This window comes from Bidens hawaiensis, unplaced genomic scaffold (assembly GCF_021521415.1).
Source record: "Bidens hawaiensis isolate Kalapana, Puna unplaced genomic scaffold, B.hawaiensis_p1.1 tig00012479_1, whole genome shotgun sequence".
In the NCBI taxonomy this organism is placed as follows: Eukaryota; Viridiplantae; Streptophyta; class Magnoliopsida; order Asterales; family Asteraceae; genus Bidens; species Bidens hawaiensis.
In genome coordinates this window covers 466,625-537,551 of record NW_027492022.1, presented here as the reverse complement: position 1 = coordinate 537,551, position 70,927 = coordinate 466,625, and the positions used below count along the sequence as shown (strand labels likewise).

The following is a 70,927-nucleotide window of genomic DNA, read 5'->3' as shown; positions in this document are numbered from 1 at the left end:
TTAGGCTTGGGTTCGTCATTTTAGGCTATTTTTTCAGCCCAACTGGTAAAACCAAAAAACTGAAACCGAAACCAAAACCGAACCAGCTGTAACACCAAAAAAAAAAAAAAAACCCACTGTGACAACCGAAAATCGTTGAAACTGAAACCAACGGTTTTCAAAAACCGAATTTTCAATTTTTGGTTCAGTTTAACCCCAAAAACGACCATGTACACCCCTAAACCGCACACACACCTCTATCATACTAACCACACACTAGTAACATGTCATACAAAATCATAAGCATCATTCACAGACAAATTCTTACAAAACAAAAAATATTAATGTTATGCCACACAAAAGCATATAACAGAAATTAATCAGTGTTAATCTATAAAATCAGCTATGAAGCAGCTAATAAATAATAATATAATCAAGCAATAAACCCTATTAATAAACGCACCGACAACAGTAACGGGTGAATCGTCCTATTTTAGGCTATTTTTCAGCCCAAATGGTAATACCAAAAAACCGATCGAACCCATTACGAAACTGAAAACCTAAAAAATTGTAACTAAACGTCTAAACCCATAATGAAAACCGAAAACCATGGAAAATGAAACCAAAGGCGTTTAAACCAAAAACCAAAATCAAACGGATCCCAATGTAAAACTGAAAAACCGAAACCAAACCCATTGTGAAAACCGAAAACGGTTTTTAAAAAACCCCAAAACTGAATTTGTCCCCAAAAAGCAACCCATGTACACCCCTTGAGCATACACAATTTACTAACACACACCAATGACATATCATACGGGCATGAGCGAAGCCCCACTGTTTTTTTGCTCGGTAGTGTAAAATGTAAATTTACCCGTTTCCGTCCAAATATTTTGATACGTAGCCTAAATTTACCCATTTTCGTCCGAAAATTTTGAGCCCGGCCCCGTTTGAAAAGCAGGATTCATTATAAACAAAATTTATGTAACACAAAAGCATATAAAATAAATTAATCAGTGTTAATCAATAAAATAAGCTAATAATATAATTATAAAATGAAACAATAAACCCTAATTAATAATAAACGCACCAGCGACAGTAACGGGTGAATCGTCGTCTTTTGAGATGACATGATCTGGGTTGGGACCCACCGAATCCTTTTGCAGCTTCTGACATAGAGAGCAAGCCATTTGAACAACTCGTACACCGACTTGTAATTCTTTAGCGTACTTGCGATTAGCATCCATGAGTGTTTGATTTTGAAATGCTTATTGGGTTGAGTTAAGCCCGAATGCTGATCGGCATTTGCTCAGGTACCCACCGACCATGGTGATGGTTCAGCATTTGCAGATCGTTAGGCGGCGGGACTGATTTGGTGGTAGGCAGGATGATGATGGATCATAGATGTTATTATTATTATTATTATTATTATTATTTGGGGGAAAATCACAAAATCAGGTAAATAGCCATTTAGTTTTATTTTTATTTTATAATTATTTAAAACTAGCTCATTTGATACAGGCTCTTGCCCTTTTAGGTAAGAGATCTCGAGTTCAAATTCGGACGTAAAATACATTCAAAATAGGTAATAGTGTGGGAGTAGGGTGGTGTGATTTTGACCTTTAACAAAAAAGGTAGTTCAATTTGTGTCTACTTTATTTTATTTTGAACATAAGCGAACGACATATCAACCTTTTAGTATTTTGAATTAATTTATAACGAATACTATTTCACTCCTATTAAATACTTGTACATGTTCCTTTTAGTATTTGAACATTTGACCTCTTTGGTAAAGGGGATGCATCTTGAATTATATGCATTTGTTATTTATAGTCATGTATTTGCTAAATAATTGATACTACAAAACTCACTGGCCAATGGCATTCACGTAGAATCTTTATATTTGTAATTTAACTAAATATTATATTTCTTGAAATTTTGTTTAACCTATCACATCGTATTATGCATCTCTATCTTTATTTCAGCCATATACGCTAATTTTGTTTCTCTCTTTTTTAGATACTCAAACAAATTATAGAGATAGCGAATAGTGAATCTTTATAGTTAAAAAGTCACTATTTATAAAGATAGAGATTCTTATGGAGAAGATTTCGTCAAAGTAACTACAAAACAAATTCTAACGGCTAGTTTTTCAAAAACCATTATAAATAATATTGTTATTTATCAATTTTTTGACACCACCAGTACTGGTTTCTAAAATTCTATATTCTTATAATTTCATTTCTCACCTAAAATGATCTCCAGTGACAATGAAATACCGCCTACTTCAATTTGGTTTAACCAAGAAGCAGACTAAAGAACTGAAATATGATGTTGTTAAAGAAATTGTCATGCAATTGTTGGATCTTGATACTGAAAACGAGTTAAGCTCTTTAAGAGCAAAGAACAAACACTGTTAACATACATAGAGAGGGTTTGTAAAGATGGTGATAATCGTTTGCGAAATGACCGCTTTCACCAAGCCAACATGCCTAGAGATTTACTTTAGACAACGTTTTCAAATGATCATACAACAATTTTAATCGAATTACCGAAGGTATATTCCACCATTTTGAACGGTTCACAAAGGGACGTGATGTGTGGGGCATAAATAAATTATTGCATGAGAAAAAATGTGTGTGTCATGCATTAGTTGCCATATGGTACATCGATCAGCTACCAAATAAATGTATCATATGCCTTAATTAAAGTATTGTTGGTCTATATGTCCACAAAAGTTGTGCTTGCTCTTTATTTTAGTCAATACGACACATTAACTTTTTCCCCATTTTGCTATTGCTCTATTTGGATTTTTTTTATCCTAATCGTGTTCCAGTAGAAATTAGTGTGTTTTCATTAACGATGCAGCATAAAAGAAGTGAATAATAGACAATCCTTCGATATTCTGCTACAAAAAGTAGTGTTTTGTACATTCTTTGTAAACGAAAGAACTAGTGAATTGATTATCTATATCCATATACAATAGATACTCAATAATACACTTGCGACCACCAAAATATATTGATTAAAAAAGATTAATTAATCGATAAATTAATAATTATTAATTTATATATTAATTAATATTTTATTAATTTATAGTAGAATACTTAGTTTATGGAAAGCGTTATTGGAATTAAGATATCGATGAAGAAGATGATGAAAGTTCTACAATAGAGCCCCCTTCGCGAAACGAAGCTAATAAAGCGGCAATCACATTGAACAATTTCTTGTTGAGCTATGAGAAAACAACACCAGAAGTTTTTACCATGCTAAGGAAAATTAGAGACGAGATTCAAGGGGAAATTGATTTCAACAAAAACAAAAGACAATTGAGTCATTTTTCAAGAAACATTCATAAATCATTCATGTAATATGCTATATATAAGGAATTATTAATTTATATTTTATACGGGGTCTATAGAAATTATCAAAAATGTATTATCTTATAATTTTAGCGAATTATTAATTTAGCACCTTATCCCCGAGTCGGGACCGGCAAAAAATATTATCTTAGAAAGTTTATTAAATAATTGAGTATTAATTTATCGAGTTTCTAATGTAGTTAGGAATGACCACCCATTTCCTCTATATAATTTAGGTATGAATCGGTGGCCATTTCCCGCTAATTCGATGTGGCAGCCCCCTTATTCAAATGAGGCCAGCGAACACTGCCCCCCCCCCCCCCATCTCATGTCACTACTAACATGAGGCCACTAAAGGTGGTCACGCGCATAAGCGACCAATCCGATCTTTTTTTATTTTTTAATTCTTTATAATATTAAATAATGAAATGACGGGGAATGATTGAGAACGACGGGAATGATCCATACTCCTAGTTGAAGGGTGAAGAAGAATGAGGGAGACAAAGCTAACGTGGCGCATATGTGGTGAATGAGGGGGAATGATTCAAGAACCATGCCCTTTAAACTTGGTCAAATCAATGTCAAAATTATTCGAACATAACTAAAATCACTTTTGTACGACATATGATCCGACCCACATCAATAATTCGGCCTAGGTAGCACATTCAAATATGGGATATTAGTGAAATCGATGAAAAAAATGTTGGCTCCGCCACTAAAACAATGTTCTATATTATAACTTTACAATGAATTGACAACCATACTCGATGGGGGTATTATCTTGAAAATGAAATATATCCTAAATTGTACATATGCTAGTCAAAGGGCTTTCGTATCCAAAAAACGATTAGAAGAAACTAGTTAAGACTTGTCAAGTAGCCGTAAGAAAATATGTCGAGAGAGCATTTGGTGTCCTCTAACTCTCTAAGCTTGATGGGAATTATACATGAACAAGATCTTATAAGCTTGAACGTGTTAAACGATGTAATTCGTAGTTTCGTACTTTTATTATACAAAATATTATTGCAGAGAATAGAGATGTCATATATAATTGGTCGGCCGATGATGACGACCAAGAGTCCATGATGAATGGGTTTATGGTACTTGTTGGGTCAGTTGAAATAACGGGCTTTAGCCCAGTCAGTATTTGTTTTTGAGTCCAGTTAGTATTTCAATTTGAAGTTGTGTCCATTAAGTGGGGTAGTTAATCAAGTCTAGTAGTGGTCCTAGTTTTATGTAGTGGTTACCTGGTTTGTAGTTAATCGTGGGTCTTTCAGTTTTGGAGTCTGTATGCTATTTATTAGCAAGTTTATTATGGAGTAAAGTACCAGAAAATATTGAGTGATTCAATCTCTAATCTATACCACTCTAACAGTGGTATCAGAGCAATATGGGTGAGAAATCTGAGTGAATTATAATGGCGGGAGAGAGTGCAAACTTTCAAGTTCCAAGTGTCCGAAAGTTTGATGGTGATTACGACCATTGGAGTCTGCTAATGAAGACACTACTGAAATCAAAGGAATACTGGGTAATGATAGAACCCGGTTACACGGAAGAACGGGAAGGAACCGAACTTACGGCTGCTCAACGGTCGAACCTTGAAGCCATGCGTCTCAAGGATCTGAAGGCACAGAATTATCTGTTTCAATCAATTGATAAACAGATTCTGAAAACCATGACACGAAAGGAGACGGCTAAGCAAATTTGGGAAGCCATGAAAAACAAATACCAAGGTAACGTAAGAGTAAAGAAGGCCCAACTACAAAGGTTACGAAGAGAGTTTGAGACCTTAGAGATGAAGGAGGGCGAAAGTATTACCGAGTATTTTGGACGTGTGATGACGGTAGCCAACGACATGAGAAACTTTGGTGAAGATATGACCGAAGTGAAAGTGGTTGAGAAGATTCTTCGTTCGTTAACCGAAAGCTTCAACTACGTGGTGTGCTCTATAGAGGAATCAAAAGATACAGATGCTATGACGGTCGACGAGTTACAAAGCTCACTATTGGTGCATGAGCAAAAGCTTGTTAAGAAGTCAAATGGAGATGATCAAGTTCTGAAAGCTGAGTTCGAATCAACCGGTGGTCGAAGCCGAGGTAGAGGAAGGGGTCCAAACCCGAGGGGACGTGGTCGGGGCCGAAGCAGATCAAAACCAGACTTCGACAAATCAACAATTGAGTGTTACAGGTGCCACCAACTGGGTCATTTCGCGTACGAGTGTAGTCGAGAAGAAAAAGCGGTGAACTACACCGAATTCGATGAAGGTGAAGCCTTGCTTCTTATGACGCATGTTGAAATTAAGAGAGAACCGAAGGAGGGGATATGGTTCCTTGACTCTGCTTGTTCGAATCACATGACCGGAGTTAAAGAATGGTTCATAAATTTAGATGAAGGGTTTACACACTCGGTGAAACTTGGGAATGACACCCGGCTTACTGTTAAAGGAATTGGAGAGGTGCGGTTTGAAGTAGAAGGCATTACACAAGTCATCAGCCGGGTATATTACGTTCCTCAACTTACCTCAAATCTTTTAAGTTTGGGTCAATAACAAGAAAAAGACGTAACAGTTGTGATACGTGGAGGAATGTGTAAGATTTATCATCCTCACCGGGGAGTGATAACCACCTCTAGAATGACGAGAAACCGTATGTTCCTAGTGAATGCAAAAATGAAACCCATGGAGAGTAGATGCTTGAAGATAGAAGATGGAGGTAATGAACAGATTTGGCACCGAAGACTCGGGCATGTGAACAACAAATCGTTAAGAACCATGCAATACAGAAACATGGTGAAAGGTCTCTCAAAGATGGCCGAAGCTAGCAAGGTGTGTGAAGTTTGTAACTTGGGTAAACAACAAAGTGCTAGCATACCAAAGAAAAGCACATGGAGAGCTACAAATAAATTGGAACTTATGCACACTGATTTGTGCGGGCCCATAGAACCAACTTCTCAAAGCGGAAAGAGGTATGTCATGGTATTGATTGATGATTTTTCTAGAAAGGGTTGGGTCTATTTTCTTTCAAAGAAAAGTGAAAGCTTTGAAGTTTTTAAAAGGTTTAAGTCGATGGTTGAAAATGAAACTGGACTAACCATTAAAGGGTTAAGAAGTGATCGTGGAGGGAAATTCACTTCAAAGGAATTTAATGATTTTTGTGGGGAGTTTGGGATTAAAAGGCAGTTAACGGCCGCGTATACTCCACAACAAAATGGAGTTGCGGAACGTAGAAACAAAACCCTGATGAACATGGTACGTTGCTTGCTGATTGAAAAAAAATTGCCCAAATGGATTTGGTCCGAGGCAACAAACTGGGCTTGTCACATATTGAACAGGTGTGCCACAACATCTGTTGAATATAAAGTGCCTGAAGAAGAATGGTCTGGACACAAGCCAAATGTCGATTACTTTAAGATATTTGGGTGTGTCACACCCCCATTCTAGGCCTAGGAGTGTGAACCATACTTGGTACCATGTTTGTAAATAAATCAGAGTTGCGGGTTTAAGCGGAAGACTTTATAAAAACAAAGGAACGTTATTAAAATATTTACAATACAAAAGACGAGACGAAAGTCTCGTTTTAAGTTTACTTGTTTATATGTTTTTACAAAACCACCATGTGTTATGTTTACACAAAATTATCCGAGCCATCGGATTCTTGAGCTTCTTCGTCTTTCAAGCTCTATTCCTGATTACCTGCAAAATGTTAATAAAATACGTCAGCAACGAATGCCGGTGAATATGCTGACGCTAAAAATATTTTCTTTACTTAATCATCCCTCGAGACCACATAAGTCTCGGCCCATTTTGGCTTAGGAATAATCAAGTTAAAACAGTCATTATAAACTCGAGTCTCTGCTTGAGATCACCTCAGCGAAACACCGCAGCGTTTATGACATAACTTAGGTACCATAAATATACACATGGCCATTCCCCACTCGGACGTAACTTAGGCCCGGCCCATCGTGGCTAGAGGTCGTGACCAAGCGTGGTGCGATGTGCCCACCGCGTTCCACATATGTAAGGATCCAGACAAACGTATACCATAGCCTGAGGGATGGCTTATACTCTTATTTATAATGTTTTTAGAGACACATAGTCTCATGTAAACCCTTTTTCATATAACACGTTTGACTCTTTTGAAAACATGTTTGTAAAGTGGGGCGTATTCACCTTTTCAATGGGATTGGCTTCCAACATCGTCCGTTAGTCTTTCTTAGCTATCTCGCACCTATAGTACGAGTATAACATTCATTAGTCGGATACACTATCCGGCTTAAGACCTTTAGTCTTATCATCTCGATAAACCTTTAGTTCATTATTTCTTTTTACTTTAAAACCTTTAGTTAAAAAGTAATCTTTATAAACCTTTAGTTTTTATTTCAAAATCCGACGTTTCTTCTTCTTTAAGAAACATATTTCTTTTATTTAAGTATATTCATAATACTTAAATAATATATTCTATAACAAAGAATAATTATATATTTATATATATACTCATATATATATATATATATATATATATATATATATTTTTCTTTTCTTTCTTTTCTTTGTTATTTTCGTTACTCTTTTATATTCATCGAGTATAATTCCGACTTAGGCATTAAGCCTTTATAATATTTTAATATTATTTTGGTCGGGCATTATGCCTACCTTGTTTAGGCTTAGAAGTGCCTTAGATACTTGGGCAGCACTTCGACGCCGCTCACTTATCAACTTTTACTTGATCAATACTTCCTTCCACACTTGGCACGCCTTTCGAGACGTCATCACCCTTTGGCACGCACTTCGAGAAATTCACCGGGTCGTCGGGCAGTACTTCCTTCTTGTTCAGGATGTCGGGAGTGGCACGTAAATCGAGGTAACGGCACGGAAAACGACGTTTCGGGGCACGTTTATCGAGGTAGATTAGTGGCACGTAGTTCGAGGTAGTGAGTGAAAGCTAGAGAGAGTATGCATGTGTAATTGAGGTGTGAGGGGCTCAATCCTGTGGCTGCCTATCGCGATGGGTCACTTGGCAGACCTATCGCGTACCGCGATGTAGGTTTGCTGAGTCAGAGCCTAGACCTGCCACGTGTCGACACGTGGCAGGCGCTGCTACACGTGGCGACACGTGGCGGACGTGTGGCCACGTGGTGACACGTGGCGATAGGCGTTGCTACCGTGTGTCACGTGGCACACGTGTCACCTGTGTCAGACTACCCTATAGCGGTACGCGATGGGTGTCTCCTCTGACCCATCGCGTACCGCGAAAAGTCAGGAAAATCAGAATTTATGTTTTGGTCCCTGGAGTTTAGAAATTGGCAGAATCGGTCCATTGACTTTGAAAAGTTGACATTTTTGGCCCAAAATTTACGTGATGTTACAGGGTGTGTGGGATATGTTCTTGTACCTTATCAGCTAAGAACAAAGCTAGACAACAAAAGTGTTAAATGTATTTTCTTGGGAATTAGTAAGGAATCCAAGGCTTTTAGGATGTATGATCCGGTGAACAAAAGAATTGTCATTAGTAAGGATGTCCTTTTTGTTGAGAATGAAGAGTAGGTGTGGGATAAAGCAACATTTGGAGTTGGTGAATTAATTATTCTAGATGAGTACACAGAAGAAAGTCAAGAAGAAAGTTTTGAAATGTCATCATCAGATGTGATTTCTCCTAATGTGGAGCCCACCATCAATCAAAGTCCATTAAGGACAAATGGGGCCACTGTTGAAAATGAAGAGGTGGGTAGAACTAGTTCTCAGTTGCCTACAAATTTGGTGGAGTCTACGCACCAACAAGAAAGTTACAACATGGAGGGGCCCACAGAAGGTACATCAAAAAGAGCTACAACAACTCCTAGTTGGATGAAAGACTATGAAAGTGGGGAAGGACTATCTGAAGATGAGTTTTGATGACCCCACCAGTTTTGATGAAGCTGTCAAAGATCCAAAATGGAGAGCAGCTATGGAGTGTGCAATGGAGTCAATAAAGAAAAATAAAACTTGGGAATTGGTAGATGTGCCTGAGGGAATTAAACCCATTGGAGTAAAGTGGCTATTTAAAACAAAATTGAATGAGAAAGGAGAAGTTGACAAGTATAAAGCCAGGTTAGTTGTGAAGGGATACTCGCAGAAAAGGGGCATAGACTTTCATGAAGTTTATGCTCCTGTGGCACGGTGGGATACAGTTCGAAGTATTATTGCAGTGGCTGCTCAGAAAGGGTGGAAATTACGTCAACTTGATGTGAAGTGTGCTTTCTTAAATGGTGAATTAAAGGAGACGGTTTTTATAGAACAACCGAAGGGCTTCATTAAGAAAGGAGAAGAGAAGAAAGTATGCAGATTGAAGAGAGCGCTTTATGGTTTGAAACAAGCTCCTAGAGCTTGGTACGATCGCATTGAGAGCTATTTTGTGAAAGAAGGTTTTCTGAAGAGTCATCGTGACCACACTATTTTTATTAAAAGAACTGTAAAAGGTATGGTAGTTATGAGTTTGTATGTGGATGATCTTATCTACACCGGTGATGATGAAGCTATGTGTGAAAGGTTTAAAGAATCGATGATGCATGAGTTTGAGACGACAGACTTGGGTGCTATGAAATTCTTTCTGGGGGTTGAGGTAAACCAATGCGAAGAAGGGATCGGTGTGTGCCAAAAGAAGTATGCCAAGGAGGTCTTGGAACGATTCGGTATGTGGGAATGTAATGGTGTTAAAAACCCCATAGTGCCTGGAACCGTGGTCAAGAAAGTAGGAGAAGGAACGAAGGTTAACGATTCTGAGTATAAGAGCTTGGTCGGTAGTTTGATGTATCTTACGGTTACAAGGCCGGATATTATGTATGTTGTCTCCTTCATCTCTCGTTTCATGGAAGACCCTCATGAAGAACATATGGCTGTGGCAAAAAGGATTCTAAGGTATGTTAAAGAGACTTACGATTACGGATTATTCTATGATCGAAACTGTGCAGCCAAGCTTCAAGCCTACACGGATAGTGATTACGCTCGAGATATGGAGGATAGAAAGAGTACATCCGGATATGCATGTATGTTGAGTGGTGCAACGATATGTTGGAGCTCTAAAAACAAGACATCGTCACTTTGTCGTCCACTGAAGCGGAGTACGTGGCTGCCACGGCTTGTGCGTGCCATTGTGTTTGGCTTAAATGGCTATTGGAGGAAATAAGCAATGAAAGGTTTGGTACTGTAGAGATTAAATGTGATAACAGCTCTACCATTAAGTTGTCAAAGAACCCAGTTATGCACAGGAGGACTAAACATGTCGATGTGAGGTTTCATTATCTGAGGAACCTGGTTAAGGAAGAGAAGATTCGTTTATTGTTCTGTCCTTCAGCAAATCAAGTTGCGGATGTGATGACCAAGCCAGTAAAACTTGATGTATTCGAGAAGATGAGAAGTTTGCTCGGGGTTAGAAAGCTGGAAAATTAAACTGAAGGGTAAACCCAACTTCAGTTTAAGGGAAGGATTTGAATGGGTTTATGGTACTTGTTGGGTCTGTTGAAATAACGGGCTTTAGCCCAGTCAGTATTTGTTTTTGAGTCCAGTTAGTATTTCAATTTGAAGTCGTGTCCATTAAGTGGGGTAGTTAATCAAGTCTAGTAGTGGTCCTAGTTTTATGTAGTGGTTGCCTGGTTTGTAGTTAATCGTGGGTCTTTCAGTTTTGGAGTCTGTATGCTATTTATTAGCAAGTTTGTTATGAAGTAAAGCACCAGAAAATATTGAGGGATTCAATCTCTGATCTATGCCATTCTAACACAAGATACACCAAGTTACATACATGTGTCCCGCGGTCCCGCCATAATTTACTCACTAATGGGCACATTGACTAACTAAATGTTGATAGTTTGTATCGATCATTTTACATTTTTAACTTATATGATATGTTACTTCATGATAAGTTCATAGTTATAACAAACCAAATCATAAATAGCAAACAACCCTTTCACTCTAATTTGAAATTAGTGATGTAACATGTCCGGCCTAACTTCCGACCACAAGGTTCGGACCCCCATATGTTGCACATTGCCCCTGTCGTGTAAAATGTATAATAATTTAGTTTTAAACTTTAGTTTAAAAAAAAACAAAGGCTCCTATTTTCATGTTCGCCGTGATGACGATGATGATCGGACCGAATATCTCCAAATTCACGGATTACAAAACCCGAAGAAAATACTTCTACAACACAAAACTGAAAGAATCCATGAATTCGAATTCTTTTACGAGGAGATGTAGTAGTTGTTGTTACCATCAACGAGGTTTTAGACTGGGTTTTGAATCTAGTTGTAAATTGTTACGGGATAAAGATCGATTTAGTGAGAATATAAAGAAGAAGAGGGTGGTTCTTGTTAGGTTTAATAATGTTAAATTCAACGGCAAAGGCGCCACGGGTGGCCGAGGGAACGACGACGGTGGCACGGCAAGTGTTTTGAGAAATCTTACATTGGGTGTTGCCTTGATTTATCTCTCCCTGACTGGACAACTCGGTTGGATAATTGATGCAATTGTTTCATTTTGGGTATGTAAACTTATATTCAAATATAATTTAAAAAATTTGATTATGGGAAAATTTATATGCAAGTTAAACTACGTGAATATTGTTGGAACAATTCGTTAAAAAATATAAACTTTCACTAATTTTGAACACTAATAATTGTATTTAATTATTTATGCTATATGATTAATATTTTATCGATTTATGTTCTTTATAACTTTGTGCTTCGTGAAGAGCAAAAATGTAATCTAATTAAATACGTTAAAATGAATTAGATATTGATGTTTAAAGTCGTGAGTTTGATCATATTACACCATAATTAAGATGAGAATTTGAAGTAATAATGTGCAAGTTCATGTTGAGTGTATTAAAAGTTGTTTGCATTCTACTAACTTGTGGCTGATGGATTGTTTTTAATGGCAGCTTCTTGTTGTGCTTGTTCTAATTGTGGGTTTTGGTGCTATTATTTGGTGGGCAATAAGAGATATGGTTGGAATCAAAGTATGGTTGATTGAAACTGATCTTTGCACCTCTAAGTGTTCATTATGAATCCTCATTTTCATAAATTAATCGTGATAAGTAGAACGATAAGAAAAGTTGTTTGTTATGCTGGAAGTGTTGTCATACTTGAGGTAACCATGATATTGTTTTTGTGCAGTGTCGTAATTGTGGAAACGAATTTGAGGTTTTCGAGTAAGAAACGCGATCTCATGCTTTTCTTTTCCTAAAGCTTGTATGAAATCTTGTTTCTAACTTATGCTTATGTGTTTTTTGTTGTAGATCTATGTTAAACTATGAACCACAGTTGTGTCCCTGTTGTAATCAACCTTTTACAGGTAAAAAGGCAGCATTTGGTTAACACATACTTTAATATACGTTTTCAGTTAACGGTTAACCTTGAAACATTCTTAAAGAGGTAAAGTAGAGAAAATTATAGACTACCATCAATCCGAACCATTTGGTGACTAAATATGTGAGGGTATCTATAATAGAGGTCACTTGTTCATTGCAAGACGTGACACATTATGCTTTACCTGGTTCAATGGTTAGTAGGGTATTATGACATGTAATTAGTTTGTCCTAATGGGTTCTCATGGTATAAAAAGGGTATTCTCGTTTCTTATTAACCGAAGGCATATTGGATTTTAGTGTTTGCAAGGGATCACTTGAAACCTTTCAAGGAATATACATTTGATGAAGCATTCAACAAAAGGGGGTTGCGGCGCAGCTTGTTGCCCGTTTGCCTGCCACTTTATTGTAATCGTTTTATAGTAAGTTATATAAAATAGCTGCAGAATTCAACAACTTCTTTTCTCAATCATTGAAAGGTGCGTTGCGCCATTTTTTATTATGTGAGTTTTTTTTATGAGCTAGCCATTGATAGAGTTGCATGCTTTCTGCAGGGAAGGCTTCATCTAGAACTATTATTGACGTTGAAGCCATTGTTAAGGATGCCGAATGAACGTACACACCATTAAATGGTGATATCAAGAACCTGAAGTGCTGTTACATTTTCTAGAATTATTTAATGGTGATATTCACTGTCACCATTAAATGCTATATGTTACATGTGTCGTATGAAACTTCTCAATAACAGTTAGTTATAATAAATACTCTTTTAAGAATGAAGTTACATTTTCTTTTTTCCGATATCATCGGCAGAAAATATACATGATTACCAAGGACACATGTCAAGTGTCTAGTGAATATCATTACAAGACAAATGATAGAAGTGTAGAACACCTAATTTGCTCTTGACTTCCATGCATATTACTTCAAGAATTCAAAGACTTCATATGCCAACAAAGACGTACACCCGAGCATATGACCCGACATCAGAACATTAAACGAAAGAAGGTCATGTGATGGTACATCCGATTAATGGTCATGTTTAAAAGCATTTCTACTTGAGTGATCCTAGCTTTGTGGAAGAATTTAAAATGTTCGGGTAGGGTAATGTATTGGTGGAGAATTAGAATAGTTCCAATGCAAATTGGAATTCATTATGGCCAATTCTTGCTTGTACAATTTGTCTCTAGTGGCTTTTTCTTTGTTTCCTTTTTATGAACGCTACATACACACACCAATCTATGCCTACTTCTAGTCATAAACTACCCCAATAAATAATCTACTTTAATGTCAGGGTTTAAACCATTGTTTGCACTCCCAAAGACAAAAAGCTTTTACCACCTAGCCGTGGCTAAAATGACGTCTATGGATAGCTCTTAATGGTCCATCTTTCGTTAGTCATCGCAAAAGAAAGACCTAGCCATTGTCAAAACATTTGCCTGTTTATTAAGCCATTAATAGATGAGTCGAAAGATTTATATAGGTGTCTTTGTTGACATTTCGATGTATAAAATCGAATATTGAGATGTATCGATTGTAAGTTTGTAGGCCTCGATGCATCAATGTAAAAGTCCTTTTAAAAATGAACACTTTTGTAAAGTAATTCGAAGTTTCACATAACCCTACTCTTTCAAACTATTTACATAATAAACATTTTTTTCTTTCATTTTTTTAATAATATATTCTTTAGTTTCTTTAATAATGAATTGATCAAAACGGGATACGTGTTCGGGAGCGTGGGGTAAAATCCTCATTGAGTACAAGTACCAAAAAATAGTTTTTTTTTGAACGGCCAACTAAGTAACGCCGGGTACTCCGTACGTGGCCCTCATTGGTTAAAGGTAGCCTGAGCCGGCCACTAGTCCGGACGGACGGAGCCTCTAGCGGTCCACCTATTGAGGGATTCACCGGATAAAACCCGACCCCCAGGCCCGCCAAACAGCACGACAGCGAGGAGCCGGTAAAACCGGGTGAGATCATGACTCAAACCTTGACAAGCCAGGGTCATCCCTCATATCTCCCATATAAGTTGGTGATAGTGATGTTTGAACACCCTACCTCTCACTTATAAAGTGAGTATTGAGCCACAACCAACTTATACCAAAAATTAGTTAGACTACAACTTCAATGAATCATGAAATTTCTTAGGAAACTAATTATAACAATCAACATCCTGTTAACAATATTATTATCATTTTTACACGATTCAACTATCAAAACAGGTGTAACAATTAAGTTAAAAAATACGTCATGAAAGCACAACAAAAGTGCTTATACAAATGTTTCAATAGTCAATTGGGTTCCCCGTTTTGTGATTTACTTGTGGGACATGTTTTGTTTTGTTTTGTTTTTTAGTTTTTTTTTTCTCTTTTTTTTTATCCTTGTGGGTATGGTTGAATACGACCAACGCATCTTCCGGAAGCCGACATCATATATACTCATTAAATACCACCGGCAAAATCCAAGTATTAATATTCGGATAATCCTCCGATTCTTTCACTCTTCACTCACACCATAATATTATATCCATGGGGTTTACTCTCAAACTCACCGTACTTTCCGCCACAGTAGTCATATGCAAACTTCTTCTATCTCCGTTGATAACTGATTTCGCAATCTCCGAACTTCCCACCATATGGACATCCATCACCTCCAGGCTCAAACCACCGTACCTTTACGTTGTCATCAACTTTATCATAATCACTATCGCAGCTACTTCTCGGTTACCGTCAACTGATCAGCCGGTCAAGGTAGTACTTCCTGTGGAACTACCACCAACTCAAGAACCTCAAGTGCTGTTTCACGGTGGTTATGTTAATGATTTGAAACTGGTTCAAGCTTTAGAACCTAGGTTCAGTGCTCCTCAGTTTAGTGAAGGGTTAATACATCAAGATATGAAGGTAGATGAGGATGGTTATAAAGAGCTTGAAGAAAATATTGTTAACAAGTCTGTAATCTCGGTGTCCGCCTGGAAACCACCAGTGTCAGCTGGATTTAGTCGACGTCGGAAACGTGCCAAAGCCATGCTCGAAGGTAACACTCTTTCCTTTTATAATTAGATTTTTTTAATAGCTATACGTACAAGACTTAATATTGAAAGTTGATCCATGCACTGAATTTGATAAGATAAAGCTAAAAGGTTATGCTCACTAGGGGTGAAAAGTGAAAACTAACCCGAACCGAACTGAACCCGAAGCTAACGTACAATTTCAAAACCTGAAATATTATGGACAAGGAAATAGATATGGGATATTTTTTTAAATATTTGGGGACTTGGAAAAGATATTATATCAGGTGATAACTAATCGAACTATCCGTTTTTGTCTGAACAATACGTGTAAACCTTTTACCTATTTTGTCTTTGAATAATACAAAACACATTAATTCACTATTTTTTTGTTTTTATATAGAGGTATATACTTATTGTGTGGTTATAAAATTATATAAAAATAGATGGTAGCAAAATCTACACCAACACTATTCTTTAACAACAAGCTAGTTTTACTATATTACTTATACAGGTGATGTTACTGTACAATAATTGTTTAACGTACAACAGGTATGCGAGACGTTTAAAGAAAAAAAAACGCTTAAAGGCAAAATACTAAAACGCCCACCCAAAAACTAACATGCCCAAATACGATTTTCGTGAAGAAAAGTAAAAACAATGATTGATTAACGATCCAAAAATGTTTATTCGATAAACCAATTATTACTTGGATATATATTAACGATTTCGAGATCTTGTGATTTTTTGGATCGATTTCATAAAATATAAGTAAATCAGTTATTATATTCTATCTTTTCTCTTAGTTTCGAGATCTTGTGATTTTACCTAATATACGTTAACCAGTTATTATATTCTATCTTTCCTCTTAGTTATAGATCCATATACAACATTTGTTTATAATTTAAATAAAATTCAAAAAGGTCTTCTTGCCATGTTACACTTGAAACATAAATTGCAGTCAGCTTTGTCACTTTGTGTTTTACACTATTAGTTCATGCAGAAAACCTCGTGTATATATATATATATATACATGAACACAATTGACCGCCATATATGGCTATAATTTCAGGTGTTAAAACGTTGGGAGTATCAACAAAACCCAAGCGGCAAGACACGCTGGAGAGCACGTGGAAAGCAATTACGGAGGGTCGGTCAACAAGACACCTCCGCAAATCAGACACGTGGAACACCCACACTACTCCAAACTCAGAGGACTTACTAATTATTAATAATAGTAATAACAACAGTAGTAATAATTATAATGATAATAATAATCACTTCAAAAGGATGACGAAATCAGCAACGTTTGCAGAAGGCAGGACGAAACCATCGCCACCGCAACCGCAACCGCTTGAACCGCAACTAAGCGGGTGTGGCGAGTCAGGGAGGCTAAGCAAGGAACCATCGTTGGAGCAAGAGGAGTTGAACCGGAGAGTGGAAGCTTTCATAAACAAGGTTAACGAAAATATGAGATTACAAAGGCAACAGTCGTTGGATCAATATTACATGGATATGATTAAACGTGGCGCCTATTAGTTACGTGTTAACTTATCTTCTTGCGACTGGTCGTCAAACTAATATATACATACATAGGGGATAACGTTTTAAAACAAGTAACTTTCCTTTTTGGGTTACTTTGTGTGTCATGCAAGCAGTGGATGTACAATTTACTAGTAGGTACGCATTGTATATTATGCACAGAAGGTTCTAATTTACAGTATTTAATATCATACGACAGAGACTTATATTTGTGGTTTGCTACTTTGCTGAATATAATAATGTTTGTGGTTTTCTTTTCTTTTTTTTTTTAACATACAAGCCGTATAAAACTTTTGAGTAGTGAAAACTTAAAAAGTGTATTTTTAAGCATAATTAAATGTTAAAAGAGAAAACAAAAAGTAAAAGAAAATGAAAATTGGCCTTTATACATAAAGAAACTTAACTTTTGAGTAGTGAAAACTTAAAAAGTGTATTTTTAAGCATAATTAAATGTTAGAAGAGAAAACAAAAAGTAAAAGAAAATGAAAATTGGCCTTTATACATAAAGAAACTTATTTGTAGCTTTTCCACCAGCATGTAAAAGAAATAAAAGAAAGAAATCTATTTGGGGTTAAGGTTTTTTCTCAGTTATAGGTGGGTTATGAAGATGAAATGCAGATAATTAGATAAATCAGTGTGGTCCGTCAGTGAGAAAGTTTGTAAATTGTAACGGTCAAATTTTATTATTTAAAATGATTTTATTAGATAGAAGAAGTATTCTAAGGTTACTTTGTCACTGCATGTAAAATCCTACCAGGAACACATCGTACGCTATCGTTGTATACAATTATACTTTTTGATTATTTTATATATATATGTTTTATTTCTTAGTTTTATATATGTATTTATATATTTAAATAATTGTAACTGAAATTTAAGTTTCGTTTTGTGCTAAAAAGATATTTAAAAACTAAGTACACTTTAATTGAATTAACATTTATTAATTACATAAAAATCAATTAGTACCCAATTGAGAAAAAATGTTTTGAAATATTAGGTTAACATAATTTATAATTTATGATTGTTAAAGTTCATTTTATTTAAGACGGTTGTTATTCAACCTGTGCAATTCACACATTTTTTGAAAGACATGTGGTTTTTTTATTACTAATTATATATGTAACATTAAATTTAAGAGGTGTTATTCATCCCATGCAATACACATAATTTAATCATATAAAGGAAGGATTTGTGTAATTTTTCTTTAATGTGTTTCCTTTGGCATATAGCAGTTTGCTTGCTCTATCAATTTTTATGAAGTTAGTCGTTCGAAAACAAAAATAGTTATAATTCAAATGGTTTTGATATCATTTTTAATGGCGTGCTGACTACACGATAAGTCATTAGGCATACCAATTACCAATACCTAAGTTTAAGCCATGAGAGGGAATTTCAACTGTTCATTATTTCGATGGGTAACTCGAAAAACTCGGGATGGGTAATGTGATTGATATTTGGGTATGAGATTAATTTTCAAATTTTTTTCATTTTTTACGGTGTTTTGACTACGCGATAAGCCATTAGTCCTACCAATCACCAATCCGAGTTCGAGCCCTGAGATGAAGTTTCAGTTGTCCATTATTTGTTCAACGCTCCATAGATTCGAACACAGGATCTCCCTAGGAGGAACCCCCTAACACAATACGTAATGACCTTAATGGCATATTCATCACATAATTATCACATTTTTAGCAAAAAAAAAACATATGTAATGTTTAATGTCTCTTTAATCATTATCACTTTAAACCACATATCGCGTTATTGTAGAAACAGTCATGCCTTTACGCCCTTATAATGTCCGGGGGTGGTGTAGGGGCTTTATCCGCCTCTATAACACGGTATTACGAATTATGTAAGGGAAAATATCTTAATATGGCATTTAGAAAACATTTTTATGCGCATATAAAGATAGAAGTCACTAGATCTTGAAAGGTTGACAAATGACAAGTGTCTTGCCTCTACTCGTGTGTGGAATTAAAACCCAACAGCATGGTTGTATGCTTCAGCGGGCGTGACAATAAATTAATAACATGTGGGAGAAAAACAGTTATGTGGCCGTTTATGGTTTAATGTTTGACTTTTTAAATATTTTAAGGTTGCAACTTCCCTCAACCAAATCTCATTCAACGACGACCGGTAGTGGATAATGATGGATAATTCTCTGTCTAAAATACGTACACGTACACCTTATTCAATGAAAACCTCAACTAGGGGTGACAAGATCTGAGTGAGAGTTGGATTGTTCGAGAGCAACGAGATAAAAAGTGGAGCAAATTAGTATCTAGTTCGGTCCCAAGATGGTGATTGGTGTGAAACTACTGCAGGTCATTTTCTTGGTTACAATTTTAGAGATTATGGGTGTGCTGCCGACATGATATATAGAGTATTCAAAAATAAAGTCTCTTCAAAGATATCTAAGAAGATTTTTTTATTTTTTTTTGGGTAAGAATGAATCAAAAGTTTCTATGTTTAGACCAAGATGGTGTGGTTTCAAATTTCAATCTTTCAAATGTTTTTACATAAAATTCCATTGTTAAAAAAAATTAAGGAAAAAGGTTTGGTCAAGTATTAAAGTTTACTAGTTTCGGGGTGTTTAATCCCAACTGACGAAAACCAGAGAAACCCGATTATACTTGAAGAATTTATACCTAATCTAACTGATAAACCGACCTTTAAAATTTCATTAATTGTTAAATGAACCTAAACACGATACGTAAGACGAAAAAACTCAGGAAGGGTATTGTGATTGATATTCGGGTGTGAGATTAGTTTTACAGTGTTTTGTGTGTATGAGACGCGTATGAAATTGGGTGATTCGATCCGATTATCCAGAACATGCATGTGTGTTTACACGAACCAAACTTGTAAATTTTTCTTCTTTACTTTTCTTTAAACTGCGATTTTTATTTTAAATGATTATGACATCCCTAAAAAAATAATAGATATTTCAGTCCTTTAGAAAAACAAAAAAATAAAGCTACAGGGCCCATCACCCACCTCTCAACCAACATGATCTCCACCAAACCCATTGCAAATCCTTACCCTCTCGTCCTCGATCACCCTAAGGTAATTTCTTGACTTGATTATGGAAATTTATACTAACGATTACTAAATTGCTTTGTAAAATCAAATATTAAAAGGCAATTCTAACACTAATGAATTTCTTGACTTAATTTGGGCTATAATCATTAATAGTAATGATGAAATGATCCTTACTTTAACGCATTTTATCAATAGAAGACGCCATGCCGTTCGGACATCCACTCTAATGTCTAACCAAGTGCAATTCGTCAATTAAAGCCAACGCACTAGTCTAAGCTCACACCATTCGAACATCCTATCCATTAAAGACAAACGTAAAACATTATTTATTCATTTAATCAAATATTAAAAACTATTTAGGATTTTAAAACTTGAAATCTTATTAAAATATTTAACAAAGTGGCCAATTATGTTAACAATCTTACATTTTTTTTAAAGATATCAGATATAAGATCAAGAAAACACACAAACAAACCATTCAAAAATTGGATCCCATAATCATTTCATATAAGTGTTTGCATCAAAATAAATAAAAAACTAAATGTCGAAATTAATATGGACTTAGCTTGACTTTGTGGCTACACCCCAAATACGAAAATATAAATAAAGCTTACGAAACCAAAAGAACTAATTATTCTAGAAGTCAAAAATTGTCCGATTGCAGTTTTTTTCACTTGATCTCTGCAGCCGTCCAAAAAGTTTAACCTATTCACTTTACAAAAATTGTCCGATTGCTTTTTATTTTTCATCATTGGCATAGTTTTAGCTCGATGTTTGTTTGAAACCGATCAGTCGCACGACCGTCTTTAGCTTCCTGTCCATCTTTTGTCTATAGTATTCCTTGTGATTGTTGCGCATCTACAAAAGCAATAAAACAATTCAAAGTAGATTCCGTTTCATCAAAACAAGTGTTGTGTCAGATAATGAAATACAATTACGACAGATGCATGATATGTAGTGAAAATTAGGTGTTAAAGTGCTATGAAATATGGCTAAACTCACAAAGTAAATACAATTTATGCTTGTGAACACAAATTAAAAAAAGAAAAAATAAAGTAATATTTACACGGCTTAAGATCCGCAGCATCAATTAAACATATCAATAATCATATATACACATTTATGCTTATGAACGAAACAAAAAAAAAATGCAATCCGCCAATGAACGCTTGTTTAGCGTGACAGCTTCTCACCAACACACAATACATCTTTAATCCGAACAAAATATATGTGTTCACTGCACTTTCTGTAAACCAGTATAATTTTATTATGTAACTATATAGAACGTATATTATATAAATAATAAGTTTTTCAAAAATTTCCAAGTCTAATCAATCTCGGTATATAAACCTTTTACTTGATTTTACAATGAACTCCAACAGTTTGGCTCGAGTTTGTTAATTCATGCTCCGGCTCAACTCGAGTTTGTTTATTCTTGGCTTGACTTCACCTTAACACGTTTACAGAAAATTCCATATTAGCTATTAGATGAAGCCCTCAATTTTTCGGCTATTAGATCCTACTAATTTTTTTTTCCCTTTCTTGGTTTCAACTTACAAAATGAACTTGTTACAATGAAAACAAAAATTATAATCTCTATAATGCAGTAAAACTAGGTGAAAAAAATCATGCTTTTACAGCTTCCAAACCCGAAAATTCATCGATCTCTAGAGCCACTGATCCTCTAAACAGCAAAATTGCAAGACTTCCTATAGAAAAATGAATGAATGACCCATAACAATGAGTCACAAATGAACCAAAATCAGTCCCTACAATACACTGCCATCCACCTCCATATGTTCTATCAAATTCCTGCAAACAAACATTGAATCAATCTTTTAGTAAACCTTAATTCAAACAAAAAAAGTTCGATCCTGAATTTATTTTGTACCTGTTTAATGACTCGTGCTATATCAGTAGCTTCGGTTACATCAAAGAAATCTAGTGGTTTAGCTGCGAGTTGAAGTGCATCATCTTGCATGGTTTGGAGCATGTCAGTCTCCCCAATCACAGCTTTTCCTTCTAACATGGTCACAAGATCTACCGACAGAATAAATGATTGATGGTGTCAGAAAGGTGATTGTGGATATTGATGAGGATTGAGGATGAGATGTATTTATAATCTGTGTTAGTGAAATTTAAGGCATTTTTTAGCCATGCTTTTTATAAATGATATTCCAGTTTATGTGGTTAATTATTATGGTCACAGTCTGTGGTGAACAAAAGATTTGTTGGATGGTGCCTTGCCACAAACTAAATGGAGTGGCTCAGAAAAATGCCCAAGTAATAGACAGCACATTATACATTTATGTGTGGTGAGGTTGTTTATCTATTTCATTCTTTTATCAAATTCCGTTTCAACCAGGGGCGGATCTAGGGGATCAGAGACGAAGCTTCATGGTGGCCCCGGTCCCCCTCCCCCCCTTTTTTTTGAGTAATGTTAATTTATTCGTTTTCCACCAAAATTTTTAATATGTACTAAATTTATCCGTTTTCATCAAAAAATTTGAGCTTGGAGCCTGCATTTTAGTCCAAGTTTCGCCATTACAGGGGGTGCCAATTTTTTTCTTCCCTGCTTTATATATTCAAATATCGCTAAACAAATATTATAATACATCTAGGTCCAAATTCTTTTTTTTGGATACTCCTGAATTTTTCTTCCAGATCAGCCACCGGTTTCAATGTCTTACCAATAACAGAGAAGATCAGATATAATAATATGTGACTTTCACATGTTAAGTTTTAGTAGATTCATGAATGCAAGTTTAGATATAAAAATGAGACATATAATTGTAAGGTTATGTTGTATAATATCATATGCATTATTATATTTGAGATATAACCATAAATGCAAGTCAACTTGAGACATGTATCTCTTGTCAAGAATAAGTGACTTTTTTATATGCATTATTTATTGGATCATGACATTCTTGCATATTTTTAAAACACTCACAATTAAGTATAGCTATGGGAGGGATATTTTAAGAACTTAATGAGTTATAAAAATTTTAAGAAAATCAATTTTGGACCACACATTTAATTAAATGAGTTAGAATATGTGACTGAGATTATTTTTGATTAAAAAATGAATCAGGATAGAGAATAAAGATTTTTGATGATTACACAAGTTTAAACTTTAGTTACACATGTGTAAAAAGTTGATTCGGTATGTAAAAAATTACTGTAAATTTTTGTACATTACTTACACTTACGTATTACACATGTGTAAAAAAATTCAAAAAAAAAGTTGTTACGTTGAGTTCTTTCGAGTTCTTAAAAACCAAAGCGGTTCTCAAAAGAAATCAATCTCTAAATTAGAGGTTATATTTGTTGAATGTGCATGTTGCTTATGTTGTAGGCAAGAAATAGAGTTGTACTAAAGGGATGTTAAGGATAAAATGCACTTTGACTTGATTCTAAGCTAGTGGTGCTTTTTCTTTGAGGAGCCACAACATTTTGAAGCTTTACTTCAAGATCAAATTGTAGCCTTTTAAAAGGGTTTCAATATATTTTCAAATAACTTAACGTATGAAATATTAAAATTAAGGGTCTGAATTCATAACAAGATGAACCTAAGATGGAATTATAGGTTTTGAAGTAGAATGGATGTGTAATGTGTTTCGGTTGAACGGGACAGGTCAATCAAACATATCCACAATTAATCTATTTACTTTTTTATAGTTGTTTTAGTGTTTTTGTTTAGTATGCTACACTAGTAAGATATATCATGTAAAGTTCACAGTTCAAAAAAATAAGTAAGATATTTTATGCTTCGTTAAAAGTTAAAAGAAGTTTAGAGCTTTAACAAATTTATTTAATCCCATTTGTATTCTTGGTTGAAAATTTTAATTTATATTTTATATTAATGCAAAAAAAAAAGTTAAAATTTAAGTTTTTAAGGTTGAACGGATTGCATTCATGCCAACTTATAAATACTCATGTCATGTTCGAGTACATGTGTTTGATATAATTTTATGGTTCGTGTCGTGTTCAAGTTCGTGTAAATTAACAGATTGACCCCCAAATGACGATTTGTTTCGCATCCCTGGTCAAAAGCAGTCTTTCCCCTGTAACTCGTTACATTACTCAAACTCGATCTCTGTAAAACTCAGCTCCATCAAACTTGGATTGAGTATTTGAAACTCGATCTCAACAACTGCTTCATTTATTATATTAGTATTAGCCACCTGTTAGCTGTCCCAGAATGCTAGAACCCTTCTTTTTTTATTGGGTGAGATGGAATAAAAAAAAGGGAAGCTCTCTTAGGGGGGTTTCTTTTGTTTTTTTTTTTGGGAGGGATAAGCTTGTGAAGAAGGAAGCTTATCCCTGTCTCGACTATCAGCTGTGTAAAAATTCAAACCAATCAAACATAAATTACCCTATAAAAGTTTGGGTTGTTTAACTTTTCACTAATGTCATTGGATCATTATGAACCTATTTTTCCATATCTTGAGCTAAAAGCTATACATTTCACAAGTTTAAGCGTTGACATAAAAAAGCAAATGAATCCCACCTTTCATGCTTTACAAGTTATCAACAAACATTAGGCTATATATATATATATATGTCATTTGCATCACCTTTTCTAACATCAAACTAACCTAGAATCCCATGAAAATGGCAACAAAAAATCTTCTATTCTAATAGTTTTGACAACAATTGTGATTTCAGGTATACTCACACATGTGAAAGCTTATTCAAGCTCTTATTGCGGTCCTTGGTCCCGCTGCGAGGGACAAACACTTTACCGCCCCTCGGAATGCCCCTCAAGCGACACAAATGACCCCAAGGCTAAAGTTTGTCGCATCGACTGCTATTCTCCTAAATGCAAGGCCGAATGCAAACGTAACAATACTTTTCCTTTTCCTTTACACTTTTTTTCCATATTTTAGTAAATTGGCATTATATTTAGAAGAATATGTTTATGTTTAATTATTGATATGGGTTTATGGTTTTATCGTAGACCGTAAACCGAACTGCAATAGCCCAGGATCGGCATGCTACGACCCGCGTTCATCGGTGGAGATGGCATTGTGTTCTACTTTCACGGCAAGGTTAACGAACATTTTGCCTTGATATCCGACCCTAACATCCAAATCAATGGTCGTTTTATTGGCCACCGGCCCATAGGCAGATCCCGGGACTTCACCTGGATCCAAGCCTTGGGTTTCCTCTTCAACTCCCACAGTTTCTCTCTAGAAGCCACTAAATCCGTCACTTGGGACCACCAAATAGACCACCTTAAATTAACCTATGACGGAGAAGATATTACCTTACCTGTCGGTGGTCTTTCCACATGGAAGTCACCTAAGGATGAAATCAAAGTGGAGAGAACTTCTGTTGTGAACAGTGTGATGGTGACAGTTCCCGGAGTTGTGGAGATTCTTGCAAATGTGGTCCCGGTTACAGCAGAAGATGACAGAATCCATGGTTACAAAGTGCCTTCTGATGATTGTTTTGCTCACTTGGAAGTTCAGTTCAGGTTTGCTGGACTTTCTGATGGTGTTGAAGGGGTGTTGGGGAGGACATATCAGCCGGATTTCAAGAATCCAGCGAAACCAGGAGTGGCTATGGCTGTTGTCGGAGGAGAAGATAAGTATAAAATCACCTCTTTGTTGTCGACAGATTGTGAAAAGTGTATCTTTGATTCGAGTAATGGTGAAGAGAAACTGGAGCAGGTGGTTACATTGGATTGTTCCGCTAAAGGGTTGTTCCATGGGAACGGGATTGTTTGCAAGAAATGAGGGGTGAAGATGTCTGAAGTAATCATAAAATAAAACCATTATAAGTTATTAATAAATAATTGGGTTGATGTTCGGTCAATCTCTTATTGTTGAAGAATTTGGTGAAATTCCATTGTAATATTACGTATCTAAAACGAACTTGTAATGCAATGTTTCTTGTTGTTTCCATGGGTTATGAAGAAATAAATAAAAATATAATAAGAATAAATTACTAATAATATTATTCAAATAACTCATCACATCTACTCAAATTGTGTTGAGCTGCACTGTTTTCTGAATCATCTACCATCTTGTGGTTTAAACTTCTAAACTGCCATATATCTATTGTCTTGATTGCCACGCCCCATATCCTACCCTACTGTTTAGATCAGTCGCTAAAACTACTTTAAACCTTAAAAACACAACCTAAAACACCTATCGCGAAACAAAAACGCACTACAGTCAATAAATGTAGTTTCTAAGAGACTAAGACCACCATGGAGCATCACCTGTTCTGAAATCGGTTTCTGTCCATGGAGAAAACACCACTTTGTCATCTTCAACATCAACATTAGCCAGTTCCAAAGACTATTAACACAAAATGTTTCATTGATTAGAAACATATACCTCGTTGATAGAAACGCTTACACATAATTATTTATTTATGTATTAATTATTTTGAATGGACTTACTACATGAGCAGGACCTTTAGTAACCGTGCCCTCATTATTGTACTCGGAACCATGGCATGGGCAAATGAACTTCTTCTTGACCGTGTTCCATGGCACAATGCACCAAAGATGAGTGCATACAGCATTAATCCCATATGTTGCAAGACTAGTGTTGTTTTCAACCATAAGGTATGTAGGATCTCCCTATAAGTTTCATGCGCAGGATCACATACAAATTAAGCATAACACTTGAAAACAATGTCTATTTAATTACAATCATGAAAGTTTTTAAGACATTCAAGTTCTGTTCGAGTTGATACAAGAATTGGACGACTTATTTTGGAGTGATTGCATAAAAACAAGTTGGCTTGAAAATGGTCCATTTAAAAACGGGTGTAACTTTTAATACTTTTGGAGTTGTGGGCCCATAAAATATATACGAAAACGGCAAAACAAACATTACTTTTAACTTTGACGATCTTCCATATTTTAATGATTTTGCTTTATTTCGTTTTAAATTTAGAGAAACGCGTGAATGTTTGAATCTATTAGTTTACGCTTTATTTCGTCATTTAATTTCGCAAGTGGAGCCCTCAGTTTTGAATTCCAAAGATTTGTCGATACTAGGCCTGGCAATTTTGACCCATCATCCCAAAAGTGGGTTGATATGGCAAAGCTGAAACGTACAATAATTAAAAAAAAAACATTTTTTAAACCAACATGTGTTGACCCAAAACTCGTTCCGACCCGAACCCGTTCTAACCCGAACAAAATTAACTTTTTTTTAATCGACCTGTTCCAACCCTAACCCGATCCCGAACCCGACTGACCCGGCCTAATTAGAATTTCTCAAGAAACTACAATTTTCACTCAAGGATTTGTCTTTCTATTGCTTACGGCTTTACACTCTGCATAATAAAAGAGTGGTGTTCGGATGTGCGTTTTATTCAAGCCGGTATGAAACTAACTATTTAACTCCTAATCATCATCATCATCATCATCATCATCATCATCATCATCATCATCATCATCATCATCATCATCATCATCATCATCATCATATAATCAAACGCGTAATCTATTTATCCAAACTTATATAACTGACCACTGAGACATCAAGTCAATATAACAGGATAATCACAAGACGAGAGTTGAATAACATTAGTTACCTTTAAGCCTTGAGCAAGTGTTCTATCACCAGGTCCATGAACCTTCACCCATTCTGAAGCTATAACAGAGTTACCATCTTCATCTTTAGCTACAATACCACCTCTGCAAATCCAATTGTGTTTATACTTAATCTCAATTGACACTTCCCATTATTATTTTAACAAATTGATAAAAATGAGGCAACAAAATTAGGGTTTGAACAGAACAAACCTAGATGGCGGGAAGAAGCCAGAATAAGGTGCCACCATGCCGGCGGCGGGAAGACCAACGGCACCGAATACCAACAACTGAATAAGCTTCCTCCGTTCGATGGCCGGAACACCGTCGGTGTGAATGCTTGCTGCGTGACACGTCATCTTCGTTCCTCTTGGTTGAGATTTGGGTGGTATAGCAGTTAGCCGTTTAGTCGGTGAGAACACTCTGGTATTGGTAGAGGATAACTGTCCAGGTTAAAATCAATTTAATTATTATTACTATTGAACATGAAATTGAAACCAATTTGATTATAGACATGGAAATGTATGATGTTAGGTTAATTATTTATAATTACCTGTGGAGTAGATGGAGAAAGTGTAAAGGAAGCCATGGATGTAAATGTAACGTGGAGAAGAAAAAGAAAGTGAGCAGGAAGATCACTAGTTATCTTACTGGATGTAGATAATTTGCTGTGTATTATAATCTCCGGTTCGATCCTGAGTGCCTATGTGGTTTATGATAAGTGGATTTTCGTGCGGGCATGTTTTACTTGGAACTCGAGATAACTTGAAGACGTTTAAGGACTTCGTATATCTGGGTTGAGCCAGCTGACGGGAGGCTTTGCCATTTGGTCACCCGTACGAAAAATCTGCACAATTTTTGTTGGCTGTTAAACAAAAACAAATAAATAAAATAAAAGTGTTTGGTGTCGGGGTGTGTTAAACCGTAAAGCATGCCAATTTTGTATTACCTGTCTGGGTGCTCGGAAAGTTCAACATGACAAAGTTAACTGAATGAATAAAACCAAATTCACATCCCTCTTCTGTATACTAACTCTCGAGATAACTAACGAAAATGAGAAACAAAACCATTCGTGTATTCACATCGAGCTAGAATCAAAAATTTCAAATGAAGAGCTCGATATACCTTAATGGTGAGACTCGGTGAGAGCGGCCCAACGACAAAGTTATGTGAAGAAAAACATCACCAAATGTAGCGTATTTTTATATATTTTTTAAGTAAACTTCCTTGCTATATGATGATCAGACCCCATCCCTAAAAGCAACAATTGCATGCATTGCTACCACCATTACAAACAACAATTGATCACGATCCATCAGATACATATAGGGAAGAGGAGTGTTCTTGTTACTATATACTCTGAATGTGATTACTTGACGCACTGAACGTGACACAATGAATGTGTATGTACGTGTTGTATGATAGATATTGTTTCGACATTGCTTATTGTACAACTTTTGCCCCACCAAGTAAAAGCAAACTTTACCTAGACGTACACTTTCTGTTTATTTCCATTAGGTTACATGGCTTTTCGGGGTGAATTGGACAGAGGAATTAGGATAAGTCAAGATAAGAGAATTTTACAAACGTAATCAATGATGCTTTGTATTAAACATCATAATGTTTTATTATAAATGCAAATTTATGCATTAAATTCTCATTTATAGTATAAGTGACATGTTAGTCCTAAGATAGTTGATTGTTATATTAAGAGTGTGTCGGTGGTACAATGCATGGTCTTATAAAGTAAAGAGGAACCCAAGTTTGGACCAAGAGTGGAGAAAAATTGGCCAAATTATGGTCGTGGTTTGTAAGGGCAATATGTCTAATGAAATTAAACCGATAAATGGGAGTGAAGTAGTGATGGGGTTGCGAAGAATGCAAACTCAATTAGTAAGGAGAGACTTGGACTCTTGAAGAAATGTATTGATGGAGCTTAAATGGCTTAAAAATACGTTAAAGGGTGTTTAGGTGAACTTTAAATGTTACTTGTTTGCTTATTTGATTTTTGAAAATCAAAATGTATTTGCCAAAGCTCCTCCAAAAACTTTAAAATGGAGGTTTTCAAAAATCAAAAAAACAAGTTTGAAAAGCACACCCAAACACGCCTTAACAGTTAGTTGGCATGGTGATCTTGATAGGATTCCTTTGAAGGAGGCTTTAGCTTAGGGGCGAAGGCTAGTTACCCTGGTTTTTTTGTGTGATAATGTGAATTTACCCGTTTTCGTTCGAAATTTTTTATATAGCCGTTTTCATTCGAAATATTTGTTTGTTTTAATAAAATATTATATAGAAAAAGTTATAAATGAAAAAGAAATACTTGTGATCAAAATAGTTAACCGTTGATTTTGTATAAATATGGAGGGTTGAAGTTATGGGAGGTTAATTTGAATACAGGGGAAGACGAGGAGACAATTTCGCCCTCTCGCTCATGCATGCATTGCACTTTCGTTTCTCATCAACACCTTCTCTCGTTAGCTAGCTTTCTTCCTGATTACATGCAACACTAATTATTATTATTCGATATCTCTCTCTCTCTTCTCCCTCTCTTTCTTTGGCGGTATGGAAGAATATACGACAAAGAAGAGAGGGAGAAGCAATACTTTCCGCTCTTGTTTTTCTTCCTTTACCGAGGACGAAAAACCCTTTTCATGCGATAAATCAGATAGCCGGAGTACCGGAAACAGACGGTTGAGAAAGGCGGTTTTGATGGTGGTAAGTGGTCGCAAACGAAAAGGCGGCGTTCCGAATAATAGTTTCGTCACCGGCAACCGCAGAAGCACTCGTTTGCCGGCTCATTTCTCGGTTACTTAAATCCGTTTGGTTTGATTCGCTTATGGTTAGTTATTCATTCTTTCTTATAAACCATAACCGCTTTGTTTTCATTATCATGCTGATTTATTGAATTTATCATGGGCCCTCTATATACACATAGCTGTTCTTACCAATAGTTTACAAAGTCTAAAGTTTGACTTCTTATCCGGCTGACTAATATTCAATTGTTGACTTTTTAGTCAAAACTGTGAAGGCTGTTTATGATGTGAAATTAGATAGACGGTTTATCAATAGCATGAGTACTCATTTATCTTTTATTTACAGGTTAAAAAGACTCACCCAAATTCTTCAAAATTTTTGACTTGTTCAATCAAGAATGAATCATTTTTATCAATTGATAAAACCGAGTCATCGGATTTATTATCGTCTTCTTCACGAACCACTTGCAGTTCTTCATACTTTACTTCATCCTTGTCCGACCAAAAAGCATCATCTTCAGCAAATTCAGTTGATTTCAGACATCAAATTTCATTCAGTTCGATACCGGTCCAGAAACTCAAGACCAAATCCCGTGGCAACAACTGGAACATTCGTTTGTGCTTGTTTTTTATATTAAGCCTTGTTGTGTTGATTGTTTATGGAAGGATTTTCTCCATACTTTGTACATCGGCTTTGTTCTACTTTCTACCTAGTCGAAAGATCAAACGAGTCAACTCAGTTTCAGGCGAGAATCAATACAAGAAGAGTAATGATGGTTGGTTTGCTTGATAGGGCACGTAATCCCCTTCGGTAGTTATGGCTGGGAAGATTAGGTTAGTATGTATATGTTATAAAGATTAATTCTTGATATGGATAAGAGTATTGGAATATTTACGGTTTTGATTATTAAGGAAGCTTTTGGATTCGGCATCATGTCTGAAATCTATTTGAAGTTGTACTGATGAAGTTTATAGACAAACACATGTTCATGTACACATGTATTTGGAAATATATGATTTTGGGAGTGAGACATTTAATGCAAAATAGCTAGCAGTGTTTAAGATTCAATATTTAATCGACATGAATATATATTTTGAAGGCGAATTTCATTTAAACCAAATTGACGAACCACTAGCAAGGTGATAGTCAAATAGAAGATCAACCATTGACTTCATCAGTGGCAGATCTAGGATTTTTTTCCGGTGGGTTCACTGTTTGGTCTGGCCCGAAGGTTCGAGTCGGTTTGATGAGTCGGGTCGACGGTTCGGGTCAGTTCACATAATAAATATACGGTACAATAACTATAAACAAGCATCGTCATAAGAAACTAGTTTTAGTACCGTCCCATTCGGGTTTTCGAAATTAACATTAGTCAAACTTAAAAACATGTTTACCCAAATAATTTTACAAACTGATTGGATATTAACAAACGTGATCAAAACAGTTAAAGATGTCAATTTATAAAGTATGATCATGGACTTCTACTTGAATCGGTTCGGCTTGCTCAAACACCTCCTCGGCCTTGACTGGCGGCCGCTCATTCTATGGACTACATATTCAAGTTTTTTTTTCATCAGTTAATCAATAAAATTCCTATATGTCAGTCTAGCAATGAATATTTTAAAAACTAAGGCTACAAAACCTAAAATATATGGATTATAAATTTATAAGTTATAACCATGTGTATAACTAAATGTTGTGCATAAAGAGGTGTTAAATGCCGTTTTAAAAAGCCATGATCAAATATAAATCTATTAGTTACACGCTTGATAGTAGTAGCATGACTGCATCAACTCAAGAAAGACAATTAAGAATTATATGAGAATTTTACAATATTTGACCATTTATACACTAACATCATTTGTGATTGTGTGATCAGACCAATTTATCCAATTTATCCAATTTATCTTAATTGAGGAGACCAGAAGTTGGAACAATTTTCTTCATAATTTTAATTGCTTTTATTATATCAAAAATGGCCTATAAGCATACAAACACATAGAAACCTAATTAATGTGCATAACAAGCCTAATTAATTAACCAATTAAAATGAAAAACCTGCTTAGAGAGAGAATCAAACCATGGTCTCCACAATAGAAAGACTTGGTGTTTACCACTAGACCATAGTTCCAATTCGTATCTGGGTTCACTCACAATTTATATGTGGGTTCACTTTCATATTTTATCTAGGCGTTCTATATAAAATCCGAAACTCAGTGGGTTCCCGTGAACCCGCACCCGGTACCTAAATCCGCCCCTGGACTTCATAAATTCTATTATAATCGAGCAGCTGGAAACCCAAACTAAAACTTACACATAATATAATCGAGCAGCTGAACTAACTTTCCAAGTTATATGCACATAACAAATATAGTTAACTACATGCTATTTGGTTACAATATTGAATGTTGTCATACGGTTTTAACCATAGTAAAATCTCCATTTCAAATATGGAGTACCAAAATATCTTCTTTCAACTTTCTACCTTTAACATTTGCAAATGTGACTACAACACACAATATTAAATATTCATGAGTTATTTGAAAGTATGTAACTGTATTATATTCAGGCCCGGCCCATGGGCAGGGCAGGGAGGGCACAGGCCCTAGGCCCACTTCTCTTTAAGGGCCCATGAAATTTTAAAACTTTTTTGTATATATAGTATTTTAAGATCATTTGTGTTCAAAGGCTCAGTTGTGTGAAATAATATTAACAAAATTAGAATACATGTAGGTTAAATCGTGAAGGGCTGAACGACTTCACGTTGAAGTCTAAACGGCGGGTCACGTTGAAGTCTTCCACAGTTGATAGTCCACTATCAAGGCTCAAAGGAAAATCAAAAATAATTTTGAGGTGAGTAATGAGTTGGTTGTGAGGACTTGTGTTATAGTTTATTACTTATTTAAATTTCTATTGTTAATTTTGCAATTGTTTATATTGTTAATTTTTATTAAAGGTTTTATGTTAAATAATTTAATATTTGTTAACTTTTGTGAGTTTATCGGTTGGACAATTGATTATTGATAGTTAATTAGTTATGTTAATATTTGTTTTTTAGATATTATGCCTCCTAAATCTAAACACTTATCTGGTAGTCAAAAACGAAAAAAGAGAAAAATAGAAGAAGAGTTGAGAAATACACAAATTAAGAAGAATGCGAAGATACATACGTTTTTCCAAAAGCAACCTCAAAGTTCTAATACCAAAAGAGCATCATGATTCGTTTAAGTACTTTGTTAGATCATTTTACTAAAAAACGTATGTTTTGTATTTTAGGGCCTTTTGTTTTTTATGTCCTGAGCCTTGAATTTTTTTGTATTTTCGGAGACGGCCCTGATTACATTACATGGATACATGAAGTGCTAACCCTATCGACACAACTCTTCATTACCTCTTCACTTGGAAGCTTGAAGTTACCAACTTCTTTTCACTGCAAAAGCACAATCCAAGAATTGTCATATCCATTAATGAAGTTTGTATTCGTTATGATTGATCGCGGATTAGAGGACATGGAAGATGGGGCATATTAGTTTGTGGTAATATACAAAAACGAAGTTCTTTTTTAGTACTTTCGAAGTTTAAATCCTTTAACTAATTAGCCATGATTTATTTATATAGCTTAGTTCGTTAAAAGCTAAGATCTGCATCACCCTTAACTTCTTGTAATCGAATTTTTGTAGTGAGTATTCATATTTTTTATTGATTATCAATTACTTTTACCTAAGGACCATTTTGACCAATGGATTACCGATAATTGTTGTAAAATTGTATCATGTGCTTTTAACGATATATTTTCGACGGAGTGTATGTGACAAAATATGGACGACTATTTAGTGAAGGATTATGTCCTATTAATATTTTTTTTTCCAGTAATATACCTTTTTTACAAAAAAGTGTAAAAAGTAAAAACCAATATGCAGTTTCTCTTTTACGCCTAACCGGACACGAATAACTTGAGTGTAAAAGTAAAAACCTTTTTTTATCCCAGAGATTAAAACCCTGAGAACCCACTAACACATTCCTATTCCTAATTCAACCATCGTCAACAATATTCCACACACAAAAACCAAAACCCTAATCCCCACAATGCAACCCCTGAAACCCTCACCGGAATCCGACCTACCCTCCCTCGCCGCCATCAAAGTCAAATCCTCCTCCCCTCGCTTCCGCCCCACCGGCACCGAAACCCCCACCGCCGGCGCCCAACGCCGCATCGGCATCGCCGTCGACCTCAGCGACGAGAGCGCCTTCACCGTCAAATGGGCCGTCCACCAGTACATCCGCCCCGGCGACGCCGTCATCCTCATCCACGTCCGCCCCACTTCCGTCCTCTACGGCGCTGACTGGGGCTCCGTTGACCTATCAATCGTTGACACCGACGACGAAGCTTCCAAATTAAAACTCGAAGACGACTTCGATACTTTCACCACCACCAAGTCCGCTGACCTAGCGCAGCCTCTGGTGGACGCGCACATACCGTATAAGATCCATATTGTGAAAGATCATGATATGAAGGAGAGGCTTTGTTTGGAGGTTGAGAGGTTAGGGTTAAGTGCGGTTATTATGGGGAGCCGAGGATTTGGTGCCACTAAACGTGGGAGTGATGGACGGCTTGGGAGTGTTAGTGATTACTGTGTCAGGCACTGTGTGTGCCCGGTTGTCGTTGTTAGGTATCCCGATGAGAAGGAGGCTGCGGCTGCTGGTTCGGGCTCTGCGCAGTCTGTTGTTAAGGTTGCCAAACCTGATGATGATGAGGATGATGAACCCGAGCATCTTGATGCGGCTGTTGAGGCTAAATGTTAGTGCTTTTAACCTAATTTTGATACTAGTTTACTAATTTGATTGTTTGGTGCAAAGTTTTAATGGAGGTTTTGAAGGCATGCTGCATTTAATTAGGTTGTGTTGAGCTATTAATCTATTAGAGTGAACGTAGTGGGCGGCAAATTGGGAGAGGGCGATAAGGGTCTACAACACCGCCCCCCTAGGCGATAAGTGGGGGGGGGGTATAGATTTGTCACTGTGTTTGGGTTGAAAATAATAATAAAGAATTAAAAAGGGGGCGACAGCATCACTACACCCCTAAAATGAAAATCGCCCTTCCTCAGACATCGAAATCCCCCTCCCCCCCAAAAAAAATATATAAATAAATAAAAATTTGTAGCCCGCCACTACACATAGTCTTATAAACCTGCTAGATGCTTTCATGTAGTTAGTAGTACTCAATATCAATTTTAGCTTTTATCTTTAGGGGAGATTTGATTTACAATATTTTAACAATTACGTTGTTTTTGTTTTTCTTTGAAAACATATATATTTTCCTCTGGTCATAACAGTTGAACAATATCTTGAAAAAATTGTAATTTTACCTTTTTTGGCAAGTTTTCAAGATTAAATGGGTTGTTGGGTGCTTGCTAGTCTTACAGCTTATTGTTAATAGTGATTTTGGCTTGTTTTCTTGTTTTGCTGCTTGCAATCATGGAACCTTTCTCTTAACTTCTTTGCTCACCGGCCTTTATTGAGTTACATGCAGAGTTTCTTGGTATTGCAGGATTCTTACACATGCTGCAAATACTGAAACAATTATATAAAACACAGTGTATAGTTTATTTCACGTATATGATGGTCGATTAATTTGGTGGAACCCGAACTTATAAGTCAACTTTTAAGTAAACCATGATTTTTTGCGAAAAATGTATTAAATGTTCCTTATATGCTTTTCAAGTTACTGATAGCACTCGAGTACCAGTTTGACTGCTATACATAATTGTTTTCCTTACATTTGGCATTTATCTTTTGACAGAAGCTTAGAGGGAATGCTCTTTGTGTGAATCTTTCATTTAAAGGTGAGTATACACATAACATTGCACTGATTTGTATTGCTAACTAGGGGTGACGCTTTCGATTCATATACTTATAAAAGGAACACTTATTTGAAAGTTTTTGTACTCATCTTTGACTCACAAAGTAACGTATTTAAATTTCAAAATTTTGGCACAAAATTACTTGTTTTAATCTGAACCCATTTACCTTCCCATGTGTAAAAATGGGTAATTTACTTATCGTACTTGTATATGATATGGTGCTTAAGTATTTAATAAAAAAGTCTTAAAGGTTTGTGGAAAAAGTGTTTTGGATCAACCCATTTGCATGAGTATTAAGTAACTGGCTTTATGTTTATGCTTTTATGAAGTTTTAGAGTTAAATTAGTTAGCGTTTTGATGCTATTTTTTATATGTTGACCAAATGCAGGATAAGCAGAAGGCATTTTTTTTGTTGTGTTTGAATTTGGATATTTCGATATGTGGTGTGTGTCTGAGGTAGAAACTGAACTATGTTAGTTATTATAATGAGCAAGTCTTGCATCCACCAGTTGTGTAAACTGGATTCTGGGTGACATAATACTTAAATGTAATATAACTCTCTTTTAAGACTTTCATTATGTAACTGCCCACACCTGTTTATATTTTCTTGCATGGTTTTATGTTGATCAAACGGTAAATTAACTCTGTTTGGTTCATGGATTGTAATCTGAAACTGCTGTAACAAGCCAGCCTGTTACCTAAGTTTTTATTTTGCCTTTTGATTTTCTGAAGATGCAGTTGAATAATTTATGAATCATCTTTAATGTTTGTCAAAATTTAGTACAAACTAACATTTTTATTTATTTATATTAATGATAGTGTTTTAAAAAAATATATTTCATTAAAAAAATAGTGTTTACATTGATAGAAAGGGCAAACGGCAACATGTTAAATGGCAAAACTAAAGTATTTTTCTTTTCTTATAATTAAAGAATTTTTTTAAACTTTCCTTTTCTTATAATTAAAGAATTTTTTTAAACCACCCGAATCATCGAAGTTAACTGGTTTGAAACTTTATTTTATTCTTGTAAGCTACTAATCACATACTGTCTTAAATTTAGTTTTTTGTTTCAAGGTTTAGTTTCTATTATCGCAATCTAATATTTTAAGTCTAGTTTCAACTCGCTAGTTGAAATTTCTTGAAGTTTCACAATAATTCTGACATTATCACCATTGGAATTTGGAAGAAGCTTTCAAGGTTTCAAACATAACATGAAAAACCAGATTTAAAGCTTCAAACGGACCAATAATTTTTACTAAATTATAGTACTGGACATCGGTCAGCTACTAGGCTCAAGGATAACATTGACATTATAACCCATCCAAGCCAAATTAAGCCAAGAAAGGTCGAAGGCTTGCGTTACAAAGAAAACCTTTGATAAAGCTAAAAGGTGATGGCAAATAAGCACACAAATGTGATTCTAGACATCATTGTAACCAAAAAAACTGGGAGCAATAGTAAATAATCAAACCGTCAAACCCGCACTTATACATTCGGACTCTCGTTTGTAAAAAATCAACAAATCAGCAAGTCAAGAAGTGTTTGGCATACTAATACAATCCCTTAAATCAACCAAACTTTTATCAAATGCTGCAAATCTGGCAAGGAAAAAAATAATATATAAAGCGATTTAAACATACGAGATATGTTTTGGATATGTTTTGGTTTAGTAATTATAAGTATTTATTAAAGATCCATGACTAATCAAAACTTTTTTTTTTCATCGGTCAAAAGTCTCCATTGCCCAGACATCAAATGTGACATTTGGGTCACTAAACATGATCGGTCTTGCGATTATGACATTTGGATGTTGAACCAAAAATTCAACAGATAAACATAAATGAACGAACAAACGTAAGAAAGGTGCATGAATGATAAATGTGTTTTATACATTAATATATTAGAATGTTCTATTCATATACAATAACATTTTCTCGATGACTTCAACAACGAAATTAGTTTATAGAATATAAAATTTTGTATATCAAAATTATGTATGATACCTAATTGTTACGTCAAAAGGCGTGAAAGACTAGGTTAGGTATTATTGCTATAGCGATGGATCAATAAATTTTTTTCATGAAAGACGATTGGGAAGCTTAGCACTCATTTTAAGAAGAGTGATCGAGATTTTTATATATGTATAATACTATTTTGTTTTTAACGTGGGAGGTCACCCCTTAAAAAGCACCGGGCCCAGACGGGTTCAACTTCAAGTTCATAAAATACTTTTGGGAAGGTCTAAAACATGATTTTTTACGCTTATTCCAATCATTTTATGATACGGGTCAGATTACAAACGGGTGCTTTTCTGCCTTTATAGCACTCATCCCAAAAGGGAAAGACCAAATATCGTTTGCGGATTACCGGCTGATTAGCTTGGTGGGGTGTATTAACAAGGTGTTGTCCAAGGTACTTGTCGCTCGCTTAAAATTCGTCATGCCAAAGCTTATTTCAGACGAACAAACGGCTTTCCTAGGCAACAGAAACATATTAGACGGTCCCATTATGCTAAACGAAACCATTGCGTGCATGAAAAAAAATAAATCGCAAGGAATGTTCTTTAAAGTTGATATCGAAAAAGCATACGATTCGCTTAATAGGGACTTTCTTGATGACATGTTGAACCAAATGAACTTCTCGAGCAAGTGGAGGGGCTGGATTATGTCGATTGTGAAGAATGCTCGCACCTCGGTCCTTGTTAACGGGTCACCAACGTATGAATTTGACTGTCAACGGGGCCTTCGGCAAGGAGATCCTATCTCCCCGTTCCTTTTTATCCTTGCTATGGAGGCGCTAACATGTATTATGAATCGGGCAGTTTTCTTAGGGGTTTTTCACGGCTTGTGGGTAAACGGAAATGGGCCAATCTTATCACACTTCATTTATGCGGACGACGTGGTTTTTTGTGGTGAATGGTTCGCCTTTAATGCAAAAAATATTAAGAGAATTCTCCGTTGTTTGTTCCTAGTCTCAGGGTTGAAGATTAACCCCCGCAAATGTTGTGTTTATGGAGTGGGTGTTGGGGATGGTGAGGTGCAAGACATGGCAAGTATCCTTGGCTGCAGTGCGGGCTCCTTTCCTTTTTTACATCTTGGTATCCCAATAGGCGCAAACATGAACCTTGTCCGAAATTGGACCCCGATCATTGACAAGTTTAAGGATCGGCTGTCCTTGTGGAAGTCGAAGTCGTTATCATATGGGGGTAGGATCACGTTACTAAAGTCGGTACTCAATTCCTTGCCCCTTTATTACTTCTCAATTTTCCGGGCGCCTTTACAAGTTATCAAGAGCCTGGAAAGGATTCGTAGGACGTTTTTTTTGGGGTGGTAACATCGATGCGGATAAATTGAGTTGGATTGCTTGGGAAAACGTTATTGCCCCAACGGAGTATGGCGGAGCAGGTCTTGGTTCGCTTAGAGACGTTAATCTTAGTCTCCTTTCTAAATGGTGGTGGAGGTTCAAAGTTGACGACTCCGGTATGTGGCGGAAGGTTATTTGGGCAGTTCATGGGGGATCTAGAGCCTGGAATAATATTCCAGCAAAGTTGTCTATTAGCGGTCCGTGGAAACAAATCGCTGCTGTCCCAGGGATCCTCGAGAGCTTAAATGTCGATACCCGTCTTTGGTTCAAAGGGAGAATTGGGTGTGGCTCTAGTATAATGTTCTGGTTGGATTATTGGATTGGTGATGAATTATTATCCACATCGTTCCCTGCCTTATTCGCACTGGAAAGAAACAAGCGCTGCACTGTCACAGATCGGGTCTGGATGGGCCCTGCGGGTGTCGGCTTTTCGTGGAACTGGAAGCGGGTTGGGTTGTCCGATGATGAAGCTGCTGAATTGAGTGAAATGTTGGTCTTTCTGGGGGATGTGGCGCTGAATGGGTCAAAGGATAGATGGGTTTTCACTCCTAATGGGTTGTGTGGCTTCTCTGTAGGTACAATCAAACTACTGATCTCCGAAAACAGACAGTACCGGCTGCAGTCACGTTTCGTATGGTCGAGATGGGTTCCAAAAAAGGTTTGCGTAGTGGCGTGGCGAGCGAACCTCGATCGACTTCCTACGGCGGCTGAACTACAAAGGCGAAGTATACCTATTGTGAATGATCTGTGTAACTTCTGTCATTTGCAAATGGAATGTACCGAACATGTCTTCACGGGCTGTCCGTTTGTTTCCGAAGTGTGGCAACAGGTTTGGAGGTGGTGCAATATACCGGCTCAAGTTATTTTCCACGTCAGTGACTTGTTGGGGATTCATAAGTCAGCCATGTCAGGACAACGGCAAAGAGAGACTTTGTACGCAGTGGTTTTAACTACCTTCTGGAGCGTTTGGCGGGCCAGAAACGAGGCTGTTTTCAATCACAAAGAGCCTTCAGTTCAGGCGATCGTAGAAGAGGTAAAGGTTATGAGCTTCTTGTGGATTTGAAATCGGGCGACTATGGGAAACATGACATGGGAAGCTTGGCGGAGATTCGACACGTGCAAGATGGACAGATCTGGTACACGGCCTTAGTGCAGGTTTTCTGTTTTGTATTGCCTCTTTGTGGGGCTGTTCGTTGATGTTGTATATGTACTCGGTTGATGTCTTCTCGGTTGTATAATCTTGTATGCTAGCGTCTTGCTAGTATGTCGGGAATAAAAGTTTGGTTGGCCGTTAAAAAAACGGGGGGGGGGGGGGGGGGCTAGCTAGTATAGGTCCGCCCCTGCCGCTACTGGTATCATCTAGAATATGCAATAATTATATAATCAAATAAAAGAGTTAGGTCATTAAATAGTGAAACCCTTTGGTGGAAAAAACAATATACATTGGTATAACAAGAACATAAGATAGGAAAAAAAAATAACAAAAACAAAAATCATAGAAAGTAAAGATATGAAAACTCTTTGGTGGTAAACGGAGACAGACCTACTGCCATAGCCTTAACGACAACAAGAGGCACAACTGCTGAGCTAGGGTGACCGGAGCTACGAATACGGCGCCAAGAGACTTCGATGGCAACACAATGGCGATAAGAGAAGAATAAATAAAAAGTTACTCAATATATTTGTATAATACGTTCCCTAACCAAGACGAGAAGAGAAGGAAGAGCAAGAAAATAATGACACAAGCATGGGCGAAGCTTCCTTAGGGCCGGGCCCTGTTTTTTTGCGCGGTAGTGTAAATCGACCCTTTTTTCGTCCGAAATTTTGTATACATAGTGTAAATTTGCCCGTTTTATACCGAAAATTTGAGACCGCCCCCCCTAGTTTATGATTTTTATAATACATTTTGAGTCTGCCCCCCCCCCCCCCCCGACGAACTCGCTCAAAGCTTCGCCACTGGACACAAGGAACGTGGGCCAAGAGGTTAACGACCAACAATATATGTTGGCAAGGAGAGAAGATAATGGGGAATCCTGAGAATCACCCAAGATTCGTCGAGCGGAGAGGAAGAAGAATACATTCTAAAACTTTAATACCATATAAAACAAAACCTCGTAATATATTGTGTATTATTATCAACTATTTGTAACAATATAGTAATAATACTTATAAAGAAAATCACTATGTTTTGTCTCTCCTTTCGATTATATAATATTTTTTATACATTTATCATTACCATTTATCTTTCTTTCACTCACAACCACTTTCAAAATATATTAAAAAATTACAGGGTGTTAACAATAACTTTTTAAATATACAGAAAAATAACTTCATTTCTATCTCATTCACTCACAAAATCATAAACCACTCACTACATTATAAAAACTTCATTTACATATTTTGATGGATTGAATATGAATGCTCTAATTAAACTATATCTTTCAACTAAGGTAGAGAGAAGTCTCGAGAATTTGGTCCAGTGGTAAAGGTTTGCCCTCCCTAAGTGGAGACGTATGTTCAATTCCCACTTGGGCTGGTTCGAAGGACATTTGGGTGATGGGATAGGTTTACGGATTCCATTGGGTTCCCCGCATCAAGGTGGTACGGTCTCTCGGCGATCAAGAGTTGACATTGAATATGGCCCCGAAATAATAGGTTTACAGGTGAGATCCTCTACCGCTTAAAAAACAAAAATTAAGGTAGAGAGAGCATTAGTAAATTTGAAATAATATGGTTAAAGTGTTGCAAGCGACGAAAGAGGGTTTGGGACAAATTTGGATAATTTGACCATGGAAATCTGAAAGGTCAAAGATTTGAATCATGGGGCTCTTGTCGTATAAGTTGATTTGAATTATTCAATTTCGAAAGCATGGGTATACAAGCCTCACATTTGAAAACGATCGAATGTTAAAAAAAAAAAAAAAAAAAAGACTATGAGGCGTGTGTTTACAATTATTCCCTTTATCGGCACCACCTCAAAGATTGAAGCCGTATTGTGTGTGGACTTTTTAAACTCGTGCGTTTACCATATGTTATGTTATTTTTTCTATTTTTTAGATTGTTTTAAGTATTATTCCATAAAATAAAACTGAAAGTGATAATTTATTATTTTATTTACATTAGGAGTACGTTATATAACACACAACAAGGCTGTTGTTTCAAAAGAAAAAAAAGTTTATATGAGTTGGTTAAAACTTGGCAACTTTGACTAATTTATAGTAATTAATATCATAATATGATGTTTAAAGTGTTTTTTTTTATGTCCGGTACTAAAATTGCAAAACATCTAGCTTTCAAACTCTGTCGCAATAAGGCAACACAACCACGCAAATTTGTTTGATATTGGTTAAGTTTGTTATGGCGACGACAATATGTTCAAAAAATTCATCTTTAAAAGCCTCAAACAAATATTATGATCAAACAGATGCCAATTCGGTCGTTACCAGTTAGGTTTGTTACGGTATGTTGATTAAATAAATAAACTCCTAGTAAACGCGTATTCAGGCAAAGTAAACACGTACAAGAAATTAATTTGACAAAAAATTGACATATTAAATAAAAGGTTTTCTGATGATGTGGCATGATGTGGAGATGCCAAGTAGGCTATAGGGATTTTGCGACGTCGACATGGATTTTAAACACAAGTATAAATAGGAGTATAGGACTTAAAAATAGAAACATAATTGATTGATGTAAAATTGCATGACAGCTGATTTTCACATGAATTGAACACCAATGGTAACTAGTGTTGATCAATTATGTAAACATGATAAATAAAGAACTAGAAAATAATGAATCATGTGTACATGTTATCCTGAGATTCCAGAGAAGGAAGACAACAACATGATTCGGATATTGATATGATATGATCGAGTTTTCGTTTAGGGTGTACGATTAGAATAGTATTAGTTAGGTGAGATGAACTTTGTGATTGGTCAACCCATCCATGTTTAACACCTATGACTAGCACACGCGTTTTGAAAAATCCCCACGAATTCGTATGTACACTTTAAACTACAAAAGAAACAATCGTGTGAACTTCTTCAGCACACCACCTACCAAACATGCAACACTTTTCCCTTCTCATATTCATCTTCTCTATTTTTTCCCTCTTGCTAACCTCAACAGCAATCAGCACCATTACACCAAACCAAAACATAACCGACGGCCAAACCATCGTTTCCGATGACGAATCCTTCAGAATGGGATTCTTCACCCCCTCAAACCGTTCACCCAACCGGTTCTTAGGAATCTGGTACAACAAAATCCAAGTTACCACCGTTGTATGGGTCGCCAACCGCGAAACACCTCTCAACGCCACCTCGGGTGTGCTAACACTCACCAGCAATGGGACATTAATCCTCCTTAACCATGCAAACACCATCATATGGTCATCAAACTCAACCATAGCCGCAAACAATCCGGTTGCACAACTTCTTCACACGGGTAATCTCATGATCAGAAACCAAAACGAAACCGTTCCAGATAATTACATCTGGCAGAGTTTCGATTACCCGGGTGATACATTCCTACCAAGCATGAAGTTTGGTATGGATTTTGTAAAGGGTTTAGATAAATATTTGACTTCATGGAGGAGTGTTGATGATCCATCATTAGGCGAGTATACAAACCGATTCGATTCAAGCGGGTACCCACAAATTCTTTTAAGGAAGGGTACACGTTTGGAGTTTAATTCGGGGCCTTGGAACGGATTGCGGTTTAGTGGCATGCCGAATTTGAAACCAAACGAGATTTACACGTTTGGGTTTGAGTTTAATGAGAGGGAGCTATATTATAAATATGAGCTTGTTAATAGCTCGGTCGTGTCCCGATTTATTCTAAGTACGCAGGGCATTTTAGAGAGGTTTATATGGATTGAAAGAAGCTTGCAATGGGAGATTTATGTAAGGGGACAAAGGGATAGTTGTGATACTTACGGGTTGTGTGGCGCGTATGGTGTTTGTAATATTAATGATTCGCCTCCGTGTGGGTGTTTGCGTGGGTTTGAGCCGCAGTTTCCAGAGGAATGGAGACGGGGCGACTGGGAGAACGGGTGTGTGAGGAACGTTGAGTTGGATTGTCTGGGTGGAGACGGGTTTGAGAAATTGTCGGGTGTGAAGGTGCCGGATACAAGAAGAAGTTGGTTTAATGTGAATATGAATATTGAAGAATGTGAGAGGGAATGTTTAAGGAATTGTAATTGTACGGCTTATGGTAATTTGGATATTGGTAGAGGAAGTGGATGCTTGATTTGGTTTGATAATTTGGTTGATATGAGAGTGTATGCTGAAGATGGGCAGGATATCTTTGTAAGAATGGCTGCTTCAGAAATAGGTATGGCCGAAACTCCATTTTATTTTGTAAAAATGGGTGGGTACAATAATTTATATGTGCCATATAATTGTTAGAACAAAAAAGTGGTAAAAAACTATTTTACTATAACTTAGTAAACTTTTAAGTACATAACATATAAATTAGATAATGTAAGTTTAAGAAATAAATAATTAGCCAATGGGCTGATAGTAGAATAGTAAAGGAAAGACTAGATGTTTCATGTAACTCAGGTGCAATTCCTGCCCCAATCAGCAGCACCAGGTGACGATGAGAGACTAGGCGAGCAGGTGACGTTCACTAGCTGGATCCTTGAAGTGAACTGGTTTTATTTCACCACATTATTGTGCCTTTGGGTGAGTGTTCATGGGTGTTGGCCTTTGATGAGGGTTTTCCTTGGATCTAAAGACGAGTGTATACTAATGTGGTGAATTTGACCAACAACCCATTTGAAAGATTCGTTGGCCGAGTAATTCGGTTACGGAAAATAAATGTAAATGGATGATAGATTGGAGTGAAAATGGATGTTTTTGAATGATGGATGGATGATTTATGTGGCGGTTGTCTGAATCTACTTAGATAACCCTTTCATTAATGGTTTAAATTACCACCTCTAACATTAATGTAAGTAATACTTTCATATTATGTTAATCCAATGGTCAATTTTACTTTGTGCAACAGATAGGGAAGCTAAAGCAAAGGAGAGAAGAGTTAAGGTTATAGTCATTCCTATACTGGCGTCACTTATAGTTTTACTGGTTGTATGCCTGCTTGCTTACAGAAAAAGGATACAAAAGAAAAATGGTAAATATTCAAAAACCATAATCTTAATTACTAAGGACATGAATGTGAATAAGTTACAAAGTTACAATTTTTATAGTTGCAACGGTGACTGTGGATGCTCCTGAAAACAACTTTACCAATGAGAACACGAGGGAAGACTGGGAATTGCCATTGTTTGAATTCAACACAATAGCAAATGCAACAAATAACTTTTCAGATGACTGTAAGCTTGGAGAAGGTGGTTTTGGGCCCGTCTACAAGGTAATATTCATAATAAGTAGTTACACTATTTCGTAGTCAATCGATAGTTACATGATCCAACACAAAAAATTATTTGGGTTGCGGGTTACATGGATTAACTGTTCAAAACAGGTTCTGGACTGATCACATAAGTTGGGCACTACCTTATTGTTTGCATGTTTTAATTTCTTTTCATTCCAAGTGAATTGTGTGTTTATGATCATAAAACCATCTCATTACAATAAATAATCTAAATTTTCGAATAAAACATGTGCGCGACGTTATTTTGATGTTTGGTTGACTTTCACCCATTCTTCGTTTAGCTAAAATTTGCAATTTCACCTCTTGAGATGAAAAAGAACAAATTAAACAGGTTTAGGTTGAAATGGGTCGAGTGGTCACGGGTTGAAATGGTCGGGTGCTAGCCTAATTTTTCCATGTTTTAATTTTTTGCATACAAAATGAATGTATCATTTATGTATTAAAAAACAATATTATATCAATAGCAAATCTAAATCACAGAACAAAGACCATTTTTGTATTTTTTATGTTTGGGTGACTTTCAACTCCTTTGACTTGTTTGACCCACCATTTTAACTGAAATTTGTACTTTGGTCCATCTGAGATTAAACATAACAGAAAGTGAGTACCTTAAATTTTCCACCAAAAACTTTTTAAGATTAGACAAGCTAATTAGTGGAACTCATAGATATAAGTTTAATCTTGTTGAGTTGTTTCGGGTTTAAATGTGACTAGACATTGATCAACTTATATCAACTATGCCAAAATTACTCATTTTAGGGAATTTTGGAGGATGGAAAAGAAATTGCTGTAAAGAGGCACTCAAAAAAATCAAAACAAGGACTAGATGAATTCCGAAATGAGGTTCAATATATTTCTAAACTTCAACATCGAAACCTTGTGAAGCTTTTAGGATGTTGCATCGAGGAAGGGGAGCGAATGCTGATCTACGAATACATGCCCAACAAAAGCTTGAATTTTTTCATTTTCGGTACCTTTTTCTTATGATTATTATTTATTATACCCATTTTCGAATATACTGGTCAAAAAGTTAAATTACTAATTTGCATGATATATTGAGTAGATGAAGGAAAAAGAAAGTCATTGGATTGGTCAAACCGTTACAGAATTATTAACGGGATTGCAAGGGGGCTTCTCTATCTTCATCAAGACTCGAGGCTAAGAATTATTCATAGAGATTTAAAAGCTGCCAACATATTACTAGATAAAGAAATGAATCCAAGAATCTCAGATTTTGGATTGGCAAGAATTATGGAGGGTAGTGACACCCAAGCAAATACAGGAAGAGTGATGGGAACCTAGTAAGCATTCCATTTCTAATAAGATTAAACATGGAACTTAGCTTTGACTATAGCTATTCCTTAATAAATGCTAACTGATTTGTTCCTTAATTTCATGTAGTGGTTACATGGCACCTGAGTATACCATTGATGGAATATACTCCGTCAAATCTGATGTCTTTAGCTTTGGTGTGTTGTTGCTAGAGATTGTGAGTGGAAAGAAAAATAGAGGATTTCGTCACGCAGATCATGATCTCAATCTTGTTGGACATGTAAGTTTTAATCGTTAACAATAATACTTTTGTTTTTCATTACAGGGCGAATAGGCATTTTACCTAGACCGTCGATCATGGAATGGAATGAAAATTACAATGTACATCAAATTTTAAATCTATCTTAATGTTCCTTAACAAATATTTTTGAAAAAAACTTCAAAAGTTTACCTGAATTACTTTCTAATATATTTTCATAATAATCTTAAGGGTGTTGGATATCTAATTTGTACATTACCTTGCATTACACTATATTATATTTTTTTTATTGTTTCAGAATTAATAATATAAATATCTATTGATAATTTTATTATATCTATTTGTGTACGTGTGTGTTTACATAAAATCTTTTGGTCAGGCTTGGAGGCTGTATAAGAACCGGCAACATCTGGATTTGATGGATGACACTTTAAGGGGTTCCTATGCCGTGTCAGAAGTGAACCGATCGATTCATATTGGCTTACTATGTGTGCAGAAGTATCCTGAAGACAGGCCAGACATGACCATGGTAGTTCTTATGCTAGGCAGTGAAGTTTTCTTGCTTGAACCTAAAGAACCCGGTTTTTATACCGAAAGGCGAAGACCACAAGAAGCAGAATCTTCATCTAGTAATCATCCTCAATGGAGTTCGTCAAATAACTTAAGTGTTACATATATGCAACCTAGATAGATAATTCCTTAATTTGTAATTATACAATTTCTACACATATTTGTTGTTTTATTTATTTTTTGTAAAACAAAGTGCGAAATCCCAAAGATGATTGGTGTATTGTGTCATCCAACAACCATATGTAAATAACTTTGTCCGGCGTTAATTAATAGGAGACATATTTTGAGATCGAGTGATAGTTCTTACTTATACATGATGTGTCATTGTGTAACACTGAGACACTGTTGGAGATTTGCGTTGGCATGCTAGATGAATTCTCAGGCCCAAATTTATCGTCTTCTATATAATAGCCAGGCTGTGTTGGTTCGGGCAACCGCTGGCCACTGCTCAACATCATAACTACCATAGACATGTCCGGTCTATCTTCTGGACTATGTTGAACACATAACAAAGCCAACTGGATCGACCTCAACACTTCTATGTCGTTTAACTCGATCAAAGATTCGTCTGCAAATTCCAAAGTCTTTCCTTCTTTGTAAAGTCTCCAGCCTAAAGGGTCAATTAGTTGAGATAGATGGAGATTAAAAATATAATTAGTTGGCACTGAAAAAGTAATATACTGTATTAATTTTTCCTACATGTCCAGCAATGTTGTGATTATGATCTTGATAGAATAATTGTCTGCTTTTCTTTGCACTAACAATCTCCAACACTAAAACACCAAAGATGAACACATCTGACTTTGTTGAAAAGATCCCGTCTCCTGCATACTCTGGAGACATGTATCCACTGTATAACATTACAGGTTAAGTGATTAAACTTAGAACGAATATAATCTAATCAGAAATATTCACATGCATGCATAGAATTGTGTTTATAAAGAAATCTCACTATGTTCCGACCACCCTTTTGGTGTTTGTTTCAGTCTCATTTCCTCCAAAGCTTTTTGCAAGGCCAAAATCTGATATCTTAGGTTCCATCTCATGATCAAGCAAGATGTTGGCAGCTTTGAGGTCTCGATGGATGATTCGTAGGTGAGAATCTTGATGAAGATAAAGCAGACCTCGAGCAATTCCATTGATGATATGAAATCGTTGCGACCAATCGAGTATTTTTGTTATTGATCTTCCTATGAGTATTAAGTTATTAGCTTGTTTTCTTGAATCATGTTGTAGAATTGTCATTTTTAACTTACCAAAGAGATGCAAATCTAGGCTGCTGTTAGGCATGAACTCATAAATTAACAACTTTTCTGTCCCTTCGACGCAATACCCTAGAATTTTGACAAGATTTCGATGTTGAAGCTTTGAAATGAAGATAACTTCATTTCTAAACTCTTCAACTCCTTGTGCAGAGATCACAGAAAGTTGTTTCACTGCGATTTCTTGTCCATCCTCTAGGACACCCTTTAAGAATGTTCTTTTACGTTATTAGTAATCAAAGTAAATGCTAAATTTACGTTTGTAGATTGAACAATACCTTGTATACCGGTCCGAAACCACCCTCTCCAAGCTTGTTATTGGAAGAGAAATTGTCTGTTGCTACGATCAATGTGGACATGTTGTATAACGGGAGATCTAAGCCGTCTTTTTGGACAATTGAATCACTGCTCCCTATCAATGAAAGCTTAAGTATGTTCCGATCAAGTTGGACTTTTTTTTTTTCAGTTTGGAAAAAAGAATTAGGAGTACCTCAATCTAGCTTAAAGGGGAATATTAGTGTTATAGAATGGTAGTTACTATTAGCCGAGATATTTTTAGATATTTTATTTTCAATATTGTATTGTATCATGATCAATTGTTCATATATGAAGAAACGTGGATCTACTCACTGGTAGCAAATCTACTTTCCTCGGGTTTGATTATACTATTTCACCGATGGTTCCTCTGGATCTGTATTCTTCCACCTACAAAATGAACAGCGCCGTTACTTACCCCTCAGAAAGGGACAGAGGGGTCCTCTTTGGGGTAACCCTCCGGCGTGAGAATCAGTATATTTGTGGAGAAGATAATAATCTGTGTAAGGGAATCTCAAGAGTATTGCTTAATAGCTCAATACCCTCTGATTGTGAGATTGTGTTTGTATGTAACTGACTGTGAGTGAATGTGATTCAATATGATTGAATGTGATATCACTGCTTGTAACTGTCAATGATTGAGTATGAATATGTCATCAAAATGGAGTTGATGCTGTATTTATAGTGCTAGGGTTTTCACTGATTGGGCTCAACCTCGTTGGCCTCCTCCAATCGCACTGCGCCACGTGTCCTCTGGGACACCTGGCGCTTTCTCGTTGGTTGTAATCACGTGGCAACACATGTGTCATGCTGAGTTGTCGACCTTTCATTTGGCAGCTGTCAACATCAGCATATTCTTACTCCTTAAAAAGATGCCTTCTGGAAGGTTGTCTGACGTGCACAATCAAGGTTGCCCTAATCCTGATTTGGATAAGGACGAGGTTGATTATGCGCACGTGTGATATGCGCCCATCCTGAGGATGCGCGAGGTCTTCTCTTTATTCTCACGCGCAGATATTTCATGCGCAGATGTGATATGCACCAGCATGTGATATGCGCCGCGCGCTGATGCGCTGCGCGCATATGCGATGCGCGAGCATATGTGTGCTTGGGCAGATGTGATATGCACGAGCATGTGATATGCGCCGCGCGCTGATGCGCCGCGCGCATATGTGATGCGCGAGCATATGTGTGCCTGGGCATATGATGCCTGAGCATGTTTTGTATGCGCCATGCGCATAGGTTTTGGCTTTGTGCCTTCATAATGTCTTTATCTTGTGGGCTGACCCGCCTTGCTCGGTGTTGAGGCGGGTACATACCTCTTCAAGCCCCCCCATTCTAATGTGTGTCTTATCTCGCGCGAGCGCGGTAAGATAGATATTAGACTCACTGAATTGTTCTTTTAAAGGGGTTTTGTCGTTTTCTTGGTTGCTTCCATCGTTGCGCGAAGTTCTATCCATTTGGTTGAAAACGAAGGGTCCAAACACGTGGTTAGTTGGTGGTGACGTGCGCCGTAAACGTGTCAGACGTTTCGTGTGCTCGAGGTGCTACAGTTGCCTTTCATGTCCCCTCACACAGCTGTCTTGAACACGTGTCGCGCTCGCATTGGTTAGCACCTGCGAGTGGGGGCGCGTCTCTGTTCCGTGGCAGGTCGGTTACATTTTTATGTCCCCTCAACAGTGTTAGGGACAAGTGGCGCGCCCTCGTTGGCTTACACCTGCGAGTGGGGGCGCGTGAAATCCCATCAGTTACCACTTTTCTCTCTCCTGGGCCTATAAAAGGAGGCCCTTAGGAAATTTTTTATCTTCATCTTCATTGTTGATAATTTTCGAGTTTCTGCCTTTCACATTCTGATTTGAGTGTATTCATCTTTTCGATTTTTCGATTATCTGCTGCTGCAGTTGTATGTCTGATAGTTCAGACTCGTCTAGCCCCTCAATCACCTCTGTTGCCTCTCGAAGACGCCGTGTGAAGTCTGTGGTGATGTCGACATTGAAGCAAAAGGGGAAGGGGAAGAGGGTTGTTGAGACCACATCGGAGGAAGTAGGGAGGACCAAGGCCACCAAAAGGTGGAATGAAATCCTCTGCAAATTGAAGCAGGCCGATCTCGACAACCTCATCGCCTCTCAGGGCTTTCCCACCCTGTTTGGCTGCATGTTGCCTAGGTCAGGGCAAACGGCGGCGGACCCGCCTGCCGGCTATATATCCCTATATAGCCACTTTTTCACCTACTGCAACCTTCGTCTCCCGATAACAAGGTTTGTGGGTGCACTGCTGAAGTTCTATGGGATTCATATATCCCAAGTCCATCCGTTTGGACTCGTGCGCGTGACTCACTTTGAGTTCATGTGCAAATCCCAGCGCGAGGTCTTCTCTTTATTCTCACGCGCAGATATTTCATGCGCAGATGTGATATGCACGAGCATGTGATATGCGCCGCGCGCTGATGCGCTGCGCGCATATGCGATGCGCGAGCATATGTCTGCCTGGGCAGATGTGATATGCACGAGCATGTGATATGCGCCGCGCGCTGATGCGCCGCGCGCATACGTGATGCGCGAGCATATGTGTGCCTGGGCATATGATGCCTGAGCATGTTTTGTATGCGCCATGCGCATAGGTTTTGGCTTTGTGCCTTCATAATGTCTTTATCTTGTGGGCTGACCCGCCTTGCTCGGTGTTGAGGCGGGTACATACCTCTTCAATATATATATAGCTCATACTTATCTGGTAACCGGTTATTTAACAACAAAGAACGAAACATGCCAGAATTAACATCAACCTTGTTCGAGATAAGGTACACCTTGTATATTCAGGTTTCCCATATTTTGGCCGGTTACAAATATACCGACATATATACAAAGGGATTTCCAAGACAACTGTCTAACCACTACTAGAAAATTGAGTAATTGTAATCAAACTTTTGCTACCGAAAAAAGGGTAGCAAATTAATTTAGTGACTGATTTAGCAAATTTGCTACCGAAAATGACATAATTTATTTTTTGTGGCTAAGTGGTTAGAGATAGCAAGATTTGCACCCACAGCAGTGGTTGCAAAATTTGCGACTGTTGGTTGGTCGCAAATGTAACAGCGGTCGCAAAATGGTTGCAACAGAGCAATTGCGAGTTTGCGACCTTTATTTTTCCCATCGCATTTTCGGTTGCAAAACGGTCGCAACAGGGCGTATTACCCGACATATCACATATGTCTTACATATTATATATTCCATATTGTATTTTAATTGATTTGTATCATGTTCATATCTAGCCAATAGGTAAGTCTCTTATAACGTGAACCATTGCATTGTTTCCATTTTCCAACAGCCACAATGGTTCCAAAAAATCCTACATATTGTAATATATTTGTCTACGGAATTGTATCCGAATCAAATTCATATATCTAATAGAAGTCAGAACTGTTGTTCCTGATACAACTATTTATTGCAACACATATATGGGAAATTACCTTGTGGCGTAACCACCTTCTTTTTCTTTTTCACGATGATCATCACACATACTCCCAACAGAATGACTAATCCAAGACAAACAGGGATGATAATGGCCCAGGGTTTCTTTTTGTTTTTTGAACTCCTTTGGTCTTTCTCTGCGAATATCACAAAATCGGGCTAGAATCATCTACATTACAAATCACATATTAATTAGACTAACAAAAAGAAACGTTTACCTAACTCAGTAGCGTTCATTCGGATGTATATATCTTGCCCGCGATTCGGAAGTGTTCTCATATCTATCAGTTCATTGTACCATACCAAACAACCAGTACCTTGCTTGATGTCCAAAGTTGCATAAGCAGTACAGTTACACTCACTTGTGCATTTCACCTTGCATTGCTCCAAACTCATATTTCTATCAAACCATGATTGTCCAGTATCTGGAATTTTAACAAATGAGTACTTCCGAAACCCTTCCCCAACACCACAATCCAACGGCGTTTCCCTTTGGCAACCGCTCGTCCAATCTGCCATATTCCATTGCTCGGGATTTTTAGGCATGAACCCTCTTAGACACCCACAGTTAGGGGACTGTCCAATGTCGCAAATCCCATAAACCCCACACAGAGCATATCTTTCACAACTATCCGTTGTGACTGACGAATACATAAACCATCCTTGCGTTCGGTTGATCCAATTCCATTGTCCCATGAATCCGTTTGGTTGCAACGTCAACCTGGTAAAAACCGATTGATTAAGCAACATGTATACAGCTGAAATCTCCATTTCATCCATGTAAAACGAGCGTCTATAAACTGGATTCTGCCTGTAGTTCGTGTTGCCACTATATGCGAAACCATTACAAGAACCTAGTCTATATTGAATCACATCTCCATTCTTTTGAAATATTTGTGGGAGACCACTAAAATTCATATAAATCGTAAACGAACCCGGAGATGGATCATCATCACTCTTCCATGATGTATAATTTGTCACTACACCCCTCTTCAAGTTTCTCCCAAACTTCATATCAGGCATCAAATTGTTTCCAGGATGATCAAAACTCTGCCAAATGTAATTTTCCGGTCCATCTTCGCTATAGACCACAATAAAATTTGAATTATCCAACAACCGAGCAACCACATTTCCAGCCTCTCTTGATGCATCAGACGACCAAATGGCTCGGTTGGTTGTGGAGTCACGGAGCACCAATAATCCTCCAGGATTAAGAGTTAGCTCACCAGATTTGTTATTACTAATCGGAGTTTCTCTATTGGCAACCCAAACAACGGTATCTGTTGCAAACTGATACCATATGCCTAAATATCGGTTTTGGGAGGTATTGCTCGGGCTAAAGAACCCGAGCTCGAAGGTTTTTTGGGCTGAAACAATGGTTTCACCATCTCTAATGGTTTGATTAATGGATATGATATCTGATGCTATGGTACAAATGAGTAATGTGTGAAAGCAAAACAAAAGTATGACAGTATGACTAGTTCCTCCATTGACAGTATGATGATTAATTTTGATAACTTCAATTTATCAGGAAATATAGTTAGTTATGTTGACTGGCCGGTCCAAGTTGATTGATTCGAATTGAGCATTTGCTGTTCGAACTTTTAATCTTCTGGAACAATGATTGATTGCAGATATTTAATAAGTTTCTAGAATTGTATATGTAGCATTTAATGCAGTAGCAACAATAATTGAATTCAAGACTTTGTTTTATTGAATGGCCAACTAAGTAACGCCGGTCGCCGGGTACCCCGTACGCGGGCCCCATTGGCTAAAGGTAGCCCGAGCCGGCCACTAGTCCGGACGGACGGAGCCCCTAGCTGTCCACCTGTTGAGGGATTCACCGGATAAAACCCGACCCCACGCCCGCCAAACGGCACGACAGCGAGGAGCCGGTAAAACCGGGTGAGATCAGGACTCGAACCCTGGCAAGCCAGGGTCATCCCTCATATCTCCCATATAAGTTGGTGGTAGTGAGGTTTGATCCCCCTACCTCTCACTTGTAAAGTGGGTGCTCTACCATTGGATTCAAGACTTATATGTATGTTTCAATTATTAGTATTGTTTGATTAGTTAGGATATAATGGCGGTGTTCATCTTTTGACTATAATTAAATAGGGCTCGACTATGATTACAGATATTTGTAATGTTAACAGGCTAATAAAAAAGAATTGAAGAGTTATATACAGTTTTAAACAAAGACAGGTTTCTATAATATAAAGTTACATATTAAATTATAATCTATTTTTTCTTCTTCTACCCTTTTGTGATAACAAAGAAAACTGAGCCCCGTAAGTTTTTTATTATTACTAGGAAACTTGTTTTGTACTTTTGGGAGAACGTTGGCAACTTTCCTCTTTAAAACATAGATTTTAAAAACATTTAAAATACATGTTTCAATATAACGACAATCTTTGAGATTGGCTTTTGGTTTCTATTAATTGATCAAGATGAATAGAAATTGATTAGTGATTGTTGAATTGGTTTGATAGAATATGATGAGAAGATAGAAAGTGAGATGATCGATGGTATAAATATGTGAAGAAGAACAAGGTGCATAGAGGTTCCAGGAAGGGGAGGCAGCTTGCGACGTGGTTTCGCGTATTCAAGTTTCGACGAAAGACTTATTTTATTTATTTATTTTAATGTAAGTTTGTTATTTGTCAATAATTAAGGTTGGAGGCAACTTGCGATGTTTAGGTTTAGAAATTTTGTTATTATCAAACAATAAGGAAATATAGAAAATACATTTTTTCATATACATTATGTACTTATTTGAATCATTTCATGTGTTACACGGGCTTTAAAGCTAGTATTTTTAATATATAATAATAATAATAATAATAATAATAATAATAAATGTTTAGGTTTAGAAATTTTGGATTGTAATTTAAAAAGTTTTGGAAGTTTATGTTTAATAAACTTAATGGGGAGGGATCAGGAGCAAACAAAATATAACATGGGAATGCTATGAAGTAAATAGAAAGCATGTGCGATGGCAATTTCATAAGTAGCTACTACTTAAAAACTGGGTAATTGTGACCAAAACATGATTAATTTGGCAACCGTTCAGATTCAGATTCAGATTCAGATTCAGTCGCGAAGAGGTCTAGAAAAAGGGTAAGAGTAATCAGTTAAAACTAAATTTATGTATCTTGGTCACAAAATGATTGTAGATTTTTCCATCGTCAACGTTCGGTTGCAAATTAGTTGAAAAAAAAGGTTAAAATTAAAATGAGATTTAAGAATAATCTACATTATTGGATAAGACGTTATTTAATTGTTATTTAGATGAGTTATTAGTAAATTTAAATAATAATTTAATTTAGTGATTAAGAAATTAATTGTATTTCTTAGCTTAATTATTCAAAATTGCCACGGGGTATCGACCGATTGGATTTGCAACCAATTTTGCAATAGCAAAACAAGCTTAGAAAAATTATTGGTTTCTTTAACAACGTTGAAGATGCACTTGCATGTTTAATCTACACAGAGAGAAACTGAAAACATAGCTAACAGAATACAACTACTGAAAGAGAATATGATATCGGTTATGATTTTAAAAATCAACCGGTATAACATGAAGGATATTCTCAAATCGAAGATTGAGGGAATATGATTCTAAAAAAAGTTAGTCAATCCGAATATTGATTACCTAGATATTGAGTTGAATGTTCAATCGATGATTAGAGAAGACTTGGAAACCATAGAAGCAGAGAACGACAGAAAGGGAAATTGATAAGGAATTGTTTTAACCTTAAATAGGATCCAAAAACTAAATGGATATGGATTCAAGCCAGCTTATGAAACCCGACAGAATAGATCGTAAAAAGAATTGCTTTGCGCGGGATTTTATCAATGAGAAGCAACCACAACCTACCACGTGTATAGGAAAATTATCTTTTATTGGGAGAGGGGGGATATAGGTACGTCTCATAGTTTTTCTTTTAGTAACTTTTCATATTGTACCTTATATATGATTAACTTTTAGTTTCATTCCCTTAAAGTATTAGTAAAATGTAATAAAACCCTTATGGTTTAGTTTGAATTTTAATAAATCATATACTTTAACTATAAGTTTATTTAACTTATGTTTTGGTCTAAATGTTGCAAGTTAACACGCGGCAACACGCGCGTGCTTTAACGTTTCTATATCTATTTTTTGGTTGGTTTAACGACCACCTCACGAAGCGTTTAGTTATTCATTTTTATGATTTTCCATGTAAACATGTGTTGGTATCCTTTATGACATAGATAGACGTGTCAGTGTTATCGGGACTGGTATTGATGTTCGTTCTAATGGTTTTCGATGGATTTAAACTTTGTCGCAATGTGCAGGTATCTTTATTAGTATGTTTCTAATTTGAATTGTTTTTTTGTAACTTTTCTAATGTTTAAAAATAAAATAGGTTTTCTAGAACTTGTATTAGTATATATCAATTAAAACGATGTAATTATAGTTTTTATACTTGGTATTTTGTTCAATATGTTTTATATGATTTAATTTTAAATTATTATAAAGTTATCTGGTATTTAAAATGGTTCAATTGGTCTAACGGTGTGACCATTGAACTTCTCGGACGTTTAGTCGATAAATGATCTGTTTTTCAAAACATTGTTCTTTATCTATTTATCTATGTTAATTATGCTGATTAAAGTAACCATGTTTGATCATTCGACATGATTATTAAACAACAGATATAAAAGTTATCATATTTTCAATGTTTTATAGTTAAAATAATTTTGGAGTAAGCAGAATGTTGTGGATTAGGCACGATTCTTGCTAGATTGTAGATAAAATGTCAACTTGAGTTTTATTAACCTTCAAACTACTTTTAAATCAAATCCTTTGATCCAACAACAAACCGAAAAAGTAACATGACATATAACAAATTATATGTGTTATTCATTTTTCAAACTAACACTAATTTCACTAATTAGCGTAGTCTCCCCCGGGAATCCATCTCGGGCATTTCGGGCTAAACTAACTCGATACCACCCTCGAGTTCAACAACTCGATAATCAGTGCAAGCTTCACGCACCTTGGTGTCTTGTACTGGTTGATTGATGCACCTAAACTGATTGAATAGTCCATTAGTTTATCAAAAGTCTCATTTTCCACAATCTTGATATCTAACGGGCCGATTGATTTGTCAGAAGTGCGCCCTTGTCTATAAACACTGTTAAGTGATTCTTCGATCGCAAGACAACAGTCCTCAAAAACCAATGGTGGGATTTGTGTGGTTTCATTAAGGCCAAGCTCCCAGAAGATGACATAATGGCCCGGGATGGTTGTGGTATCAGCATAGCTCGTGTATTCTTTCAATGCCACATCATATGGCATCAAGTGGTTGGCTGCGATTTCAACTGCTTTCTGTAACTCAACTTCGTCGGTCTTATCCGTATCAATACTCAATGCCACGTTCATTCTACAAATAAAATTAAACTGAGGGGATTTGTTCTTGAATCCCGCTACGCGCAAGATATCTCCAACTCTGTACCTGTAAAGTCCTGTATTTTCACATGATCGTTTCATCAAAACAAATGGTGTGCATACAATACAAACAAATTATTAGTAGGGAAAACAATACTAACCAGCATAGGTAGTGATCACAAGCTCGTATTCATGGCCGAGTTTAAGATCAGAAAGATCAAGTAGTTCCATATGTTGACTCTCGGTGACGCCGCCATTGCCATTGTTGCGAATAACAGGTAGGAATTCAAAATAAGCCATGTTCGGAATAAGGGTGTAGGATACTTCACTAGGTTTAGACAGTGAGTCTAGATTGATGCCAAAATAGCATTCGGATGAAGCATATATCTTGCTCACAAGTGGGATGCCATTCCCATAATAGTTAAGAGTGGGTACGTACTGTGACATGGTTCCCGTAACAATAACATCAATGTACTTGGTGTTAGGCCATAGCCTCGCGATGATCCCCTGCCATGAATTCTTGGAACATTCCAACTCAATAAAGTCCGCTAATTCCGGGTCAGGTTTCAACACCCTCATCACAGCTTCTCTAACACTAGGATCAGTAATCACGGGATTCAAGGTTCCGGTTCGGATATCATGACACAAAATTGTCCAGTTGTTCTCCAAGAACCGGATAGCCCGGAGAAACCCAGAAGCAAAAACCGACCCGACCCGAACAACATCTTTACTAAAACAAAGCCCACAAAGCATCTGGGAATACATGCTTTGATAAGAATCTGTGCACAGACATGCTTCGTTTGGGCTGGTGAAGTTTGTATAAGGGTTGTATGACCCTTGTTTATCAAAATGAGAGCTTTTTAAGAAATTAGTTAAAATGGGTCGGGCCACGGGGCCGCCTGGAGTCTTGAATTCGGATTTAGCGAACAAGAAATACATCCCTTTGCCTTTATCTAACCCAGGTACAAACTGGCTTATCACTGGAACTATAAGACTGACTAGAAATGACCTTCGTTTGAGGTCATCTTTGATGGCCGGCATTAGTTTTCGCTCACCTCCCGCTGTCCCAGAACTTGTTATGAACTCTGAGACGGGTCTAGATGACAGAATGGGCGATGTATCACCCTTGGCGATACGAGCAATATCTGCTTGGATATCTTCATAAGTGATGACCGGTATAAGTTTCTTAAATGTTTCGCGGTCAGTTTGACCAGAAAGACTGTGACGTTTGAGGTATTCAACATTGGCGTTTTGTGTGAGGATTTCAGAGAGGACTCGTTGTTGGACTTGATCAGGGTTAGAAGTGACATCTTCAATGAATTGAAGATAATTCTTGTTTCTCTTGGTGAGATTGTTATCATCATCAAGCTGGAAATTAGGATGTTTAAAAAATGGTGTTGGATGATAGTCGGAGAAAAAGATTAAGTATTACATATATTTTGGAAATGGAAGGAGATAGGGGCTATATATACACAAGGATAAGAATGAAGTACAAAAGACTAGGTTTTTTTTAATAGAAATATTAATTATCTTACATACATGAAACTTTTTTTTATATAGAAATACCATAATTACTTTTATAAAATAACAATACTTCTTTTTTTAAAAAGAAAACTTTAATTAATTTCTTTCAAACAATAGATAATTACGTGTTCTTTTATAAAGTAGATTATTAATTATGTGCTTTTATGCATTTTAAATATAAAAAAAACAATCCATGAAACATGATGGTAGTTTCTACCATATATATATGAAACAAAATTACATTAATAAATGAATCTTTTGTGTAAAGAAACAATTTTTACATTAAGAATAATACCCCATTTAATAAAATTCAGTCAAAGATTCAACTTTTCCCTTTATAAAAGTTCAACTTTTATAATGTATTTGAAGTTATATTTGAAGTTAAATTCAAAAAGTTCAACTTTTCACTTTATAGAAAAAGAAACTCGCTATAGCTATCTATTAAAATAAAAAAAAAATAACACCGACACATGTTGTTTTGTGGTTAAACTTCACAATTTTTTCCCTAAAAAAATCTTAATTGACCTTAATATATGTTATAGATCAATAATTATTCATTTTTCTTTTACACTCTATTTATAATATATCTATACATATTTATAAAAATAAATATTTATATATTATTTTACTATATATTCCAAAATACTTGATGAAATTCAAAAATCAACAACAAACTATGTTAGTTAAAGATTGAAAAAAATATAATTACAAAAGTTATCATTAACATATTATACTATGTATATTGTTGAATATTGTAAAGAAAAATAAAACTCGAATATGCTTCATTTTACCAAACAATTTTTTTAATCATTAAATTATAAATATATGTTTAAAAGTCGATTCATTTTTTAAAATCATTCCATTTATTATTGTTGTTGTTGTATATTGTCATATAAATATAAATTTATAAATTATAATTATATGCTTTAAATCTATCCGTTTATTTTTTTTGGTCAATTTAGTAAACTATATATATATATATATATATATATATATATATATATGTTAAAATGTAAGGATGGTATATATATACTAGTCATTTTCATGTATAACAAAGTTTATCATATTTAATTTTTGGTTTTTTTATTAAGGGATTGTTTTTGGTTTTTTGTGAAGCTTAAAATTGATTTTTACAAGTCAAAAGTTAGTAAATAAATTGTTTGGTACAAATTAACTATATTTGGCCATTTGGGTCAAAATTTGTTACGAGTCAAAAATGGAAAATCTGAGTATTTTTAAAAGTTTGAGAATGCAATTAGATTTATCGTCAAATTTGTTATGGGTTCAAAGAGATAACTTGAAAATGTCAAACAGATGAAAGTTAGAACTTTAAACATGATTCGGATTTCGAATTTATTTTCAATGATATTTTTTGAAATAATCACAAGGTTTGGGAAATTTGGAAATAAAAGAAGGGGATGAAAGAAGCATTTATATTTTTTTAGTTTTTTTAGGTGGTGGGGGGGCGGGCAACTTTCTATTTTGTGTTTAAGCCACCGCATTCTTCAATTTATAGATCATCATTCCCTTACTATGCTAGACTATGTTGTCTTAACCAGGTTTGCTGACCGTCGTTTGAGTCAATCAAAAACCTAATTAAACTAAATAGTTAGAGCAAGTAGGGTATCGTATCACAAAGAGTATGTGATCAATGCAATTCGTGTACAGATTTAATATTATGAAGTAACTAGTGTTTAGTGCCGATCACACAGGCAATTTAAGTGAATTTAGAGAACTAAGCAACGGACAAGTAAACGAGTATTAAGCAGTTAGCAAAGCAAATCACACCCGGGAATTCAAGTAAGCAACCTACAGTTATCTCATGCAACCTAACAGATAAATTATTAACGATTAACTAAAAACTAATCAATCAGACAAAACCTTAGACATCAACAATCACTTTACACATGGCACTGGTTATCAAACAGTCCTTGCCAGTGTGACTCAGTTAAGGGTAATTATGTGTTTTATCGTATTCAATCTAACCAAACAGTTATATGATTAATTATCTAGCAACTGGTAACATATCGTTCAGACCAACGTAAACCTAAACCGACCGAACACACAGAAATACCAAACATCAATAATCATATATCAATCATCAATAATTATACACAAGTGTTCTTAATCACATGAGAAAAACAGTAAAGATTACAAACTATACATCCCAGGTATGATTCGGAGAAGACTAGCCGAACATCGTCATCGATAGATCTTCAATTATGATGAAGGCCATTATGATTGATCAAGAGATAATTGGTAGCCCTGGAATTCACCCAAAATCGCCTAATAGTTGCTGTTGGTCGTCCCCCTTGATTAGGGTTCAGAAAATAGAAGATATAGGTCAAAATCCGTTTTTCACGTTTTTTAAGACCATCGCGCATCGAGATGGCCATAGACCCTACCCGTCACATACCGCGACCTAAGAAAACCTCATATTTGGATTCCTCTAGTCGAGAAACCCAAAATTCATATATTATAGGTCCAATAACTCATTTTCTAGCTCAGGATATGCTCGTTTTACTTCATGGTCGCATTTTGTCAACCAATCTTGTTCAGTTTTAGCATCGGCTTATGATTTCTCATCCATGCTCTTCCCGAATCCTTGTAACACTTTCCAAGACATCAAATCATGCTTCGGTCTTCCCGATATATCATTCCATTCTCGTACAGGTCTCCCATTTAGCATCTTTAACGATCAATTACCTGAAATACAAAAGCACGTATGAAGTACCAAAGTTCTAACAATATACTCAATAAAACTACATAATTAATACACTAATATATATACAAAATACCCGACCATCAAGGTCCACGATGGCTTGGCTTGAGTGTTCCCCTATACCGCCGGTTACCACTTGACTGTCGTTGTGCTGCTCGGGATACGAATTAACAACCTCACAAGAACTAGCTCAAATCATTTATTGTTAATATTCACCCAAATTGACATACGTGAGGATTGGACTTGAGTCTCCACTAGAGATCCCAAGTCTTCCTACCACTAGCCATATATGAAAGATATTTTTAACAATCTAAAAAAACTAGTTGATGTTATTACAAAATGGAAACTTTTATTTATCAAAAAAGTTATTTTAAATTGTGAAATGTACGAGTTCTTATGTAATAAGATTTTAGTTATTTTCCATAAACTTATCTTTTATTTGTAACTAGGAATTTACCCGGCACGTTACGTCGGGCAGGTCAGTAAAATCTAGATGGTAGTAAAACTCAAGCGTTGTCGGCCTCGAGCGTTGAGATGATAAGTCGACATGAATTCAGTCGGTTTCTTACGATACCAGAACTAAAACAAAAATGGCAGTTGGTCTGTTTTCGTCACGGTGGTACTGGAACTAAAACAAAAGGCACTGACTTCACGAGAATTTGGTCGGTTTCTTTCTCGTTCGTCAGGGTACCAAACTAAAACAAAAAATAAAAAAAGAAAATTGGCATGCATCCGGTCGGTTTTCGTTACGTTCGTTATGGTACGAGAACTAAAACAAAAAAAAAAAACAAATGACATCAAAACCCTAGAATTGTCAGTCTCGGACATTGATGCAGTGAGTTTACATGAATTCAGTATGTTTCCGTTACGTAAACAAAAATTGACGTTAAGTCGGTTTTCGTTACATACACTATGCTACCTATAGTAAAAAAGAAAATCAAAATGGTATGGACAAGTTTGGTGTCGCCACTTGGTTAGCGGCACCAAACTTCTCTTTTATATATATATATATATAATGAATACCAAAATTTTGTTCTTTCATAAAATGATCATTCTTTTTCTTTTTTTGGAAATTATATATATTAATATAAAATCTAAATATTCTAATAAAATAAAATAACCAGAACACATGTATAGATATGAGACGGAAGAATAGATATGAAACGCGATGGAATAGATTTATGGCCGACTGTTTAAGCATATACGTGTCTAGATGTGGTTGGTGTTATGGATTAGGGTACTGCAAAACACGCAAACACAAATAATACTGCAAGAGAAATAATAAACGAAGATGAACACACGAGATTTACGTGGTTCGGTCGACTGATCTATGTCGACGGGCTGCAACCAAGATGGGCTTTAATTAAAACAATGTACAAGGCTAAGAAAACTAATATGGGCTTTAATTAAAACAAAAGGCCCAACCCATTTGATCACCTAATATCTTGCTCCATATTTCTCTTGAACCGGGGCCCAAAAACAATCAAGTCTTCACATTAAACCTAACAATTGGTTCAAAAACGAAAGGATGTCAATTAAATTTATCGGATGTCAGTTCTAATATGTTAAATCCGACAGTTTAGAAAGTGTCTGGGTATTTTTTTTGTTTGAGTGGGTTAGTCAGTGAATGAGGTTGGTAGAAAGGGTAATTTTGGTCATTATCCCTTTTGTCATTGTCATTCTGATTGCAAAATTGACACCCAAACACATTTACGACTTCTTTGCGACCAAAATTGCAACTACAAATACTCTGGTAGTGATATCAAATTATCAATTATAGGATACATCAAAGACACGAGGTTCTAGCAATATCAAATTTTCAATCAGGGCTTCAATACTAAACTCCTTGTACAACTAAAATGGCAGAAAATATCAGATTTGGCATATTCAATAACTTTCAAAACAATAAAGTGATTAACAACTTTACAATTAGATTAATACTGGAAATGATCAAAATCCTGTTCCAAGGCTTCTTCTAACAAAAACTCAGACTGATCCATCAAATCAGGACTTAATCTAAACATAAGAACACAAAACTCCATCTGACTGAGTGCACCATCTCCATCATAATCACCTTCCTTCAACATGCTCAAAAGATCACCATCCGACAAGTCCTGAAGCCCCAAAAGTGATGCATTCTTCTTCAGACTATCAAAAGTGATCACACCTTTATCGCGATCCATCAGCAACTGAAACCCGTTACACAGTTCTTGGATCAGACCATCGCCGCCTAGTTTATCCGCCATTACGGGTAACAAATCCTGGAATTGAGATTGGTTTTTTGTTTCCATTGATTAGTATTGGTTTGAAAGAATGTGATGAGAAGATATAAAGTGAGATGATTGTATAAATATATGAAGAAGATTAAGGTGTATAGAGGTTCCAGGAAGGGGCAGAAAGCCATCGGATGACAGCATATTCCCGTATTCAACTTTCGACGACGGACTTGTTATATTTATTTTTTTTAATGTAAGTTTGTCGTTTGGCATTAAGGTTGGAGGCAGCTTGCATGTTGGTCCCCCGTGATAACATCTTGGATCCTTCAAATTTATATACTTATAATATCGGGAGTGTTGTGCACCATGAGTTTGTACCACATGCTTCTACGTTTGTACACAATTTAGTAGTCTGTTTTTTTTTTGCCAGGTGTCCTGACTATTTCTGTTTTGTTTACATGTTTCAATGACGAGTGTTTCTTGTAGACAGACACATATAAGTCTCTGACACCCTTTTGGTACCACCGCACTGCTTCTCTCTTTGGCTTCTTTCTCTTGTTACCACCGCTCGCCTCACCACCTCCGTCCACCACCGCTCGCCTCACATCTGGTACCTTCATTTTCAATCCCTTCGATTCCATTTCCGGTTAACCTACTGCTGCCGGGTTGTATTTGGAAACCCTAGGCGGCGGTGGTGTTTTCCGCCGGGTGTACGAGGCCAACCTACTGCTGTCGGGTTCTACTTGGAAACCCTAGGTGGCGGTGGTGGTCCGGTGATGTTTTACAGCGGCTGTAGTGGTCTGGTGGCCTCTTACCGTCTGTCTCAAGCTGTCGTCCGTTGCTGCATTTCGTAACGTGGTGTGTGCAGTGTTATATCGGATGGTGGTTGCTGGTGATTTCATAACCGTAGGGGCGGTGTGTGGTGGCATGTTCTTACCTTAATTTGGCTTATTTTCCTTCTTTTTCATCAATTACGGTTACCACATTCATCATCAATCCCGATTCAGGTATGTATTTTTTTTTTTTTTTAGTTTTTCTCCATCAATTGTGTAACCAATTGCTTTGGTTAGGATTTCAGTAACAAAAATTTTAAGACCAGTTTAGTCTGCTGGCTTTTGTTGATGTTGATGCTGATATTATCAATCAAAGTGGGAACTAGATGAGTTGTACAATACATGTCACAATCCACTTTAGTCTGCTGGCTTTTGTTCAATTACACTTTGATTTCACCGAATATTACTGATTTCGCTATCTTTGGCATTTGGAGTTCATTTAGCATGCTGTTGCACATGTGGAAGGAGTCTTATGGAACGGAAATGCTTCAACTGAGCATTCTACCGAAGACAAGGTATGAAGTGATTTTAGTTACGTGATATTTACTATTGACTTGGTGTCTTTTATGACTATAGTAGTTTGATACTTTGATGAGTGATAGCTAATAGGAAACACACTGTCTTATGGATTTCTTATATAGTTGCTCTTATATGTATGTGTGTTAGCAATATAATTGTGAAGACTATTGATTTGGTTCAGAAAGGCTTCAGGTTTCAAGTTTATGTTAGTCGTTGCCATTTTTATATTCTAAATTTAGTTGCGGGTCAGAAAGGCTTTAGCTTATTATGGGTTTGGGTCAGAAAGTCTAGAAAAATTTCATGAAAGGATATGAGTCTGCAATTTTAGGAACAATAAAACACAGTTGGTTTTGAATCTTGATGTTATTTTCCACTCTACTTTGTTTGGTGGAGTTATGAAATTAGTTTCAATTTAATGTTAATGAATGTGCAGTTGTAGTTACCTTTTTCTTTAAAATGTTTTGGCTTGATCTTGATAATAATAGATTTATGTCTGCTCTGTTTTGGTTAAAGGTTACGAGTATTGTATTTATTTGTGGAATATTGTATGTGTTGGTCAGCGGTTGGCAGGTCACTATTTTGTGTTTTAGTTAATTCATTTGTTACGTTGTTTGGTAGGTTTACATGATGTTTGCTACTATATTGTTGTGTATGGTTGCTGGTTTGGTTTGACAGATTTTTTTTTCTCATTTTGTTCTACTTTAATCAAGTAGAAAATAAGAGTTAGTGATTTGTCCTCAAATTAGTATTCATGTAGAATTAATTATGAAGTGCATACAGGAACAAACCAAATTGTTGCTCAGGTAGATATCTTTCCAAGTAGTCAATTTGTGTCAGTGGTGTGGTGTTTTCGTCACATTTAGTGTGTCATTCAAATTACTTCTTCATGGATACTTGATTCCTTCATGTGATTAGCTCATAGGTTGTTTTGTCATTGTTGGGCTATGTTTTCGTTAATGATTTATCTCATTTTGTGGTTGTGCCGGTCTTCAGATACTGTGTATGTTGTATGCTGTTGGTTTTATCATATAGTGATTCACACGAAGATCGTCAGGTCTCTCCCACCTACACCAGACCCTAAATCCAAGAGGCCAATGCAAGAAACACTAAGTACTAAACTTTTTTAAAAAACAAAACTGCTACAATGCGTAGGTCAAATATGTTCTCAAGGACATTATGGTCAAATCTGATATGAAGCGCAGTTTGGTCAAAATGCAGTTTCAAAAAGTAGTTGTAAATTGGTAACAAAAGATTACTTAAACATACAACCATTGATACCAATTGCAACTTAATTTTTAACCATGCCGTTGGACAAAAATTCATTTTGGTCAAATCTGAGTCGCAATTTCGTCTGGCTTTCCTAAAACTGAAAGTTTGACCGATACACCCTTGATGTCATATAATTTGTTTGCCTTTGTTTGTAGGCGTCAATCAGCTGTCAGTTCTTAACTTTTAATATACCTCACAAGGCTTTTAATATCTAGGAGAAAAGAAGCAAAAGATGCAATAGAACATGGTTACATAAGCTTTTATTGGGAAATCGACATAAGACATCTAACATCACAATGCTGCATTTTTTTGTATTGTAAACCCAAAAATACCCAACTATATGATATAAGGCAACTTGGGTTTCAAAATGTCCTATGTATTATTGTAGCCCATACTAGCATGTGCAACTCAAATGTATGTCAACTAGACATGTATATCTATGCAAACATATATTACCAGAACAATATGAACACCCAATCCGTCGACCAACACACATCCGGTGAGCACCCAATTACGCCGCATCGCGACGGGTGAGCCCACTAGTTACTATCAAATAATGAAAAATGAACAAAAAGCCCAAGGTAAAGAATTATTAATAGTTATTTTATTTATAATGTTTAATTTTAAGTCTTTATGTTTAGGTTTATAAAATCTGAATATAAAATTTCATTAGTTGTTTTTGAAGGTTTATGTTGATTTAACTTAATAACAAATAAATATAGCTACATAATGGTTTATCGTCCTAATGAACAAAAAACAAGTCGGGTTTACTTGGATGGCGTTGTTTTGAGTGTTTGATAGAACTTACTTTAATCAGTGACAAATCAAAAAATTTTTAGTCGGTGCTCAGTTATATACAAATATACTAGTTGGGTGCATGTACGATGTGGCAGTGTGTGCGTGCAAACGCTATATCAAACACATAACCAATGTCAACAGGCTATAAACCTTAAGAACGATAAGCGAGATTAAAATCTACATTGTTGATTGTTCTATCTCCTCTTCAATGGAGCACCACTCCTTTTTATATAACTGTTATAGCAGATCCACCAAGAAAGGGAGGAGAATCAATTACATACATTAGGGTTGATAGCTAAGGAAAAAATGTGTTTGGGGATTTTGAAATAGCAACTTGGATAATTAGAGAGTCGTATAATAACTTTTAGATTAAAATTTATTCTGGTGGTTCTTTAGAATACTTTAATCGGATTAGACGCTAACTTAATGTTAAACTTTGATCAAGCGAATCAAGAACACAAACACGAGATTTGATCAACACACGATCGACTCTTTTATTAAGAAAACGACTAATGGGAAAAACTTAATAATTACTAACACATTGAACCTAGGGTATATATAAACCCACGGTTCCTAATCCTATACTAACTCAAATACAAAATTTGAATCCAAAACAAATAGGATTAAACAAAATAAGACGAACTTATCTTAAAATAATAAACTAATTATTATATTAAATATTCTTCGAGATTTTAGGAGACTTCAATCTAATTTGGTGTTGGACATGTTTAACACTCCCTCTCAACACCAAACTTCTTCTAATCGTGACACACACGAAACACCTCGACTCGAAACAACCCCATGACTCAACACAACAGGTCACGTCTTCTGGCTTCGGCTCAAGTGTTCAATTCCAACACTCCCTCTAGATTCATACTTGTTCCTAGAGTTTTTCACAACCCGCAACACTCGTTCTCTTTGGACTTGATTCTTGGACTCGTCACACGCCTTCACACGAAGTTGCATCTAGGTTCGTTACTCCTTAATCTACACAAGATCTAGGACATATTCAACTCACCTCCAAACAGACTTATCACAAGCCTTGATCATCTTCGGTGCCCTCCTACGAACCCACTGTTCGCACAAACCGAAACCGAAATCATCGAGCCCGCTGCCTTCTATTTTGGCAGCCCAAAAACCATAACAATATGACCATTTTTAGCCACCGGTTCTAGCTCCGTAACTCATCCCTCACTTTTGTCAACAACCTGAACCGCTGTTGACCTGTACGTTATGAATTTTTCCAGAAACCGGACCCCGAGCATCTGATGCTGTTATCTCGTTTAGACAGCCCGATACGCTACCACTCGAACTATTGGATCATTGACCCAACCCACTAAACTACCCGACACACGGAGATTTAACCATACCGACACACAATCATGGCACAACATCACTGCTCAACACATGGAGATTTAACCATTCTGACACACGGTGACGGCACGTCATCACTGAAACCTTTAACTCGATGAACACCTAAACAAAGTTGACACACAACCTTGTCGCACTCCGTTATACCGGCGGACCCGAACCATGCACCTTGTAACCGCTATTAACACATTTTTGAATCGTTTATACGTCGGCCCGAAAATAACTTCAAATTTAACCCACTATCAACTACTACTGGAACCTGGATACGTTTGATCGGAAACTCATTGTGATTGAAACACGGACACACCTTCGATCGGAAACTTTCAGCGATCGACCGAAACCTGGACACACCCTCGATTGGATTCTCTGTTTTAAACGAACTAAAACAGTCAGTCGTCGCTTCCTTCGACTTTAAGTGGTTCAATCACTTACCCGACAAACAGGTCGCAACTCGTTCACGACCGACGGGCACTCATGATCGAGACTCCGAGTATTTCTTGATCCGAAATTACTATTGTGATTAAACAGACTTTAGCAAATGCTCTTCCTGCTGTAATCGGTACGCCACATACTACCGATTCTTTCATGATCACAACCAAAATTTCTTCATACAACCAATACATTTGATCTTAATTTCAAAGTTGATGTGTGGTTGACTTTTGTGATTCCAGTGGGTTAGCCTTGAACAAAAACAAAGCAACAAACAATATAATAACATATATTATACTTTCAGAATGTAAATAGGAGAACTGCATAGGCGTCGTCTTCAAACCCAACAGAATGATAGAAGAACTACTATCTTTGACTTCAAGGAACTTGAGTCCTTTCTTCCTTGCAGAACATACAGCGCACACAACAGAATTTGACATGAGCCATTAGCCAACCAAGGTTGACCA

General features: G+C 36.3%; 9 protein-coding genes and 3 pseudogenes across 10 annotated transcripts in view; 6 read left to right on the top strand and 6 right to left on the bottom strand.

The window, feature by feature from the left end:
* Nucleotides 1-1,400, bottom strand: part of LOC143541234 (3',5'-bisphosphate nucleotidase AHL-like) — a 3,472-nt gene extending 2,072 nt beyond the window's left edge. Inside the window, exon 1 of the mRNA XM_077034112.1 lies at nt 1,067-1,400. Within this exon, the coding sequence (XP_076890227.1) occupies nt 1,067-1,223 (157 nt within the window). The 5' untranslated portion in view covers nt 1,224-1,400. The remainder of the gene's footprint in view (nt 1-1,066) is intronic.
* A 10,043-nt stretch (nt 1,401-11,443) lies between these two features.
* Nucleotides 11,444-13,286, top strand: LOC143541286 (uncharacterized). Its single transcript, XM_077034154.1, has 5 exons — nt 11,444-11,848; nt 12,483-12,517; nt 12,605-12,660; nt 12,974-13,095; nt 13,209-13,286. The coding sequence occupies exons 1-5, from the start codon at nt 11,444-11,446 to the stop codon at nt 13,284-13,286; spliced, it is 696 nt and encodes a 231-aa protein (XP_076890269.1).
* A 1,915-nt stretch (nt 13,287-15,201) lies between these two features.
* On the top strand, nt 15,202-17,393 carry LOC143541285 (uncharacterized). The gene is made up of 2 exons (XM_077034153.1): nt 15,202-15,706; nt 16,753-17,393. Exons 1-2 carry the CDS (start codon nt 15,202-15,204, stop codon nt 17,217-17,219), a joined length of 972 nt encoding a protein of 323 aa, XP_076890268.1. The 3' UTR covers nt 17,220-17,393.
* A 4,404-nt stretch (nt 17,394-21,797) lies between these two features.
* LOC143541233 (uncharacterized) lies at nt 21,798-22,377 on the bottom strand. Its single transcript, XM_077034111.1, has 2 exons — nt 22,156-22,377; nt 21,798-22,076 (listed from the first exon to the last, which is right to left on the bottom strand). Exons 1-2 carry the CDS (start codon nt 22,291-22,293, stop codon nt 21,891-21,893), a joined length of 324 nt encoding a protein of 107 aa, XP_076890226.1. The 5' UTR covers nt 22,294-22,377; the 3' UTR covers nt 21,798-21,890.
* A 2,476-nt stretch (nt 22,378-24,853) lies between these two features.
* On the top strand, nt 24,854-26,097 carry LOC143541283 (uncharacterized; annotated as a pseudogene). The gene is made up of 2 exons (XR_013136735.1): nt 24,854-25,109; nt 25,228-26,097. The product of XR_013136735.1 is annotated as an uncharacterized LOC143541283 (transcript).
* Nucleotides 26,098-26,251: 154 nt separating this feature from the next.
* Nucleotides 26,252-28,446, bottom strand: LOC143541232 (cytochrome b6-f complex iron-sulfur subunit, chloroplastic-like). The gene is made up of 5 exons (XM_077034110.1): nt 28,379-28,446; nt 28,039-28,268; nt 27,828-27,930; nt 26,680-26,862; nt 26,252-26,575 (listed from the first exon to the last, which is right to left on the bottom strand). The coding sequence occupies exons 1-5, from the start codon at nt 28,412-28,414 to the stop codon at nt 26,474-26,476; spliced, it is 654 nt and encodes a 217-aa protein (XP_076890225.1). The 5' UTR covers nt 28,415-28,446; the 3' UTR covers nt 26,252-26,473.
* A 6,165-nt stretch (nt 28,447-34,611) lies between these two features.
* Nucleotides 34,612-37,023, top strand: LOC143541262 (universal stress protein PHOS34-like). Its single transcript, XM_077034140.1, has 3 exons — nt 34,612-35,377; nt 36,380-36,422; nt 36,829-37,023. Coding segments are annotated over exons 1-2 (714 nt in total). The 5' UTR covers nt 34,612-34,665; the 3' UTR covers nt 36,382-36,422; nt 36,829-37,023.
* Nucleotides 37,024-39,922: 2,899 nt separating this feature from the next.
* LOC143541282 (uncharacterized) lies at nt 39,923-40,867 on the top strand. Its single transcript, XM_077034152.1, has one exon. It carries the CDS (start codon nt 39,923-39,925, stop codon nt 40,865-40,867), a length of 945 nt encoding a protein of 314 aa, XP_076890267.1.
* Nucleotides 40,868-43,728: 2,861 nt separating this feature from the next.
* On the top strand, nt 43,729-48,574 carry LOC143541261 (G-type lectin S-receptor-like serine/threonine-protein kinase At4g27290). Its single transcript, XM_077034139.1, has 7 exons — nt 43,729-45,138; nt 45,817-45,939; nt 46,016-46,179; nt 46,960-47,170; nt 47,261-47,501; nt 47,602-47,752; nt 48,111-48,574. Exons 1-7 carry the CDS (start codon nt 43,869-43,871, stop codon nt 48,420-48,422), a joined length of 2,472 nt encoding a protein of 823 aa, XP_076890254.1. The 5' UTR covers nt 43,729-43,868; the 3' UTR covers nt 48,423-48,574.
* A 366-nt stretch (nt 48,575-48,940) lies between these two features.
* Nucleotides 48,941-55,006, bottom strand: LOC143541260 (G-type lectin S-receptor-like serine/threonine-protein kinase At4g27290). The gene is made up of 6 exons (XM_077034138.1): nt 53,564-55,006; nt 53,345-53,482; nt 49,842-49,975; nt 49,558-49,768; nt 49,254-49,491; nt 48,941-49,151 (listed from the first exon to the last, which is right to left on the bottom strand). Exons 1-6 carry the CDS (start codon nt 54,366-54,368, stop codon nt 48,956-48,958), a joined length of 1,722 nt encoding a protein of 573 aa, XP_076890253.1. The 5' UTR covers nt 54,369-55,006; the 3' UTR covers nt 48,941-48,955.
* Nucleotides 55,007-58,278: 3,272 nt separating this feature from the next.
* On the bottom strand, nt 58,279-60,162 carry LOC143541281 (indole-3-acetic acid-amido synthetase GH3.6 pseudogene; annotated as a pseudogene).
* A 4,663-nt stretch (nt 60,163-64,825) lies between these two features.
* Nucleotides 64,826-65,380, bottom strand: LOC143541259 (calcium-binding protein KRP1 pseudogene; annotated as a pseudogene).
* Between the last annotated feature and the right edge of the window lie 5,547 nt (nt 65,381-70,927).

Bases quoted from the DNA above. Each gene is read 5' to 3' on its own strand.
- LOC143541232 (XM_077034110.1), bottom strand. From the start codon at position 28,414: ATGGCTTCCTTTACACTTTCTCCATCTACTCCACAG. The intron at 27,931-28,038 runs GTTTGTTCTGTT...TTGGATTTGCAG, and splicing joins GGCTTCTTCCCGCCATCTAG to AGGTGGTATTGTAGCTAAAG. The intron at 26,863-27,827 runs GTAACTAATGTT...TGAAACTTATAG, and splicing joins CACTTGCTCAAGGCTTAAAG to GGAGATCCTACATACCTTAT.
- LOC143541285 (XM_077034153.1), top strand. From the start codon at position 15,202: ATGGGGTTTACTCTCAAACTCACCGTACTTTCCGCCACAGTAGTCATA. The intron at 15,707-16,752 runs GTAACACTCTTT...CTATAATTTCAG, and splicing joins TGCCAAAGCCATGCTCGAAG to GTGTTAAAACGTTGGGAGTA.
- LOC143541262 (XM_077034140.1), top strand. From the start codon at position 34,666: ATGCAACCCCTGAAACCCTCACCGGAATCCGACCTACCCTCCCTCGCC.
- LOC143541233 (XM_077034111.1), bottom strand. From the start codon at position 22,293: ATGTTAGAAGGAAAAGCTGTGATTGGGGAGACTGACATGCTCCAAACC. The intron at 22,077-22,155 runs GTACAAAATAAA...GTTTGTTTGCAG, and splicing joins TAGCACGAGTCATTAAACAG to GAATTTGATAGAACATATGG.
- LOC143541286 (XM_077034154.1), top strand. From the start codon at position 11,444: ATGACGATGATGATCGGACCGAATATCTCCAAATTCACGGATTACAAA. The intron at 12,661-12,973 runs GTAAAAAGGCAG...ATTGGATTTTAG, and splicing joins TTGTAATCAACCTTTTACAG to TGTTTGCAAGGGATCACTTG. The intron at 13,096-13,208 runs GTAAGTTATATA...AGCCATTGATAG, and splicing joins TTTATTGTAATCGTTTTATA to AGTTGCATGCTTTCTGCAGG.
- LOC143541260 (XM_077034138.1), bottom strand. From the start codon at position 54,368: ATGCCTGATATGAAGTTTGGGAGAAACTTGAAGAGGGGTGTAGTGACA. The intron at 53,483-53,563 runs GTAAACGTTTCT...TGATATTCGCAG, and splicing joins AATGAACGCTACTGAGTTAG to AGAAAGACCAAAGGAGTTCA. The intron at 49,492-49,557 runs GTAAGTTAAAAA...TAATACTCATAG, and splicing joins CCTAGATTTGCATCTCTTTG to GAAGATCAATAACAAAAATA.
- LOC143541282 (XM_077034152.1), top strand. From the start codon at position 39,923: ATGTGGCGGAAGGTTATTTGGGCAGTTCATGGGGGATCTAGAGCCTGG.
- LOC143541261 (XM_077034139.1), top strand. From the start codon at position 43,869: ATGCAACACTTTTCCCTTCTCATATTCATCTTCTCTATTTTTTCCCTC. The intron at 47,502-47,601 runs GTAAGCATTCCA...AATTTCATGTAG, and splicing joins GGAAGAGTGATGGGAACCTA to TGGTTACATGGCACCTGAGT. The intron at 47,753-48,110 runs GTAAGTTTTAAT...TCTTTTGGTCAG, and splicing joins ATCTCAATCTTGTTGGACAT to GCTTGGAGGCTGTATAAGAA.